Here is a 72,089-nt window from a genome sequence, read left to right as displayed (position 1 = left end):
TTCCCATGTGTTGAAAATATGTGGATATATATGATCTCATACATTGTAGAGGGACTATAAACTGACACAAGTAGTTTGTCAGTTTGGTATTATCTCCTAAACCTGAACATGAGTCAGTCATTTGCAGCCTAAGTATATGTCCAACAGATACACTTGCACATGCACAGATATGCACTTCTACGGACTGTTTATAGCAGTGCTGTTTACTATCAAACACCTCAGAAATACATAAATGACCACTAATGGGAGAGTAAACGAAACCTCAGCAATTTATTTCCCAATGCAGTTTATGTAGCAGTTAAAATAAACTACAGTGATATACAACGATGTGGATGAAATTTTTGAAGATAATATGAAATGAAAAAAGAGCAAGAGCACAAAAGTTCTTGTATATCATACTTTCTTACAAACTTAAATAGTTAAAAACAAATAAATAGTAATATTTCAGGAAATACATAAGGAGACAATAAAAGTATATGTAAAATTTATCAAGGGGTGATTGTAATGGGCTTTAGTAACACTGAGAGAGGTAGGAAGAGGGATGAAATAAAGTATAAAGGTAGGTAAATGTAATAGTTAAGGAGCTAGCTACAGTATTTGGTGGTTAACATATTGGCTAAATAAATAAGAAAAATAAAGGTTCTGAGAGCAAATTTGAGAGTGTTTCATGAATAAAGTATTATGAACAACCTTATGCAATCCCCAATCTAAGAGTTAAAAAAACAATTCTCTTACAAAAAATATGAAGAATAAAGGATGGGAAATTTTGTGGGAGAGGTGACTTGAGATGAGCATAATGCAAGAGAAGGGAACCATGAGAAGGAAAATGTTGAGGGTCCAAGAGAGAAATATAATAGTAGGAGATCACAATCACTAAAGATTCAATAGGGGATGAAATCAAGACCAGGGGTTGAAGTTTCAGACTTACTCAATGAAAAGCAATATTTTTTTCTGAGATAGAATGAGGGATACCTGTGTATTTATAGGAGGTGAGGCAGGATTTTGAGAGGAACGTACACTTGCTGGTGACTGTTTCCATGTGAAATAACACATGAGGCCATCTTCTGAGGGGGAGCATCAAGGAGGTGCACTAGATAACTTAGGAAAAGTATAAATACTTGAAATAGCTGTTGATGAGAAGAGTGTGAGTCAATAACTATACTGTGTAATGTTGAGGTGAAATATTGATGAGAAGCATAAGTGTTGGTCAGCATTAAACCGTATGGGTAGAGTTTTGTGATTTTTGGTCATCTGACTTTCAGAAGCCTTGTAGAGATGAGATGGTGAATGCCAAGAATATCCAAGGTTGGTTTATTTTGTATGTTTTTTATTTTATTTTTTATTTTTTAAGTAGCCTCACACCCAACATGGGGCTTTAACCTAAGACCCTGAGATAAAGAGTCACATGCTCTACCCACTGAGCCAGCCATGTATCCCAATGAATTTGGTTATTTTTAGATGTTCATAAAGACTATGTTGTAAGTTTCTTGGAGGTCCCGCCAAAATTAATTTTGTACCATGTGTCCTTGGATAGTCAGTAAGGAAAGGACAAGGGAATTAATTAGTCACAAGATCTTGTAGTATTTAGGTGTCAGAGGTCTTTTTTTTTTTAAGATTTTATTTATTTATTTGAGAGAGAGAAAGATAGAGATAGCAACAGAGCACAAATGGGGAGGTGAGGGAGAAGCAGGCTCCCCATTGAGCAGGGAGCCTGTCATGCCACTCCAACCCAGGACCCTGGGATCATGACCTGAACTGAAGGCAGATGCTTAACCGACTGAGCCACCCAGGCATCCTTAGGTATCAGAGGTCTTAACATGTCTTGTTTATTTTTAAATTTATTTACTTATTTTAGCGATTGAGAGATCTTGTGCAGGGGGAGGGACAGAAGGAGAACTAGCAAGCAGACTCCATGTTGTGCATGGTGCTGGTGGTGGGGCTCAAACCCAGGACCCTGAGATCATGATCTGAGTTGAAACCAAGAGTTGGAGGCTTAACTGACTGAGCCACTCAGGTGCTCCTTAATGTGTCTTTTTAATTCAAAACCAGTATATGAACATTGGAATGGATGGCTCAGTTAAAGCAATAGTTATATTTATTGCAACTGACTATATTAAGAGACTGTGCAATTTATGTTGTTGGATATTTACAAGTAGCCAAGAATTTGACTGAATGATGATGGGTCATAGCAGATTTGAAAATGAACGTTCTCAGTTATGTAACAAATCTTTAAAGGATTTTTCTTCTAATGTTCACACACTGAAAGAGCCATATACTTCATGTTTTTACATTTTTATTTGTGAGTTTTGGAAAATATTGCTATTTCTCTCAGAGGTTTTTAACTTTCCTTTTGCATATTAGAAGGAACCATCTGAGCCCATACTCCATGCACATTCAATGAATCAATTATAAGTTTATTCTAGAGAAGAGCCAAATCCCTGTATTTAGCTTTATATGCAAAAACTAAATACAAAATAATATACTGAATACTCAATTTCACCAACTTTGAAATCTTTATTTCAAGTGTAGATGACATAGAAACTAGTAATGTATTTGATTTCCTGTTTATATTTTCTGTTTTATAAAAGTTGATTACTATTTTACATACTTAACAAGTAATAGATAGCAAATAAAGTTGTATAATAAAAATCTGTTTTATGTTCTGACACTTCATAGTATTTTATCCTCACATTTCCTCTGATGGTACATTCATTTAGTCAACAGCATTCACCACATAATTTAAATGAGAGTAAGTGATTATAATAAAGTGACCTATTAAAGGCATTCATGACCTTAACTTTCTAATATGGGTTAAAGTTTTTCAGAGGTGTTCTGGAAACACAATGCAAGATATGAAAGACATAAAAGACAAAAATGCTTCCTTTGCAGAAGTTGAAGGTCACTTAATTCTACCATCTATTACAGGTATGTACTGAATACTTATGCTGTTAGTTACAGATTTTTTTAAATATATAATTTTAAATTTTTAAATATTTTTTTAAAAATATATAATTTTAAAACTTTACATTGTATTTTGTCAGGTCCTTTAATTTTGCTCACCTTTTATTTATTTATTTTTTATTTTTTTTTTAAAGATTTTATTTATTTATTTGAGAGAGAGAATGAGATAGAGAGAGCATGAGAGGGGGGAGGGTCCGAGGGAGAAGCAGACTCCCTGCTGAGCAGGGAGCCCGATGAGGGACTCGATCCCGGGACTCTAGGATCATGACCTGAGCCAAAGGCAGTCGCTCAACCAACTGAGCCACCCAGGCACCCCAATTTTGCTCACCTTTTAAAATCAAATCATTTTCTTTACTATAGGTAATTGAACTCAACTTTCACAAAGTCATGTTGATGTGATTATTTGAGTAATTTATCCTCATGAATGAATTTTCCCCAATATAGATCCTTTGGAATTAATACCATCCCTGTACATTCCACTGGTGGATTTCTCCCAGAAGGGAGAACTGCTCCATGTTGCTGCCATGCATTTGGCCTTTAGAAGTCAAGATTTCTCAGTGCAATCCTAACAATGGCCTGAAGTCTGTCAGAGACAGTCCCTGGCTCCACAATTTGGCCAAAGAGCTATTTCCAGCATTAGACTTCTGGGATTCAGAAATACCACCTATTTTTTTTTTTTTTTTTTTTTTTTTTGGTTATTCAGTCTGAACTAAGCAATGAGATATATAGAAGGTGCAGGTCTCTAAGTGTTCTTGTGGTTGAAGATCATGGTGGATTTTGTTTTTAAGATAAAGACTATATCAGTCTTGAAGAAAAAATGTCCTGCTGTGGAAGAAGCTGTTACTATTTTTCAAAGGAAGAGAAGACTTGGGAGAGGAGTAAGGAGTCATGCCAAAACATGCGTTCTAGTCTCTTTAGGATTGATAATAAAGAGGAGCAGGTATGTCTACTTTATAAAACTTGAGTAAATGCTTTATGAGAAGTTCCTGTATCTTGAGTTAGGATAATTGCTTAGACTTTCCTCCAGTACTATTTGGCCACTTTGTGTTGAAGCACTTGCTAACTGGTGGAGATTGCTTTGCAGAGGAGACACAGGTGCAACAGAGACCTAGAAGAACCATTGTTTTAAACCAAGAGAAATGGCTCTGCTGTGTGTGCCGTGGAATGATTTTCAGGTTTTTTTTTTTAGTTGTATTGTATTGTATTGTATTGTATTGTATTGTATTGTATTGTATTGTATTGTATTGTATTGTATTGCATATGTTGTTTCTTGTATATGTTGCATCTTCAAATTTAGTATACATCAGGGAGTTCAGTTTTTAGTTTCTCAGGGCTGATAGAGGGTAAAAGAAAAACTGCCTTCAATGTTCTGAGCATTCTGAAAGAGAGAGTTTCTCATTGAACTTAGTTCTGTTCCTTTGTCAGTATTTCTAAGGGACGTTGAGTTTCTCACTTCCATGGCTATGGGAAAAAGGATGAAAAGTAAAGAGATTGAATATAGCAGGAACAATTCTCTAAAAATGAATTTTTCTTTTACTTATCATCTAGAATGACAGAGGAAGCATCTCTTTTTTAGAAGAGAAAATTTAGATCACATTTGCCATTCCTTTTAGGATTTGGGGATATTAAGTCAACAGATTGGATTCTGTAGCTTTTCTTCTAATGATTCCATTTAGGCACTGAATTCCAAGTATATTGTTTAGTGCTTAGCAATGTTCTTTCTATTAGTGTCTTGTGAAGGAAGACTTAAAAACCTCAGGTTAAAACAAAAACAACATTCGGGGGTGTATGGCTTGCTCAGTTGGTCAATAGTGCATGTGATTCTTGATCTTGGAGTTGTGAGTTCAATCAAGCACCATGTTAGGTGTACAGCTTACTTTAAAAAAAAGGAAATCTATGTATTTTGTTTCTGAAATTCATATTAAAAATATGAATGAATCACTTTTAACTATAAGAAACAGATGAACTAAATAATAGCAATGGAATAAAATAAATTTTAAAAATCTAGGTACATGAGTATCCTGATTAATTAATTAATTAATTAATTTTTTATTATGTTATGTTAAATACCATACATTACATCATTAGTTTTGATGTAGTGTTCTATGATTGATTATTGGCGTATAACACCCCGTGCTCCATTCAGTACATGCCCTCTTTAGAACCCATCACCAGGCTAACCCAGCCCCCCCAAAATCCTCAGTTTGTTTCTCAGAGTCTCTCATGGTTCCTCTCCCCCTCCGATCCCCCCCTTCATTATTCCCCTCCTGCTATCTTCTTCTACTTTTTTTTTTTAACATATAATGTATTATTTGTTCCAGAGGTACAGGTCTGTGATTCAACAGTCTTACACAATTCACAGCGTTCACCATAGCATATACCCTCCCCAATGTCTATCACCCAGCCACCCCATCCCTCCCACTACCCACCACTCCAGCAACCGTCGGTTTGTTTCCTGGGATTAAGAATTCCTCAGATCAGAGAGGTCATATGATACATGTTTTTCTCTGATTGACATATTTCGCTCAGCATAATACCCTCCAGTTCCATCCACGTCGTTGCAAATGGCAAGATTTCATTCCTTTTGATGGCTGCATAATAGTCCATTGTATATATACCCCACATCTTCTTTATCCATTCATCTGTCGATGGACATCTTGGCTCTTTCCATAGTTTGGCTATTGTGGACATTGCTGCTATAAATGTTGGGGTGCACGTACCCCTTCGTATCTCTACATTTGTATCTTTGGGGTAAATACCCAGTAGTGCAATTGCTCGGTCGTGTGGTAGCTCTATTTTCAACTGTTTGAGGAACCTCCATACTGTTTTCCAGAGGGGTTGCCCCAGCTTGCATTCCCACCAACAGTGTAGGAGGGTTCCCCTTTCTCTGCATCCCCACCAACATCTGTCATTTCCTGACTTGTTAATTTTAGCCATTCTGACTGGTGTGAGGTGGTATCTCATTGAGGTTTTGATTTGGATTTCCCTGATGCCGAGCGATGTTGAGTGATGCTGAGCAATTTTTCAGTGTCTGTGGGGCATTTGGAAGTCTTCTTTGGAAAAATGTCTGTTCCTGTCTTCTGCCCATTTCTTGATTGGATCATTTGTTCTTTGGGTGTTGAGTTTGATAAGTTCTTTATAGATTTTGGATACTAGCCCTTTGTCTGATATGTCATTTGCAAATATTTTCTCCCATTCTGTCGGTTGTCTTTTGGTTTTGTGGACAGTTTCTTTTGCTGTGCAAAAGCTTTTTATCTTGATGAAGTCCCAAGAATTCATTTTTGCCCTTGCTTCCCTTGCCTTTGGCAATGTTTCTAAGAAGAAGTTGTTGTGGATGAGGTCGAAGAGGTTGCTGCCTGTGTTTTCCTTTAGGATTTTGATGGACTCCTGTCTCACACTGAGGGCTTTCAACCATTTCCAGTCTATTTTTGAGTGTGGTGTAAGGAAATGGTCCACTTTCATTCTTCTGCATGTGACTGTCTAATTTTCCCAACACCATTTATTGAAGAGATTGTCTTTTTTCCATAGGACATTCTTTCTGGCTTTGCCAAAGATGAGTTGACCATAGAGTTGAGGGTCCATTTCTGGGCGCTCTATTCTGTTCCATTGATCTATGTGTCTGTTTTTGTGCCAATAGTATATTGTCTTGATGATGACAGCTTTGTAATAGAGCTGGAAGTCCGGAATTGTGATGCCGCCAGCTTTGCTTTTTCTTTTTCAACATTCCCCTGGCTATTCAGGGTCTTTTCTGATTCCACACAAATTGTACGATTATTTGTTCTATTTCTTTGAAAAAAGTGGTTGGTATTTTGATAGGGATTGCATAGAATGTGTAGATTGCTCTAGGTAGCATCGACATCTTCACAATATTTGTTCTTCCAATCCCTGAGCATGGAATGTTTTTCCATTTCTTTGTGTCTTCCTCAATTTCTTTCATGAGTATTTTATAGTTTTCTGAGTACAGATTCTTTGCCCCTTTGGTTAGAGTTATTCCTAGGTATCTTATGGTTTTGGGTGCAATTGTAAATGGGATCGACTCTTTAATTTCTCTTTCCTCTGTCTTGTTGTTGGTGTATAGGAATGCCACTGATTTCTGTGCATTGATTTTATATCCTGCCACTTTACTTAATTCCTGTATGAGTTCTAGCAGTTTTGGGGTGGAGTCTTTTGGGTTTTCCACATAAAGTGTCATATCATCTGCAAAGAGTGAGAGTTTGATTTCTTCTTTGCTGATTAGGATGCCTTTTATTTCTTTTTGTTGTCTTATTGCCGTGGCTAGGACTTCTAATACTATGTTGAATAGCAGTGGTGATAGTGGACATTCCTGCCATTTTCCTGACCTTACGGGGAAAGCTCTCAGTTTTTTCCCATTGAGAATGATATTCGCTGTGTGTTTTTCATAGATGGCTTTTATGATACTGAGGTATGTACCCTCTATCCCTATACTCCGAAGAGTTTTGATCAAGAAAGGATGCTGTACTTTGTCAAATGCTTTTTCTGCATGTATTGAGAGGATCATATGGTTCTTGTCCTTTCTTTCATTAATGTATTTTATCACATTGATTGATTTGTGGATGTTGAACCAACCTTGCAGCCCAGGGATAAATCCCACTTGGTCGTGGTGAATAATCCTTTTAATGTACCGTTGGATCCTATTGGCTAGTATTTTGGTGAGAATTTTTGCATACATGTTCATCAGGGATATTGGTCTGTAATTCTCCTTTTTGATGGGGTCTTTGTCTGGTTTTGTGATCAAGGTAATGGTGGCCTCATAAAACGAGTTTGGAAGTTTTCCATCCATTTCTACTTTTTGGAAGAGTTTCAGAAGAATAGGTATTAATTCTTTTTTAAATGTTTGGTAGAATTTCCCTGGGAAGACATCTGGCCCTGGGCTCTTGGGAAATTTTTGATTACTGCTTCAATTTCCTTAGTGGTTATAGGTCTGTTCAGGTTTTCTATTTCTTCCTGGTTCAGTTTTTATAGTTGATACATCTCTACAAATGCATCCATTTCTCCCAGATTTTCTAATTTGCTGCATATAGTTGCTCATAATATGTTTTTATAATTGTTTGTGTTTTTTTGGTGTTGGTTGTGATCTCTCCTCTTTCATTCATGATTTTGTTGATTTGGGTCATTTCTCTTTTCTTTTTGATAACTCTGGCCAGGGGTTTATCAATCTGGTTAATTCTTTCAAAGAACCAGTTCCTAGTTTAGCTGATCTGTTTTACTGTTCTTTTCATCTCTCTTTCATTGATTTCTGCTCTGATCTTTATTATTTCTCTTCTTCTGCTGGGTTTAGGCTTTATTTGCTGTTTTTTCTCTAGCTCCTTTAGGTGTAGGGTTAGGTTGTGTATGTGAGACCTTTCTTGTTTCTTGAGAAAGGCTTGTATTGCTATATACTCTCCTCTTAGGACTGCCTTTGCTGCATCCCAAAGATTTTTGAACAGTTGTGTTTTCATTTTCATTGGTTTCCATGAATTTTTAAAATTCTTCTTTAATTTCCTGGTTGACCCATTCATTCTTTAGTAGGATGCTTTTTAGCCTCCATGTAGTTGAATTCTTTCCAACTTTCCTCTTGTGATTGAGTTCTCGTTTAAACGCACTGTGGTCTGAAAATATGCAGGGAATGATCCCAATCTTTTGGTACCGGTTGGGACCTGATTTGTGACCTAGGATGTGATCTATTCTGGAGAATGTTCCATGGGCACTAGAGAAGACTGTGTATTCTGTTGCTTTGGGGTGGAATGTTCTGAATATATCTGTGAAGTCCATTTGGTCCAGTGTATCATTTAAAGTCTTTATTTCCTTGTTGATCTTTTGCTTAGATGATCTGCCCATTTCAGTGAGGGGGGGTGTTAAAGTCCTCCGCTATTATTGTATTGTTGTCAATGTGTTTCTTTGCTTTTGTTATTAATTGGGTTATATAATTGGCTGCTCCCATGTTAGGGGCATAGATATTTACAATTGTTAGATCTTCTTGTTGGATAGACCCTTTAAGTAGGATATAGTGTCCTTCCTCATCTCTTATTACAGTCTTTGGTTTAAAATCTAATTTGTCTGATATAAGGATTGCCACCCCAGCTTTCTTTTGGTGTCCATTAGCATGGTCAATGGTTTTCCACCCCCTCACCTTCAATCTGGAGGTTTTTTTGGGTCTAAAATGAGTCTCTTGCAGACAGCATACTGATGGGTCTTGTTTTTTTTTAATCCAATCTGATAGCCTGTGTCTTTTGATTGGGGCATTTAGCCCATTATATTCGGGGTAACTATTGAAGATTGAATTTAGTGCCATTGTATTGCCTGTAAGGTGACTGTTACTGTATATTGTCTGTGTTTTTCTGGTCTATGTTGCCTTTAGGCTCTCTGTTTGCTTAGAGGACCCCTTTCAATATTTCTTGTAGGGCTGGTTTCGTGTTTTCAAGTTTCTTTAGTTTTTGTTTGTCCTGGAAGCTTTTTATCTCTCCTTCTATTTTCAATGACAGCCTAGATGGATATAGTGTTCTTGGATGCATATTTTTCTCATTTAGTGCTCTGAAGGTATCATGCCAGTTCTTTCTGGCCTGCCAGGTCTCTGTGGATAGGTTTGTTGTCAATCTAATGTTTCTACCATTGTAGTTTACAGATCTCTTGTCCCAAGCTGCTTTTCAGGATTTTCTCTTTGTCTCTGAGACTCATAAGTTTTACTATCATTTATGATAGCCTTGCTGTCAGGATCTAAACTGGAATACTGATGCATATACAAATCCTGCAACAGACTTTGCTGTACAACAGCATTACTCTTACCCTAATGGTTTAGAATTTTAGTCTTTTTCTGCTTTACCACACCCAAGATTGTGATGAAAGCAGTGCCTTAAATCCATTGGTACTGAAAACTGAGATTGGCTTTTATACATTTATGTATACCCCTAAATCTAACAAAAGTATGTGAGTGAAAGTATCAATGAACATTTAATTTTAGTGTTTCTTCAGTCACCTAGAAAGGATAATGCATAGTTTTGTGATGCTTATATAATACCCCCCATTTTACCTACTCTAAAAGATGCAGTCTTAAGATTTTTTTCTTATACAATTTAATTACAGTGAAAAAATTTTGGAGTGTGTGTGTGTGTGTATGTGTGTGTGTGTGTAGAGAAAGTGAGAGTATGAGAGAGGGGGATTAGATTACATTGCTTTTAGGAAAGAACATTAATTTGTTGCTTCACATTTGCATCCATAAGAGACCTTTGAAATGAATAAAATATATCAATTGGAATAATGATTACAAAGAATTTACAGGTTTTTATGTTAAAGATATTTTCGACACTGTATGCATTATTCAGTGCACAAAAATCTTCAAAGCAAACAGTATGGTTCCCTCTGTATAGCAACGAAAATGCTCAAAGTAGTTTTATTTTCTTCAGTGTACCTAGCAAATAAATGGCATAAGCTGTTTTAATGGCTGTAGGTATAGTTTCTTATATTCCACAGCTTGGGTATGCCTCATCCATTCTCTAGAGGATGGGAATTTGCATTGTTTCCAGCTTTTGCTGTTATGAATAGTCCTTTGTTAAACACTCTTAGACATGGCTCTGTGCAAAATTGTTCCACGTGTCCTCTCTTCTCCATCATAAATCTTCCTATGAATGGTTTATTGGGCAATAGGATTTGTACAAGTTAAATTTTATATGAGAATTCCAAATTATTTTTCAATATGATTTTAGGAACTATTTTAAAGATATTTTTGATCTCTACCATCCCACAAACTTGGTGGTGTTATTTTTACTTTCTGCTAATTGAACAGTTGTAAGATATATCCTTGTGACTTTGATTTGCATTTTCCTGCTCTCTAGTTAGCTTAGCTCTTTCCATATTTATTGGCTACATGCTTTACTTATTTGAAATATGTTCTTATGTTTTGTCCATTTTTTCTTATTGGATCACTTTGTTTTCTTATTGATTTATAGAAATATGTATTTGTTCTTTAAATTATTGCAGATGTCTCAGGATTTGAAGCTTGTCTTTCCACATTCTTTAAGATGTCTTATGATGAAGAGAAATTCTAGGTTTAGTGCAGTCATATTTACCCATCCACTTTATTATATGTGGAGATTTTTAAAAAATCCATCGTGTCCTTTGTTGATATCTTTCAACCAGTCACAAAGACTTGAGTGATTTGTTCATTGAAAACTTTTCATTTCAACTTCTTCTCCACACCGTGGAGAAATTAACTTGCTTCCTCCATTTATCAGAATGGTATTTGAAGATAAAAGTGCCCAGTATTTTTTAAGTCCTTTGTGGGTGAGTCGTTTACATTGATGTTATGAGTAATACGAATAATTCTACTTTTCCACAGAACTTCATTCAATCAAAAATAAAATACAATTATTGGATTGGATTATATAAAGTAGGAGCTAAGCATCCCTGGAAGTGGCTGGATGACACACTCTTATCTCAGATGGTGTAAGTTTTCATGTCACAGGAACGGACATGGTAGATTTCCTGCTCTGGAACTTTCCTGCTCAGGAACTGCCTGGTAGATTATAGGTCAAGAATAGGAAAGGATCCTTGGGGACCTAGGGAATATCTTGAATTCCATTTGATTGCACTTCTCAGATAGGCAACCAAATGCAAATCTCAGGCTTCAGATAGTCCCAAAGAGCATTATTTATTCCCATGTTCTTTATTGGATGATCTTTCCAAACACAGTAACGTGACATTTTGCTTTTATACCTTTCTCTTGTATGTTCTGTGATACTAGCATGTTCAAGTAATGGCTGCAGGAAATGGTAAAAATATAATGAGTGAATAAAACTTGCATCTAAACCAAGCACTCTCTGTGCAACTTGTACCTGTTTGCTCGGTATTATTCAAGAACTAAAAAGAAAAGAGCTTTTTCCAATAAATCATTTAGTAATCTTGTATCTCTAGTGTGATCACTTAGTGTCTTTCATGCTATTATTTTACACAAATCCACATAAATTCTGGTAGTCTTGTCTCATTGGTAAATCCCATAGATTTGCCGGTTTGTTGTCCAGGAAACTAGAAAATGAAGAAAAATGATTTGTCATAACTAATCTAAGTAACATAAGGGAGATTATGAGAGACATTGGGCTATTTAACATGCTGTTTCCTGATTGCCTGTAATATGCCAGGCACTATTTTAGACATTGAAGCTACAGTGATGAATAAAACAGGCAACAGTATCCTCCCCTTATGGATATTACATTCTAATGCAGGCCTGATAGTGCTGGTGGGGATGAGTGAAGACAAACCAAATATGCCAAGTAAAGAAGAAGATAAATGCTATGGATTGTTGTGACATTTCTTTTTTCTATATTATAATGTCTTTTGTGTATGAAGATAAGAGGAAGAGATTTTACTGTTTTAAATGGGGGTGCTCAGAGACAGTGTCCTTGAGAAATGATGTTTGTACAGTATCTTGAATGAGCAAGCCCTGTGGATTACCTAATGGGACAGCATCTTAGCAGTAGAAACAGCTAGTGTAAAGACTCTGAGGTAGGAGTGTGTTTAGCTTGCTTGAGGAAATAGGAAAAAGGCCTGCAATGCTAGAGCAAAGTGAAAAAGGGGGAGAGAAGTAGGTCAGAGAGGTAGTGAGGGTGAGAGCAGGAAGGACTTCAGAAGAGTGTAAGTAGTTGGATTTTTTCATGAGGGCAAAGAGTAGGTATTGGAGGGTTTTGAGCAGGGAAGTGACAAGGCAGGTTTCCTATTTCAGAGACTCCTTCTGGGCACTCTGTTCAGATTAGATGATGTGTGTTCCTTGGGGTGAGGAGTGGGAGTAAAAGCTGGGATGCAGGAGGCTAAGAATCTGTTGGATTCATCCAGGTGAGATGTAGTGCCTTGATGAAGATGGTAGGGTTTGTGCTGCTGTAAAGTGGCCAGATTCCACACTTCTTTCAAAGATGTGTGAGAAGAAAAAAATATGTGTGAGAGAGGTTGACAATTCAGGGATGTTTCCAAGGTTTTTGGCCCAGTAATTGTAAGAATGATGTAGCCATTAATGTTAATAAGGCATATTTGGAATTCAGTTGTAGATACAAGTTTAATAAATCTATTAACCAGTTAGCTATGTACAAGGGTGGCACTTGGGAATTGTGATACATGATTAAGAAGTTCAAGTGAGAGGTCTGTGCTAGGGATGCAGATGTTGCATGTCCATTGAAAGAACTGCACATATGTTTTAAATTCATCATGAATATTACCTAAGAAATGACTTTCTAAAATAAATATATTCTCTGCTGCAGGCATCTCCAACAGACTTTACCAGATATAAAATGTGGATTCCTCAACTCATCAAATATTTTTAGTGCTGATTGTAGTAAACGCTTTCGTTACATTTGTGAAAAGGAGTTCACTGGCCATGATAATTAAAAGAATTATTGTCAAAAAAAATAAAAGAATTATTGTCATCAAAGTTTTAATATTTTCATTCTTTAATAGGTATTAGGAAAAAGCTCAGGGTATTGAGTCAAATTAGTCAACTATGCTTGATTTACAAAGGATTATGATCTTTCAAACATCCTTCAGCAAGCATAAAAAATAAATTTTATAAATAGTAAATTATACATCCAAAAAATGAACATATTGTTTTGGAAGTTCAAGAACCAATCCATCAAAGAATGTGAAAACAAATTCGTTTTTATTGAGTATAAAATTTTATATTTTAAAATATAATTAATGACCTTGATATATTAGGTAATTAATACATTCACATTGTTCAAAATATGAGATATGAAATAATGAACAATTTCTCTTTACCTATCTTATCCCCTATTCACCTAGTTCTCTTTTCATGGGCAAACATGTAATAGTTTAGATACTATTCAGACATATTCTAGGAAAGTGCACCAATGTACTGTACATGCTATCTTCTAAACAAAATACTACATAACTACAAATAATAGTATTGCTTCTTTAGGTTTTTGTTTAAAAATAAATCATGCAGTTTGTTCCATAGCAGTATCTAAGGAGCTGCATCATCAGTGTTTGTAAGCAGCTGCAAATACTACATTAAATGGATGTACCAAAAAGTTATTTACCAGTTTTATCTCCAATGAATATTTAGGTTTGCCCAGAATTTTATAATTGTTGAAAAATGCTGGAATGATTAACACTCAATACAGTATAATTGGCCATAGAGCATATATCTATATATATCTATATATAGATATATATATAGTAAATCTCTAGCAGTGAAATTTCTGTGTCAAAGGTGTATATATTAAATTTTAATAGACATGTATATATTTCAGTAGAGGTTGTACACCTATCATCTCCACACAGCAACATTCAAGAATTCTGGTTCCTCACTTCTTTACCATCACAGTGTGTTATTGATCTGTTTGATTTTGCCAATAAAACCTTCACCAATAAAAGGGTTTTCTTGTGTTATTTAAATGTACATTTGTCTATTACTTGTGTGAAGGAACATCCCTTTATGGTATTTCTTTTTATTGAAACTATTTGTCCAGGGTCGCCTGGATGGCTCAGGTGGTTAAGCCTCTGACTTTTTATTTCAGCCCAGGTCATGATCTCAGGGTGGTGAGATTGAGCTCTGTGTTGGGCTCCACAATGAGCTTGGAGCTTGCTTGAGTTTTTTTCTTTCTTTCCCTCTGCCCTCCTCCCCTGCCCCCACCTCACTCACTGGAGCTCTCTCTCTCTCCAAACAACAGCAACAACAACAGAAAACTATCTCAGGGCACCTGGGTGGCTCAGTCGGTTAAGCATCTGCCTTTGACTGGGGTCATGATCCCTGGGTCCTGGAATCCAGCCCCATGCCCATCTCAGTGGGGAGCCTGCTTCTCCCTCTCCCTCTGCTGCTCTCTCTCTTTGTCAAATAAATACATAAAATCTTAAAACAAACAAAAAAACCAAAAAAATTATCTGTCCATGTCTTTGTGGATTAATATGACAAACCTAATTTTGAGCAAAAGAAACCAGACACAAAAGAGCTCATCCTATAAAATTCCATTTATTTCTAGGTTTCAACACCAGATAAATCTAAATTTGGCTCTTAGAAACTAGGACAAATGTTCCTACCATGTGGATTTATTCCTAAAAGGAACAATATGGGTTATGAATAGTATTTACCATGGTGCAGAGTTAGTCTTAGAAAATAGCAATGTCCAAGGGGCATTTTTCAGGGGCTGATAAAATTCGGTGTAGTAATCTGGGTTCTGGTTACATGGGTGGTGTATTTTTTCCTTCAGCTGCCATAAGTACACAACTGGGGTGTCTTTCAACCACATCTATTTGTCTTTTCATAGTTCTGGTGGTTAGCAGTTTAAAATGAAGTTGGCAGGGCCAAGTTCTCTTTGAGACTCTTTACTCTGAGTAAATCCTTCCTTGCCTCTTCCCAGCTTCAGGTGGCTGTGGACAACCCTTGGTGTTTCTTGGCTTGTCTGTATCACTCTTATCTTTGCTTCTGTCATCACATGGCATTCTTTCTCCATGTCACTCTTCAAATATCCCTCTCTTTATAGGGAGACTCATTTGATTAAGCCCTTCCCAATTGACCTCATTTTAACTTAATTATATCTTTAAAGACCCTATTACAAAATAAAGTCATATTCACAGGTCATGGGAATTAGAATTTCAACATATTTATTTTTACCTTTGTTTCTTGTGATTTTGGTGTCATATCTAAAAAATATTGTTAGGGCGCCTGAGTGGCTCAGTCGTTAAGCATCTGCCTTTGGCTCAGGTCGTGATCCCAGGGTGCTGGGATCGAGCCCTGCACCGGGCTCCCTGCTCCACGGGAAGCCTGCTTCTCCCTCTCCCACTCCCCCTGCTTGTGTTCCCTCTCTCTCTGTGTCTCTCTCTGTCAAATAAATAAATAAAATCTTTAAAAAAATAAAAATAAAAAATATTGTTATCAAAACCAATGTCAGGAGGTTTTACTCTCTGGAATTTCATGGTTTCAAGTTGTATGTTTATGTCTTTAATTCATTTTGAGTTAATTTTTGTGAACAGTAGGATGAGGGTCCAATTTCACTATTGTGGACATGGTTATCTAGTTTTCTTAACACCTATAATTGAAGAGACCATCCTTTATCCATTGAATTTTCTTGGCTTACTTGTCAAATGTCAGTTGGCCATATATGCATGGGTTTATTTCTGGGATCTCGATTCTGTTCCATTAGTCTGTCTCTTTTTATGCCAGTACTATCCTGTTTTGATTATTATAGCCTTTAGTATAGTTTAAAATCAGGAATTGGGATGTCTCTAGTTTTGCTGTTCATTCTTGGGGTTGCTTTGGCTATTCAAGGTCTTTTGTGGTTTCACACAAGTTTTAGGATTATCTTCTCAGTGAAAAATGCCATAGGAATTTTGATAAAGATTGTATTGCATCTGTACATGGTTTCTTGCTATTGTTGTATGTTTTCATTGTAACCTGGGTGGTGCCTGTCTGGGTGGTGCAGTCTGTTAGGCATCTGACTCTTGATTTCAGCTTGGATCATGATCTTGGGGTCATGAGATCAAGCCCCAGGTCAGACTCTGTGCTCAGCAGGGAGTCTACTTTGGAGTCTCTCTTGCTTTCTCTCTGCCACTCCTCCCCGTGTCTCCCTCTCTCTCTCTGTCTAAAATCAATCAATCGATTAATCAATCTTAAAAACAAAACAAACAAACAAACAAGAAAACAAAGGATCTCCTATTTGCCTATTGGTGTATTTTTCAGCAAAAACTTTTCGGGCCAGAAAAGAAGGGGAGAATATTCAAATAGATAACAGAAAAAATTGTCAAAGAAGAGTAATCTATCTGACAAAGTTATCCTTTGGAAATGAGAGAGGGATAGACATTCCCCCATACAAACAATAGCTAAAGGAGTTCATCACCACAGACCTGACTTGCAGAGAAATCAGACAGAATCTCAGTAAAGAAAAAGACGTCTTGAACAATACTCTAGACCGATTACACATAACAGACATTTAGAGAATACTCTGGCCACAAAGAATACATATTTTTCTCAATTAGGAACATAGAATATTCTCCAAGATGACACATAGAATCTCAAAGCATGATTCGTAGTTGAAATAATCCTGAAAAAGAAGAACACGGTTGAAGACCTTACACTTCCGCATTTGAAAACTTCTTACAAAGTTACAGTTATCAAAATACAGACCTTCCTGAACTTATGATAAGTATGTCCCAATAAACTGATTATACGTTGAAAATATTGTAAGTTATGTATTTAATACACCTAACCTACTGAAAACAAAGCTTAGACTAGCCCAACCTAAACATGCTTAGAACACTTATGTTAGCCTACAGTTAGGCAAAATCATCTAATACAAAGTCTCTATTATAATAAAGTATCGAATATCTCATGTAATTTATTAAATACTTTCTTGAAAGTGAAAAGTAAAAATAGAGTTGTTTTATGGCTACTGAATAGTTGTAAGTGCATGGGTTGTTAACCCTTGTGATCACATGGCTTTCTGGGAGGTGTGCCTCCCTGGCACTGTCCAGCATTATGTGAGTACAGTACCATATATTGCTAGCCTGGGAAAAGGTCAAAATTCAAATTCAAAGTGTGGTTTCTACTGAATGTGTATCACTTTTTCACCATCATAAATTCAAAAATCGTAAGTTGACCCATCACTGGTGGACCCATTGTAAGTTCAGTTCTGTCTATAGGATGGTACTGCTATAAAGACAGACATACATGTCAGTGTAATAGAATAGAAAGCCCAGTAATAAACCTTTGCATATATGGTCAAATGATTTTTTTGGGGGGGGAGGGAGAAAGGGAGAGAGAAAGCATACGCCCATGCGGGGGAGGGGCAATGAGAGAGTAAGAGAGTGAATCGAGAATCTGATGCCCAACCAACTGAGCTCCTCAGGTGCCCCTGGTCAAATGATTTTTAACAAGAGTGCCAAGACCATTTAATGGAGGAAAGAAAGTCTCTTCAACTGGTAGTGCTGGAAAAACTGGATATTCACAAGCAAAAAATGAAATTTGACTTTACCTTTTACCATATACAAAACAAACTCAAAATGGATCAGAGCACTAAAGGTAAGACATGCCATTATAAAAATCATAGGAGAAAATAGAGGAGAAAATCTCCATGGCATCGGATTTGGCAATGATTTCTTATATATGACACCAAAGCATAGAAAACAAGAATTAAAACAGATTAGTTGGACTACAACAAAACTGAAAAATTCTCTGCATCAAAAGATACCACCAACAGAATGGAAAGGCAACTTACAGAATGGAGAGAGTGGCAAGTTGTATATCTGATATATCCAGAATGTATGGAGCATTCCTACAACTTAACAAGAACAATGGAAATAAAGAATCTGAATAAAAAATGGGCAGAGAAATTGAATAGGGACTTCTTGAGGGAATATATACAAATGCCCAGAGGTGCCTGGGTTGTTCAGTGAGTTAAGTGTCTACCTATGCTCAGGTCATGATCTCTGGGTTCTGGAATTGAGCCCTGTGTTCTGCTCCCTGCTCATAGGGAGTGCGCCAATTCCTCTCCCTCTCCCTCTGCCCCTCTCCATCACTCCTGCTCTCTCTCTCTCTCAAATAAATGAAAAAAAAAAATCTTAAAAAAAAATAAACCAAGAAAACCCAAAAAACAAATGCCCAACAGGGATATGAAAATATGCTTAACATTACTAATCATTGAGAAAATGAAACTCAAAACTACAGTTAAGATATCACCTCCCACTCATTAGAATCATGTCAATGAAACAAAGAAAAACCAAAAAAACCGAAAATACCAGAGGATAAAGTGGAGGGAGGGGGAAATTGCAGGAAAGTGGTCAAAAGGTACAAACTTCCATTTATAAGGCAAATAAATATTAGGGATGTAATGTACAAGATAATGACTATAGTTAACACTACTGTATATTATAATTGAAAGTTGTTAAGACAGTAAGTCCAAATAATTCTCATCATATTAAAAAAAAACATAGGTTTAATTTTTCTTTTATTTTTTATTATCTGTATGAGATGATGGATGTTCGCTAAGCTTATTGGGGTAATCACTTCACAATATATGTAAATGAAATCATTATTCTCTATACCTTAATCTTATAAAATTAAACTCAATGATATCTCAATAAAACTGGAAAATCAGATAAACAAACAAAATGGTGAATCTGAATAAGTTCTGTTGCTAGTATCAATGTCATTTTCCAGATTTTATATTGTATATATTTTTATGTAAGCTGTTACGCAAATATGCAAAATGTTACATAAGATGCTACATTTGTTTAAAGGTGGTATAGGATACCTGAGATCTCTGTAGTATTGTTTCAAATTCCTGTGTGTCTATAATTATTTCAAAAAAGGGAAAAAATAATTGAAAAATACATTTGTAGTGTATATAACAAAAAGGCAATAAAAAGATGGCATTAAGATTTTATAAAACTTGTTTGAAAAAGAAACTTTTTTTTAAACATTTATTTATTTATTTATTTTGTCCGAGAGAGAGAGAGAGAGAGAGAGAGAGAGAACACAAGCAAGGGGAGTGGCAGGCAGAGGGAAAAGCAGGCTCCCCACTAAGCAGGGAGCTCGATGTAGGACTCAGTCCCAGGACCCTGGGATCATGACCTGAGCCAAAGGCAGACGCTTAACCAACTGAGCCACCCAGGAGTCCCAAAAGGAAACTTGTTTGATAAGAAATGTAACCTAATGTCCAGAAAGGCTGATTGTATGAATAGGCCGTTTCACTTACTGACATGGTGATGCTCACTGCAGCATTATTGAGAGAAAAATGAGAACTACATGAGATGTCTGAGAATAAAGAAACAGATGAATGAGGTGTAATATATTTCATACAGTGCAATTCTGGACTGCATTTAGAGTGAAGTTCCAGATCCAATTGTATCGATATTAGGAAAAGGTGGAAGATATAGTGCCGAATAAAATCGCATTGTAGATCATGCACTGCAATAGCTCCATTTAGGTATATTTCCATTCTGTATATTGCTCATTCATGATTATGTCATATATATAAATCAATATATAGTAGCATATATGTAGTCATATAAAAGTTGTCAATATATAGTCAAATACAAAATCATGGACAAAAATACACATAAACTTCCAAGATAGGGTTGTCCCTATAGAAGGAGTGGAATGGGCTTGGGAAGGAGTACAAAGTCTTTCCGTTAGATCTGGATCTAAAGCACATAGAAAAATACCAGTATTTATCACAACTTTAAAGTTGGTACTCATGTTTTTCATATTGCTCTTTATGCATTCTTTGTGTTAGAAATATTTCTAAGAAACAAAATATAACTGTGATAGAACTAAAAGGAAAAATAGAGAAATCCACAATTATACCTGGGAACTTAAACACTCCTTTCTTAATAACCAATAGATACAGTCATACAACCAGTAAGGATATTGATGACCTGGATAATACTTTCTACCAAACTCATCTACATGATATTTATGGAATTCCCCAGTCAACTGTAGCAGAGTGCATATTCTGTCAAAAGCATATGGAACATTAAAATATTTTAACCATATTTAGTCCATAAAGTTAATCTCAACAAAGTTTAAAAAATTGAAATCACACAGATTTGGCCTTAGTGGATTTAATCTACAAACCAGTAACAGAAAAAATATTTTTTAAATCTCCAAATATTTGAGAACTAAATAATATCCTTTGAAATAATAAACAGATCTGATAAAACCATGAACACAATTTAAAAATACCTTTGCTGTTGTTTGTTTTAAAAGAAAAAAATTGAATATTTTGAATTCAATGAGAGCAAATCAATAAGATCAAAATGTGTGGAATGCAGTTAAATCAGTATTTATAGGGAAATGTATAACATTTGAAGAAATTTTCTCATCAATCATCTCAATTTCCCTTGAAAAAGTAGAATAAGAAAAGGAAATAAAACCCAAATCAAGTAAAAGAAGACAATCATAAAATGAAGAGCAGAAATCAGTGAAATTGTAAATAAACGAAATAATAAAACAAATGTAACAGGAAGTTTTGAAGAGATCAAAACATTGGTAAACCTCTAGCCAGACTGATCAAGAAAAATAAGTCATAAATTACCAATATGAGTGAAAGAACATTATTACAGACATGAAAGGATTTACTGACAATTATAAGGGAATATTATGAAGAATTGTTTGCCAATAAATTCTAAGATGTAGAAGACATTATTCAAAAAAAGTGATCTTTCAAACACACCCAAGAAGAATTTGATAACATGAACAGTGATTTATCTAAAATAAGATATTCAATTTGTAGGTAAACAATTCCGGAGGCAACCCCAGATGGCTTCACTGCTGAAGTCAACTAACTACTTAGGGAATAAAGAATATATATGGGTGACAAAAAAAAACACATGAAAATATGGTTTGAATTATTTATTCATTAGGCTAATACTAATTAAAACCACATTTAATTACACAACACCCTAATGAAAATGACAGTATTATATATGGTAAGGATGCAAACAATTGGAACTTTCCTGCTGATGGGAATGCAAAATGATACAACCACCTTGCAAAAGCAGCTGGTAGTTCACCCACCGATAAGGAAATTAAGATCCAGGAGTTTGACCTTGCCAGAGAGCACATAGCTAACTCAAACTCAGATCTGATTCAAGATACTAATTGCTTTCCAGTATACCACACTGTAAAAAGTAAGGTATCAAGAAGAAATGCATACACAATTCAGAGAGAAGAGTAATTTTACTTACTGGTGACATTAGTTTCCAGACAAAATGTGCAAGTGAGTGATTGAAGTTTGCAGGGTTACTTCCTTATGCTGTGTGAGTTGCAGAAACAGAATATAGAGAGGTTTGCTTCTTAATCTTCATTAGAAGAACTGATATTCTATTACTCCACCAAACTGTGCTTATAACGTGGCTGACTCCATGTGAAAGTCAGTGTTGGAGGGTCCAATGTACCTCATTCTGGTACACCCAATATTTCAGCCTTATTGCAGTCAGAAGCTGGAATAGAGGGATGGCCCATAAATGGGCAAAAGTATTCTGAAATGAGAGAGGAATACTCTAGGTCTTTCAGGGGCCTGGGTCTTTATAAGAAAAAAATATTGTCTTTGTCATCTGTTGTTGTTCCTATTATGCGGTGGTCACCGAAGCAATTTTCTTCTCACAAAATGAGTGCATGGATTTGGAACAGTCAGAAGCAGCCATCTACCTTCTGTTATGCTTGCACAGTATCTATATTTTCCATTTTCCAACATTTGACATGAAATAGGAGCATATAAATGATGTAAAGTATACATTTACGAATGCAGATATAGTAGAAAACTTTGGTCCACAGTTAGAATGGTATGTCTTTTCTTTCCTTCTAGAAACTATCCCTTTGTGCCCTAGGCTAACCCAGAGAGTAACTTATAAAGAAGACAGCCATGACCTTGGAAAGTCTCTCTCTCTTCACAGACTCATTTTCTGAGTTTATGTCCTTTGGAGGTATGTGTGTTGTCTATATGTGTGTGGACACATACATGTATATATGTACGTGGGCATGTTTTTCCTCTATACTTTCAGGAGTACAAATCCCTATCTGTGATTATATAACTTACTAGTATCTATTCTAGAGTCTTACACTTTGAGGAAGGGTGGTGTGTTATTTTCCCATGTCCAGGAATTCCTGGTTCCTTTATGGGACAGTCCAATCGAAGTGTAATAGAATTCCTGACTTTGAATGAAGTTCTGTATAAAAGGAACATACTCTATGAGTAAAAATCTTTTTATGTTTCTGAATTAAATAACAATCTTGTTAATATTATTTTATTTTGTGAATAACAAAAAGTATAAATTTAACTTCATCTAACTGATCCTAGTTAACTGAACATAATAATTAAAAAATTGTAAAATAATGGAATCTCAGTTACCGATATTTTATTAAACACAGATGCATGAATGAAACATAAACTAAGAGTCTCCTAGGTTAACTATGTTTATTTCTTAATTTCTTTGAGGATTATTCCTGTAGCTCAAAGATAAGTTCTGAGCAAAGTCTGATTTGTACCTTGGGTGCAGGTGTGATATCTATGATATTATTACCAATGTTGTTTTATATGTTTGTTCCACAAGCACTGTGTTTATTTCTTGCAAAATGGGCATCTTGAGGAAGGAGTCCTCCCCCCATCAACTGAGGTGTTTATGCAGTGGCTGAACTTAGTCAGTATAAAATGTTTGATATTCATCTTGGACTTTAGTTTCTACCAAACGTCTGCACATCTATTATCTTTCTTTATCTTTCTAAATATGTTGGAAAGAAAACACAGTCAGTTTTTTTGGGAGGGGAATTTATGAGAGTCCATTTATTTGTTTATTTGAATATAGGTGACACACAATTATTAATTTCAGGTGTATGGTAAGTATAGTGGTTCAACCCTTCTATACTTTGTGTTCTGCTCAGCTCAAGTGTAGCTACCATGGCAGCCAGTTTTATTACCTACTCTCTGCCTTTTCCAAGTGGGGAGACTGATGCTGTCGTTGATTTAGTCACATGAAATAACATGTGAAAGGGAGTTAAATTCATGGTTTCTGACTGTACTTTCTGTTTTTCTCCATTCTGATTTAAATTTCACCCTTAGTTTTTATTTCCTTAGTTTCCTACCCTTCTGAGAATGTGAGGAAAGCTTAATCACCTTACCCAGAGATGTGAGCACCTAAACATAAGCTGTGGCACTCACTTCAGGGTTTCCCCAAATGGCCTTATTTGTCAGAAGATAACCTGAAGGAAGGACTAGGACCTCTAGACCCTGAAACAGAAGTTGGACCTTCTGTATATCCGTGGAACCCAAATTAAGATTTCTTACGTCAGAAGATGCATCACCTGTGAGTAAACCAATAGAGGATAACTGAATACACCTTTTACAATGTTCTGAAATTTTTGTAAGTCTATAGAAAGGCTGAGAGTGAACAAACACAGTTAAGGTAGAGACACTCAGAGGAAGCTTTGCCCAGTGGCAGTATCGTAGCCAATGTGGTTTATCCAAGGCGCGATTACTGCTATTGAGACACTAACAGGGAGCGCCAAAGTTCCACAGGCTAAGCCTTCTCAGCTCTTTTCCTGTGCTTCTATAATAGCTCTGGGCGGTATTTCTGAAAATGTGGTCACTAGCTATGTATATTCTACAGTTCTCTTCTAAGAAGATTGTAAGGTATTTTCTCCCCTAAATGTGATTGTTAATTTGTGCTGAACAGACATTTCACGTTCACTCCATCACCTGGCTACTTTTTAATATATATATGTATATATATATATACATAATATATATAATATATATATGTATATATATGTATGTGTGTGTGTGTATAGATATCTATATCTATATATATGCATATATATATCTATATATACATGCATATATTATATATATGTATATATATATATTTTATGTATATGTATATATATATATGTATATATATATATTTTTTTTAAGAGAGAGAGAGCATGTGGATGAGTGGGCACGGGGGAAAGAGCAGAGGGGGCGAGAGAGAGAGGATCTTAAGCAGCCTCAATGCCCAGTGTGGATCCCTAGATGAGGATTGATCTCAGGACCCTGATCACGACCTGAGACAAAATCAAGAGTCCAGCGCTTATCAGGCTGAGCAACCCCGGAACCCCAATATATTAATTTTTATATAAATCCTTTACTTTGTGTGTAAACAAATTAGGATTTAGAAATTAATCCTATAAACAAAAAATTCAATTTTCTTTTTTTAAATCTAAAATATAAAGGAAACATAAGATTATATTAGTTTCACATGTACCACATAAGGATTCACTCTGTATGTATTGAGAAATGATCACAATTAGTCTGGTTAACATCCTTACCATACATGCAATTTTTTATTGGAGTGAAACGGAGGTTAATTCAGATTGTACAGATTTCTTCTTTCCGGATTCGAGGTTTGCTTTGTCTCATTGATGATTTTCAAGTTCATATTTTTATAGCTATTTCAGAGCTGTTGAAAGCCAATATATGGATAATGCACTCGTACAGAAAACTGAGTTATTCTTAATGTTTATCAATCAGTCTTTGAGAGGATATTAAAAGATTACCCTTAAAGTAGAATGTTAACATATGTAAACTTTTTGTAGAAATAATGGTATATATTCCTATATTCATTACAAGACATAATGATAAGGATTATGAAACATTTCATTCAGTTCTTTGTTTACTTTTTTAAAGATTTTATTTATTTATTTTGACCGAGAAAGAGAGAGACAGAAAGAGAGGGAACACAAGCAGGGAGAGTGGGAGAGGGAGAAGCAGGCCTCCCGCTGAGTAGGGAGCCAGACGTAGTGCTCAATCCCAGGACCCTGGGATCATGACCCGAGCTGAAGGCAGACGCTTAACGACTGAACCACCCAGGCGCCCCTCATTCAGTTCTGTGGAAGCTAGTATGAGTTAAAATGTAATATAAGTTGGAATTAACTGAGCTTCGATTTAGTTCATATAGAGTTTTTCTTTTACCTCAACCTCAGGGATGATGCTGTATTTTGATTTTGTTAGCGGTATAATGATTTTTCTCAAAGAGACTGAAACTAAATTTCTATGAAATCATCTATATGAGACATATACTTATCTGTGATAAAGTTATATATTTTAAAGATAAGTATTTTCTAATTGCTTCATATTTGACTTTATATTGGCTGAACTGTGGAAATTCTAATTGTGGATGAATAACATGAGTTAAATGAAATTCTAACCTCATTTGAATTGGTGTGTCTAACTTTAACATGACGACCACTACAGGGATCTGACTCAGCTTACAATGTATACTATCCAAAGCACTCAAATATTCTTGAGCATTAAGATTTGGCCAACAACTACTGGCTAGACAAATACTGTGTGAGGTAGAACACAGAAAATATACATCACTAGTTCTTTTTCGTCTTCCATCTTAACAAGCTTGGAGCCCCTTGTCCTGCACAATTTCCTACTGTCTTCAAAGTTCTTCAGTTCACTTGAAAAATGATAGCATTTATCTTTACAACATGACTCTTGAGTTTTATATATTTTGTTATTGTTTTCTTGAAAACAAAAGATATGCCCCAGAGACCACTCAGTGTTGTCCCTGAGAGGCGCCTCAGGGCTGAGAGATTGAGTTCTAGTCATTCTAAGAACTTTTATTTTATGAGACAGTTGGGCTTCATATCTGCTCTCTGAAAAGAGCCATGGCCTGGGAAGAGGGTCACATTACTTATATACATCCAAAAATCTCTAGGAAAAACTTCTAACAAGATTGGTATTTTCTCTCACCACCCCTACTGAGAAGGACTTACAGTGAAAAGTGACTTCTCTGTTTTCTCCAGATGAGAAAAATATGTAGGTTCAGAGCTCTCTTAAGGTAGTACTTGACTATGTTCCAATATTAAAGGGCATAATAATGATTAGAGAATATGATAAAGGCCATCTCTGGTGTTTTTTGTAGAAAAATATTATTTTGAGAGATAGTGTTGTAAATTAATACCATTCTTCCAGAGCAATCTAAGCTGTGGGTAAGTTGATTTTTTTTTGATTAAATAAGAATAAAAATGGGACTCTCCTGTTAGATTAGTCTATAAGAAAATTTAAATTAGGCAGGATAGCAGGAGATTGAAGGAAACGGAAGAAACCTGTTGGTCTCAGTCTTCAATTCATAGCTGCATACTTGTGTTAGGTGGAAGCTCTTTGAAAGTCATGTTTTTCAATGTGGACTTGTCTCTTTGTGTTATGTTGTCTAGGAAAGATTCTGTGCTTGGATTGTTTTATGCTCCTGGAAAACTTTGCTCTGCATCATTAGCTTGGGGGAAACAACATGGGACAGAAAAAAGGCACAATTTTAATTTTAATATGTTAGTTAATGTTCAGGAGTAAGGACTGTTTTCATTCCTGTGCTTTTTAGGGAACTCTTCTCTGCATATGGTTTACACACTTACACCTCATTTGTGGAAATACATTAATTTATGACAAGACATCTTACTAGTCTTTGATAACACAACAGCAAGGAATGCAAAGCTTTGTCTTCAAAGAACTCAGTGTAATGGGGAGAACATGAAATTAGAGGCTATATTGTGGGTGATAAGGCCAAGATAATGGAGAGCTTTTCTAAGGACTGAGAAGAGGGTTGACTAAATGCAGGTTCTAGAATAGTGTGACAGGTCAGGAAGACTTCATTTATTAGTGTTGATCTTAAAATTGCTTTTTGCCTATCGGAGGAAAGTGAAGAGAATATGTAATAAAATTCTAGTTTGCTCCCATTAGTTTTCCAAAGTATTCCTTTGTTTTTTATTTGGATTCAGTTAACCAACATATAATACATGATTGGTTTTTCATGTAGTGTTCATTGATTCATTAGTTGCATATAACACCTGCTGCTCATCACATCACGTTCCCTCCTTAAAGACCATCACCCAGTTACCCCATCCCCAGTCCCATCTCCCTTTCCACAGCCCTCAGTTTGTTTCCTAGAGTCAAGAGTCTCATGGTTTTCTAATGGCCCTAATTATCATAAAGACTGCTTCACTATCCCATTCATTGAGACTCATTAATATGGAATTTGTTTCGCTTTTGAAAGCTACTTAACTGTAAAGCCAAATGATCAGATTTTAAAACATCACTGGATTGCTAAGCAAAGGATGAATACAAGTGCAGAGATTCAGGGATCATGAAGAGTAATTCAGGGGCACAGTTTCTTTTCTGAATCTTTTCTATGTTGCAGTCCTAAATTTTAACATTAACAGCTCTATAGCTGGCTGTTAGCAGTCACTTCAAACTCCAAAGGTCTTATAGGGTTCAATATCTTTTGCAAAACAGTATAATTACCCACTGAACTTTTCTATTGCTTTTCATGGAAGTCCACATAATAGGACCGCAGAAATTGGATTTAAAATGTCATTTATTTTTCTCCTTTATATCCCATAACTAATCAGACATAAAATGTAGTCTGAATAGTTATTCCTCCATAAATATCTGTGTTTCTTCCCATTTATTCATTTATAATTCTTTCTTAGGTAAATCAGAGTCTTACTCTTTGCATGAGAAGCATTTTTGAACAGTTTATTTTTTAATCTAACTGAAGAATATCCTTACTATCCTTCTGTGGAAAGTCTGTGATGAAACTTCCCTAAATAGATGGTTTAATTCTTATTGGTATTGTGTTTTGACTATGAAGTGATAAAATGATAAAAGCAGTATTTCAGTTTTTACTATGTGATACAAATCCTTTTTCATACTTTAATGTATGAATTCTTTAATATTTGTGACAACATAGAATGCTGCTCATGGATACACGATAAAGTCTCAATTAATTAATTTTGTTCTAGAATAGTTTTTCTTGTGTTTAGTACTACATCTCCTTCTTTCTGCTGTATAAAAAGGTAAGTACCTTTTGCCTTCTACTGGAAGCTTTCAAATTATTGATGATGAATGCTTATGTCTTTATTTTTTTAACTTTTAATTTTTTTACTGAAATACAGCCGACACACTATTTCCCATTACTCTCAGGTGAACAACGTAGTGATTTGACAACTCTATGATCATGCTACGCTCGCCACAAGTATAGCCGCCATCTGTGGCCATATAAGGCTATTAATATACCACTGACCCTAATTCCTGTCCTGTGTCTTTCATCCCTTATTCTTTCCATAACTGGAAGCCAGTTCTTCCCACTCCCCTTCACCCATTTCGCCCCTCCCCTTCACTCCTTCCCCTCTGGCAGATATCTGTGTGTTCCCTGAATTTATGGGTGTGTTCAGTTTTTGTTTATTTGTAGTTTTTAAAAATAATTCTCATACAAGGAATTCATTTCATATTTGTCTTTCTCTGTCTGACTTATTCTACTTAGCATAACATCCTCTATGTATATTGTCACAAAAGGCAAGATCTCATTCTTTTTTTATGGATGAACAATATTCAAGGGAATACTTGTGCACTGTTGGTAGGAATGTGAATTGGTGCAACCAGTGTGAAAACAGTTCCAAGATTTCTTGTAAAATTAAAAAAATATATATATATCAAATAATCCAGTATCCAATACTGGATATTTACCGAAGGAAAATGAAACGGTAATTCAAAAAAGACACATGGACTCCTATGATTTCTGCAGCATTATTTACAATAGCTAAGAAGTAGAAGCAACCTAAGTGCCCATTAATAAATGAATGGTATAATGCAATCCTTATCAGATACCAACAGCATTTTTTAGAGCTAGAAAAAACAATCCTAAAATTTGTATGGGACCACAGAAGACCCCAAATAGCTGAAGGATCCCTGAAAAAGAAAAGAAAAAGCTGGAGGCATCACAAGTCTGGACTTCAACTTATATGACAAAGCTGTAGTCATCAAAACAGTATGGTACTGGCACCAAACTAGACACGGAGATCAATGGAAAAGAATAGAAAACTCAGAAATTAACTGACAACTAAATGGTCAATTAATCCTTGACAAATAGACAGAATATCCATTGGTAAAAAGAACGTGTCTTCAACAAATGTGTTGGGAAAACTGGACAGCAACATGTAAAAGAATGAGAGTGAATCACTTTCTTACATGATACACAAAAATAAATTTAAAATGGATTAAAGATCTAAATGTGAGACAGGAAATCATCAAAATCCTAGAAGAGAACACAGTAATTTCTTTCACATTGGCTGCAGAAACTTTTTTCTAGATATGTCTCTCAATGTCAGGGAAACAAAAGCAAAAATAAACTATTGGGACTTCAAGATCCAAAGCTTTTGCACAGTGAAGGAAATAATCATCAAAACTAAAAGCAACCTTTTGAACAGGAGCAGATATTTGCAAGTAACATATTGGATAAGGGTTAGTATCAAAAATATTTAAAGAACTTATAAAACTGAATACCCAAAAAATGAATAACCAATTAAAAAGTGGGCAGAAGCCATGAATAGACATATTCCCAAAGAAGACATATAGATGGCCAACAGACACATGAAAAGATGCTCAACATTCCCGTCATCAGAGAAGTACAAATCAAAACTACAGTGAAATATCATCTCAAGCTTGTCAGAATAGCTAAAATCAACACAAGAAACAAGAAGTGTTGGAGAGAGGGTAGGGACAAAGGGGAACACTCTTGCACTCTTGATGGAAATGCAAACTGTTTCAGCCACTGTGAAAAACAGTATGGAGGTTCCTAAAAACAGTTGAAAATAGAACTACCTGTGATCCAAATTTGCACTGCTAGGTATTTACCCAAAGAATATAAAAATACTGATTCAAGGGATACATACACCTCGATGTTTATGGCTGTGTTATCATCAACAATAGCCCAGTTATAGAGTCCATATGTCCAACAACTGATGAATGGATAAGTGGTATACTTATCCAACTGAATTAGTGGTATACATATCAATGAAATATTACACAACCATAAAAAGGAATGAACCTTGACATTTGCAATGATGTGAATGGAGCTAGAGTATTATGCTAAGTGAAATAGAGAAAGAAAAGTACCACATGATTGCCCTCGTATGTGGAATTTAAGATACAAAACACATGAACATAGAGCAAAAAAAAAAAAAAAGCAAATCAGGAAACAGACTCTTAACGATAGAGAACAAACTGAGGGTTACCAGAGGGGAGGTGGGCATGGGGATGGGTTAAATAGGTGATGGGGATTATGGAGGGCACTTGTGATGAGTTCTAAGTGCTGTATGTAAGTGATAAATCACTAAATGCTACACCTGAAACTAATATTACATTGTATATTAACAAACTGGAATTTAAATAAAAATCTGAAAGGAAAAACAATAACCACAAAATAAATAAATAAATTGCTTTGGTAAATAAGCATTAAATAAAACAAATCTTGACATGAAACTCATCTCTCAGGGTCTGATGAGAGTAAAATGATAGAATAATATCACCTGGAAATTATCCTAGGTGTTCATTAATTAATAGGGAATAAAAAACTGAATTATGGATTTGTGAGGTACTCTGATTATATAACTTGAATCATCCTAAGGTTGTTCCTCACCTTCCTCTCTGTGAGTTAAGATCAAAATGGACATCACATAAATACAGCAGAATCGTTTGTCTGATGTTGCTATAATTTGTTAGATGCAAGATTGAGATGTAAACTATATTTCCACCCATAAGGTACTACATAAGCATCCATTATATGTTAAGATGTCAGGAAAATTGTGGCTATGGAATATAAATGTTTTCACTTCTCCTTTTTTTAAAGATTTTATTTATTTATCTGAGAGATAGAGAATGAGAGAGAGAGCGCACATGAGAGGGGAGAGGGTCAGAGGGAGAAGCAGACTCCCTGCTCAGCAGGGAGCCCGATGAGGGACTCGATCCCGGGACTCCAGGATCATGACCTGAGCCGAAGGCAGTCGCTTAACCAACTGAGCCACCCAGGTGCCCTAAATGTTTTCACTTCTAAAGAGGACATTAAAATACACATAGAGGACTCTTCCTCCCAGAAGAGTAGCATGATAATCTCTGTAGAATTGCTCCTCAGTCAAACAAACATAACTAATGAAAACAACCATTAGAAAAATATCAACCATTTAAATCTTTGGAACTTGTCTAGGGTGTATATTAAATTAATAAACATTTATTTAAGAAAATGTACTAAATCTTAATAAGAACAGTGAGAGTCTGTAGCCCTTGAGCCATGACTTGTGAGCTTAAAATTATCTGGATGAAATAAGATTATGATTCATGAAAAGAAATATAGGAAGGGGAACTTCAACATAATGCAGGAAAGAATGGAAACCATTAATGTTTTCTTGGCATTTGGTGACATGATCAGAGATATATTTGTAGAAGTTTATTTGGGAATTTCAATAGGAGTTTCAAAGTCTGTTGACCCCAGGGTTAATTCGGAGTGATTGGAATAGTACGGCAGAAAAGTATTGATGATTGCATTATATGTTTATGAGAATAAATAGTTTAAAAAGTAAATTCAAGCTGCAGAATGGAGACATGGAACCAAGAGGACCAGACAATTTATTAAAAGGTGTCAGGGAGGAGAGAGAAATTTACTCTGCACCCAGTCTGACTGACCATCAACAATACCTTAAATGCAAGCTTTTCTGAAAATATCCTGAATATGATCCAGGCATCAGAGGCTTCTGAGCAATGTTGTAAGTGGCCAAGTAATGACATTAGTGGTGAAGGTGGAAGGGCTTCCTGGGTAGAACTAGGGATCGTAGCTATGGAACTAGCCGGAGAGGAAGACCACTAAAAATAGTCATTCCTGAAGCAGGAGATATTTGGTACTAGGCACAGATTCTTGAATTCCAAGGCTTCAGCTGCTAAAAGGAGAAAGAAACAGCAGATTCCAAGGATCACTACAGTGAGACACCAGGCAAATGGCACTGAAGACCCTGCCCAGGGAAAAGATGAGACACGGGGGAGGTCAGAAAAGAAAAGACTGAATTAAAGAGCAGGGATTTGAGGGAGACTTTTCCATGGCTTCAAGACCTTAACTTTCAAATGTCATCAAACCGGGAATGATAAATTGAAAAGGACATTGATCAGTTGGAAACAGTGGTGAACTGAGAGTTACATGCCTACTCTGGTACCATGTATCTCTTAGGGAACTCACTGATTCTAACTTTACAAAAAAATGTCCCATGAGCAGGCACCTGGGTGGCTCAGTCATTTAGCATCTGCCTTCGGCTCAGGTCATGATCCCAGTGTCCTGGAATCGAGCCCTGCATGGGGCTCCCTGCTCAGCAGGGAGGCCTGCTTCTTCCTCTCTCACTCCCCCTGCTTGTGTTCCCTCTCTCACTGTCTCTCTGTCAAAAAATAAATAAAAATCTTAAAAAAAAATCCCATGATTCATTTCAATAATTTAGGAATTCAAAGAGGAATATTAGTTATATGGACTGGGTTTTAAAAATGTAAACACACTTCTAAAGTGTATGTATCCAAATGATTTTTATTGATTCACAATCAGATGATATTTATTAGTTTGTAACATCATATGTGTGCACATCCACAATTTCCTCCCTAGAGCTTCACTGAAGTTCTCAACATTAGGAATAAGCACAGATATTGCACAAAAGGAAATATAATCACAAACATGTATTAAAGAATGTTAATCAAGGTTTATTTCTTAAAAGATCCTAGAATGAGTCAGTAATGATATTAGGAGATTCATAATTGTTTCCAAACAAGTAGAAAAGAAATAAATTCCATACTTGACCCAGTTATGAATGTATGACTACAGCACTCAAACTACTTTAATTTTCTGGAATATGTAACCAAGGATATTTGCTTTTCATAACTGCTTTATTGTTTAGATGATAAGATATAGAATAAGCAGTGTGCCTGGGTGGCTCAGTCAGTTAAGTGTCTGCCTTAGGCTCAGGTCATGGTCCCAAGGTCCTGGGATGGGCTCCCTCCTAGGGAGAGAGTCTACTTCTCCATGTGCCTCTCCTCCTGCTCCTACTCGCTGGATATCTCTCTGTCAAATAAATAAATAATAAATAAATAAATAAATAAATAAATAAAATCTTAAAACAAAAAAGATACAGAATAAGCAACCTCATGAAACTGGGCAAACTGACTCTTATTTGGAACAGTGGCTTCTGTTTTAAGTTACTTGAATCACTGAATACACTCAGGTTAATCAATTTGAGGACAGGTAAGCTAGGTCCTGTACATGAACTTTATCTTTTTCTTTGGATGATTCAGTTTTTGTTATCTTTGTCTGATTGAAGTTTGAAGTATGTGTTTTCACTTCTGAGTAATATGGCTGCTCTTTTATCTCTAAAGATTAAAACAGAGATGTGCTTACTCCTTCATTTCATATTCTTTCTGAGAAAGCATGTAAATTATTCATATGGGTAAAGTCCATCAGGTAAATCTTTTAAATGACAGAATCCTGAAAATAATTAGACGTAATGTGTCTTATGCTAAACTATAATGAAATTCTTTAGAAAAATTATTTAACTGGGCGCCTGGGTGGCTCAGTTGTTGGGCGTCTGCCTTCGGCTCGGGTCATGATCCCAGGGTCCTGGGATCGAGCCCCCGCGTCGGGCTCCCTGCTCCGCGGGAGGTCTGCTTCTCCCTCTCCCACTCCCTCTGCTTGTGTTCCCTCTTTCACTGTTTCTCTCTGTCAAATAAATAAATAAAATCTTTAAAAAAAAAGAAAAATTATTTAACAAGGAACAGAAAATAACATAAGGACTCAGTGAAGATTGGGGAAAAGTACTCACTTTCCTTTTGCCTATCCTTGGAGGGAGGATGTTTGATCTCTGTATGTGTTCTATGTTTACATTCATCCTGGAGAAATTTTGAGATAGGATTCTAAAAGTCAGAGAAATTGACAGTTTTTATTTTTAAAACTACATTTTGAGGTTCTACGCTTTCTGGGTTTTCTGTATACCACCGAAATTAGTATTTCATGCCATTTAACTACCAATGTATGATTTTACCTTTGCAATTTACTTCCAAGAAAGATTTTTTCCTCAGATTATTTTCTTTTATCAGTGATCTGCATGTCTCTTTACATGCTTAGGTACTGTCATTCACTTACCACCTGGAGTTTTCCAGATGTGGTCTTAAATTAATTTTAGAAGAGCAGCAATCTTATGATCTGTGAAATATTTAGACTACACTTAAAAATTGTCCCTACACTTAAAAATTATCCCTATCCAAAACATTTGTATGAGTCATTTGTATTATAAAGATAAGTATGTTACCTAACAGCTTATTCTAAAATTTTCCTCTCATATCCTGTCCTGATTGGTTGTTTTCCATTTATCTTCACTGTTTCTTTTTCATGACTCAATGACAATTTGCTTCCCATAATCTCCTAAAGGATCATCGTCACCTCTTCCAACATGATGTTAAAAATGAATGCCCTACAATTAGGACCAATTTGGTTTAGCTGTGCTTCTGTCGGGTGTGTGTGGTATTTCCATAATATTTGAAGGTGTAGGGTAAAAGTAAGCAATTCTCCTTGCAAATTGTTGATTGTTGAGGAGTTAATTTCTTTCAAGTATTTTAAATATTATTTTAAAATCAAATAAAGGAATTTATATGAAATAGAATTCTGATTCCACAAAAAATTTGAAAATTCTTAGGTTCACTTTTTTATGAGTACCATTAAATTTTATTGAATGTTAAATATTTTATTAATTATTAAATATCAATATTTAATATTTTCAGATAATATTTTATTAAATATTAAATATTAAATATTTTAATATTTCCAGAGAATTACACTGGTTTGTTGCCTTTTATAAAATTATTAGAAATATATAAACCTCTTTGTTCATTATATTTACCTATGATATTTAGTAATTTCCCACAAAATAGTTTCTCCTAAGAAAACATGATTGTACAGAAAAATATTTATAATGCCTTTAAAAGTTGTTTGCCGGGTCTGCAACATATCACAATGTGGAAGCTATATCACATAAATAAGCAAAGTCTCGATGTGGATGTGAAATAGAGAAACACATTATTATATAGACAAGAAAAATTCATCATTGATTAAATAATTAATTACTCATATCCTACTGTCATTGATGTGACTATTTGCTCTCCTAACTCACGTAGTTAATCCAAGTGATCTAAGAAATATTTGCTAACAAAACTCTCAGCTATATTCAATGGTAAACCATGAAAAATTACAGGAAGGAATTCACCTTGAAAAGTAATTTTTAAATCAGAATTGATTAGCTTGTCTGCCTGCAAGGCAAAATTGACCGGACTGCATTTTAAAATCTCTATTCATTGTATTCTGTATGCACAGTCAAGGGGCACCAGTACCAGTGAGATGCGCCGAGAGCAAGAGATGCAGATAGAGTTGCTGATACCTGTGTCCGTGAGGCGCAGCTTCCGCTGGCACTGGAGTCTGGTCCAAACAGAAGAGGGGAGCCCCAGTAGGCGGATGGAAGAGAAGTGGGAGCCGGGACGCAAGGAGATTCTTCTGGGCTCCAGATGCCCTCTGCTCTTATTCCCAAGGGGTCAGTATTTATCAGTTACATGTGAAAGTGTGAGAAAGCAGTTCATATTTGAACTTCTGGCTTCTCATCTGTATCTTTTATCAGAAATAGGCAAGTTTGTTTTTTCTTTTCTTTTCTTTTTTTAACAGAGAAGATGAAAGGGCAAAATAATTTAAAGGGCATGTCTATTTTTCACAGAATCCAAACATATAACAGTAAAAAAAAGAAAAGAAAAGAACTAAAAAACTCTCAAGGCCACTAGGACTGTCCCCATCAAATACTAAGATTCTAAATATGGACACTAAGCTTCGGGGTTCTTTTTTTTTTTTTTTAAAGATTTATTTATTTATTTATTTGAGAGAGAGAGAACGAGAGATAGCATGAGAGGGAAGAAGGTCAGAGGGAGAAGCAGACTCCCCGCTGAGCAGGGAGCCCGATGTGGGACTCGATCCCGGGACTCCAGGATCATGACCTGAGCCGAAGGCAGTCGCTTAACCAACTGAGCCACCCAGGCGCCCCAAGCTTCGGGGTTCTTAATAGAAACTGTTCTTAATGAGATATTTAAATCCATTCTCTAGGGCACCTGGGTGGCTCAGATGGTTAAGCGTCTGCCTTCGGCTCAGGTCAGGATCCCAGGGTCCTGGGATTGAGCCCCACATTGGGCTCCTGGCTCAGCGGGAGCCTGCTTCTCCCTCTCCCTCTGTCTCGCTCCCTGCTCATGCTCTCTCTCTCTCTCTCTCTCTCTCTCTGTAGCTCTGTGTCTCAAATTAATAAATAAAGTCTTTAAAAAAAAATCCATCCTCTAAACTACTACAGTATCAGTTAAGTGAAAATCCATGAATACTAATAATCTATCATTCCCTACATATATCTGAAAGAGATGTTGGATAATAAATTCTCAAATCTTACAGTTTATTAGACTGAGAGCCATTCAATCCCTGGTTTCTTTAAAATACATCTAAATTCAATTACTTTTTCTTTTGTAACAGTTTTCACCATAACATGATCTCTTTCCAGTTTGCTTTTCAGTTCACTCTAGCATAAACATAGAGTATACTGAAACTACATTTCAAGTCTTGATGATTTTTGGTGCCCTTCCCCTGCAGTCTGTAATTATTAAGAACAGAAACATGTTGGCTTCCTCCCTTGTAGTCTGAGGAAGCTTTGCCTATGGTATTATAAGTAAACGGTGACAAATCAGGTGAAAAATAGGGATTCCAGCCTACTAGAAGAAGATTGAAATAGGTTTATCTGTTTTCACATTCATTTATCATAGAATAACACAGTAAAGGGATACATTTCAAATGGTAAATGGGAAATCTGTTTTGATATTAAAAACAAGGGTTTACAGAAATGTTCAAACAGAATGAGTACAATCGAAGGATAACCATAGGCAGCCTTTGAAACAGTAATCCTCTTTCTGCTCTGGCTGTATGTTCCTTTGGGTTTTCTAAAGCCAGTTCTCATTTGTGTCCTGCTCTCTCCAACTGCTAAAGACTTCACCACAACAGCCCTCTGGCAAGCTCAGCACTCAACACCATCGTGATGGGAATATCATACCCTGAATTTATTTGCTTAGGCCTTAGCTTCCCACATTTGCAAGTCCATCAAATGTTCCCATTCTTCTTAGTTACACTTTCGTACACTTAATCAAAAAGTCAATTCTCTGTCCCACCTCTTCATCATTTCCTTTTCATTCTTACACCTTTTTACAGCACTTTATCTTTTTTAAGGAATGATAGACTGTAATAGTTATTTTCACCATACAACACATGTGCCCATTATTTCCAAAAATTTCACGAATTCTTTCTTTCTTTCTTTTTAAAGATTTTATTTATTTATTTGGCAGAGAGAGAGACAGGAGAGAGGGAACACAAGTAGGGGAGAGGGAGAAGCAGGCTTCCCGCTGAGCATGGAGCCCGATGGGCTCGATGTGGGGCTCGATCCCAGGACCATGGGATCATGACCTGAGCTGAAGGCAGCCACTTAACTGACTGAGCCACCCAGGCACCCCTTCATGAATTTTTTAATCTTTCCTATTCCACTTGGTTCTCTCAGTCTTCATTCTGATTATGTTTCATCTTACAATGTCCTTTGCAAATTTTTAGATATTAATTCCTCCAGATTACTGAACACTTTACAACAAGTCAGCACTCTGTTAAGCATTTTGCAGGTGTTATTTTCTTAAACATGTAATAATTTCAAACTCTATGGTCAACTTATCTTCGACAAAGCAGGAAAGAATGTCCAATGGCAAAAAGACAGTCTCTTCAACAAATGGTGTTGGGAAAATTGGACAGCCACATGCAGAAGAATGAAACTGGACCATTTCCTTACACCACACACAAAAATAGACTCCAAATGGTTGAAAGACCTAAACGTGAGACAGGAGTCCATCAAAATCCTACAGGAGAACACAGGTATCAACCTCTTCGACCTCAGCCGCAGCAATTTCTTCCTAGAAACATCGCCAAAGGCAAGGGAAGCCAGGGCAAAAATGAACTATTGGGATTTCATAAAAATAAAAAGCTTTTGCACAGCAAAAGAAACAGTCCACAAAACCAAAAGACAACCGACAGAATGGGAGAAAATATTTGCAAATGACATATCAGATAAAGGGCTAGTATGCAAAATCTATAAAGAACTTATCAAACTCAACACCCAAAGAACAAATAATCCAATCAAGAAATGGGCAGAAGACGTGAACAGACATTTTTCCAAAGAAGACATCCAAATGGCCAACAGACACATGAAAAAGTGCTCAACATCGCTCGGCATCAGGGAAATCCAAATCAAAACCTCAATGAGATACCACCTCACACCAGTCAGAATGGCTAAAATTAACAAGTCAGGAAATGACAGACGTTGGTGGGGATGCGGAGAAAGGGAACCCTCCTACACTCTTTGTGGGAATGCAAGCTGGTGCGACCCCTCTGGAAAACAGTATGGAGGTTCCTCAAACAGTTGAAAATAGAGCTACCATACGATCCAGCAATTGCACTCCTGGGTATTTACCCCAAAGATACAAATGTAGGGATCCGAAGGGGTACGTGCACCCCAACATCTATAGCAGCAATGTCCACAATAGCCAAACTATGGAAAGAGCCAAGATGTCCATCGACAGATGAATGGATAAAGAAGATGTGGGATATATACACAATGGAATATTATGCAGCCATCAAAAGGAATGAGATCTTGCCATTTGCAACGACATGGCTGGAACTGGAGGGTGTTATGCTGAGTGAAATACGTCGATCAGAGAAAGATGTGTATCATATGACCTCACTGATATGAGGAATTCTTAATCTCAGGAAACAAACTGAGTGTTGCTGGAGTGGTGGGGGGTGGGAGGGATGGGGTGGCTTAGTGATAGACATTGGGGAGGGTATGTGCTATGGTGAGCGCTGTGAATTGTGCAAGACTGTTGAATCACAGATCTGTACTTCTGAAACAAATAATGCAACATATGTTAAGAAAAAAGAAAAAGAAGAAGATAGCAGGAGCGGAAGAATGAAGGGGAGTTAGTTGGAGGGGGAGATGAACCATGAGAGACGATGGACTCTGAAAAACAAACTGAGGGTTCTAGAGGGGAGGAGGGTGGGGGGATGGGTTAGCCTGGTGATGGGTATTAAAGAGGGCACATTCTGCGTGGAGCACTGGGTGTTATGCACAAACAATGAATCATGGAACACTACATCCAAAACTAATGATGTAATATATAGTGATTAACATAACAATAAAAATTAATAAATAAATAAAAAATAAATATCACCTTTTTTATTAGTAGGTCATAATACAACCTATTAGGCATTGTTAATGTTTTGTGGGTTCCTTTCTGTCTTCATTTCAAGAGTAAGCACATGTAGATAAATACAAACCCATCCCAAACTCAGTCCACTCAAGAAGTTGTTATGTCATGTAAGCCTCAGGTAGCCATTGATTAGCATCAAGATCCCAAATAACAGGTTTAAAAAACTCAACTTTTGAAACGTGGTGAACAGGAGAATGTAAGAAAATGTTAGCTTGGGAACACAGTATTTGTCATCTATGAAGTATATTTACTCAGTTGGTGGTATTACATTTTACAAACTGTTCTTTGTGATTTATTTCTCTGATTATAAAAATTAAGAATCAGTTTTGTGTTACTGACTTCCTTTATATACTAAATACAGTGCAAGTTTACTTTACTTTCTCTCCCATGTAGCATTTGAATAATGTCAGCTAATTGGTAGCCATTAACAGTAATTATTTTGCTTTTTGGGAGAAAGAAATATTTTTAGTATGTAAATAGACTTAAAAAATTTTAATAAACAATAGGCACTCAGTAAAACATTTAAATATTGGCAACAGAGAGATCTTTGCTATGATTTTTTGCAAAATTATTGACATATTTTATATCTTCTATTTTCTTCCAGTCACTAATATGGCTGAATGTTACACGTTGTACGGGAGAATTTTTTTTTTAAATGTAATCTTAAACAATTAATTAAGTTATTTATTTTGGAATAAGTTTAAATTTATAGAAAAGTGGCAGATGTAGTACAGAGTGCACTTATAGTGCTTACCTCATTTCCTTTAATGTAATCCTTTTTTAATTTAGTGTTTACCAGGTGTGCCCATGTAAAGTTACCATTTTCTGTCTTCAATTCTTTTTTTAAAATTTTTTATTGTTGTGTTAATCACCATACATTACATCATTAGTTTTTGATGTAGTGTTCCATGATTCATTGTTTGTGCATAACACCCAGTGCTCCATGCAGAACGTGCCCTCTTTAATACTCTGCCTTCCATTCTGTGTTCTTTGCAAAATGTCACCCGATCCGGCCCACTCTAGGTGGCATCTAACCTCCTGGAAAGGGAGTAGTTGAAATTTTTCGGTAAAGATTTGTCTTTCCCTTTCCCATTTATTTCCTTCTAATTATTAAATCATTTATAATAACATGGGCTTCATGGATATTAATTTTATACTTTAGTTATGATCAAATGCTACTTTACTTATTTTGCTGTAAATTGTTCCGGTTTTGGTCATTGGGAGGTTTTTCAGGTTAGCTTCTGGGTGACTTTGACATGCCCCAATCTTTATATTTTTTGAGCACTTTCTTCCTTTCTGGCCTTATAAGATGGTCTGAGCTTACTCTGGATTTTCTTTGCCCCGTTCTTAGAATCAGTCATTTCTCCAAGAAGCTCTAGTTCCTTTTACTGTTGAATAGTATTTAGGAACCAGTATCTGGTGCTGGTTCTGCACCTTGCTTTTGGGTTTCATTGCTTCTAGGCTCTTTAAGAAGACAGAGCTCCATATATACTAACTCATGTATACACACATACATATATTTGTTTATGTATCAGGTTGTTTGTATATATACTAACCGAACCATGAGTACATACTGATGTCTCTGATTCTGACCTAGTGGCAGGATTCACTTTCACCTTCCTTTGTTGCTTATCTGTAACTTGCCTCTGAAAATGTGGAACTTGTCTTCTAACAGCTAGCATTTATGTGTTTGTGGTTTTTCTCATACTTGTGTGGGTCAACATTTTGTTTGTATGTTTATTTATTTATTATTCCAACTTTTAATCTAAATTCCAGTTAGTCAACATATAGTGTAATATTAGTTTCAGGAGTACAATTTAGTGTTTCATGACTTACATATAACAACCAGTGCTCAATACAAATGCCCTCCTTAATCCCCATCACCTATCTAACCCATCCCCCGACAACCTCCCCCTTGGTAACCATCAATTTTTTCTCTATCATTAAGAGTCTGTTTCTTGGTTTGCCTCTCTCTTTTTTTCCCCCTATGTTCATTTGTTTTGTTTCATAAATTCCATTCTGAGTGAAGACATATGGTATTTGACTATCTCTGACTGACTTAATAATCTCTAGCTCCAACCATGTCACTGCAAATGGCAAAATTTCATTTTTTCTTATGGCTGAGTGATATTCCATTGTGTGTGTGTGTGTCTATATTACATCTTTTTTATCCCTTCATCAGTCAATGAGGTGGACATCTGGTTTCTTTCCATAATTCGATATTGTTGATACTGCTGCTATAAACATTGAGGTGCATGTATCCCTTCAAATTAATATTTTTATATCATTTGAGTAAATACTTAGTAGTGCAATTGCTGGATCATAAGGTAGTTCTATTTTTACCTTTTTGAGGATCCTCCATAATGTTTTCCACAGTGGCTGTACCAGTTTGCATTCCCACCAACACAGCAAGTGGGTTCCCATTTCTCTGCATTCTCCCCAACACCTGTTTCTTGTGTTGATGACTTTAGACATTCTGACTGGTAGGAGGTGATATCTAACTGTAGTTTTGGATTTGTGTTTTCCTGATGATTTTCATGTATGTTGGCCATCTTTATGTCTTCTGTGGAATAATGTCTTTTCATGTTTTCTTCTATTTTTTAACTGGATTACTTGTTTTTTGGGCGTTGAGTTTTAGAAGCTGTTTATATATTTTGGATACTAATCCTTTATCGAATATGCCATTTGCGAATATCTTCTCTCATGCTGTTGCCTTTTAGTTTTCTTGATTGTTTTCTATGCTGTGCAGAAGCTTTTTATTTTTGATAAAATCCCAATAGTTTATTTTTGCTTTGGTTTCCATTGCCTCAGGAGACATACTTAATAAATATTTGCTATGGCTGATGTCAAGGAGGTTACTGCCTGTGTTCTCCTCTAGGATTTTTGTCACATTTAGATTTTCATCCATTTTGGATATATTTTTGTGTATGGTGTAAGAAAGTGATCCAGTTTCATTTCTTTGCATGTTGCTGTTCAGTTTTCCCAACACCATTTGTTGAAGAGACTGTCTTTTTCCATTGGATATTCTTTCCTGCTTTGTTGGACATTAATTGACCATATGGTTGTGGGTTCATTTCCTGGCTTTCTATTTTGTCCATTGATCTATTTTTTAAAATTTTTTAAAAATTTTATTTTATTGTGTTGTGTTAGTCACCATACAATACATCATTAGTTTTTGATGTAGTGATCCATGATTCATTGTTTTTGTATAACTCCCAGTGATCTATTAGTCTATTTTTTTGTGCCAGTACCATACTGTCTTAATCACTACAGCTTTGTAATATAACTTGAAGTACAGAATTGTGATTCCTCCAGCTACTAATTTTTTTCCCCAGGTTGCTTTGGCTATTTGAGATTTTTGTGGTTCCAAACAAATTTTAGGATTCTTTGTTCTAGCTCTGTGAAAAATGTTGTTGGCATTTTATAGGGATTGCATTAAATCTGTAGATTGCTTTGGGTAATGTAGATGTCTTAACAATATTTTTCTTCCAATCCATGGACATGAAATGTCTGTTCATTTCTTTGGGTTGTCTTGAATTTCTCTTTTTTAAAGATTTTATTTATTTATTTACTTATTTATATTTTTATTTTTAGAGAGAGAGAGAGCTAGTGGGTGGAGGGACAAAGGGAGAGGGAGAGAGAATCTCAAATAGACTCTGTGCTGAGTGCAGAGTCTAACGCCCGGCTCAATCTCAAACACCCTAAGATCATGACCTAAGCTGAAACCAAGAGTCAGACCCTAAACTTACTGAACCCCCCAGGTTCCCCTGTCTTGAATTTCTTTAATCAGTGTTTTATAGTTTTCAGGTTATAGATCTTCTACCTCTTTGGTTAGGTTTATTCCTAGGTATCTTATGGTCTTTGGTGCAATTGTAAATAGGATTGATTCTGTGATTGCTATTTCTGCCACTTCATTATTTTTGTACAGAAATGCAACCTATTTCTGTACAGTGGTTTTGTATCCTGTGACTTTACTAAATTCTTATATAAATTCTAACAATTTTTTGGTGGAGTCTTTCAGGTTTTCTATATATGGAGTATCATGTCATCTGTAAATAGTGACTTCTTCCTTGCTGATTTGAAGAGTTTTACTTCTTTTTGTTGTGGCTAGGACTTCCAGTACTATGTTAAATAACAGTTGTGAGAATGGACATTCCTGTCTTCTTCCTGACCATAGAAGAAAACCTTAACGTTTTTCCCCATTGAGGATGGTGTTTGTTGTGGGTTTTCATATATGGCCTTTATTATGTTGACGTATGTTCCCTCTTACCCTACTTTGTTCAGAGTTTTTTTTTTTTTTGTGTGTGTGTGTGTGTGTGTATAAGTGTTGTACTTTGTCAAATGAATTTTATGCATATACTGAAAGGATGGTAATGTTCTTATCCTTTCTTTGATTAATGTGGTGTATCACATTGATTGATTTGCAAATATTGAACCACGCTTATAGCCCAGGAATAAATCCCACTTAATCTTGGTGAATGATTCCTTTAATGTACTGTTGGATTCAATTCACCCTGTATTTTATTGAGAATTTTGCATCCATGTTCATCAGGGATATGGACCTGTAGATCTCTTTTTTAGCCAAATCTTTGTCTGTTTTAGAATCAGGGTAATGCTGGCCTCATAGAATGGGTTTGGATGTTTTCCTTCCATTTATTTTATTTTATTTTATTTTATTTTATTTTTTTGGAATAGTTTGAGAAGACTAAGTATCAACTCTTTTTTAAATGTTTGATAGAATTTCCATGTGAGGCCATCTGCCCCTGAACTTTTGTTTGTTGGGAGATTTTAGATTACTGATGCAATTTCCTTGCTGGTTATCTGTCTGTTTAAGTCTTCTATTTCTTCCTGTTTCAGTTTTGGTAGTTTACATGTTGCTAGGAATTTATCCCTCTCTTCCAGGTTGTCCAGTTTGTTGGCATATAGTTTTTAATAATATTCTAGTTGTTTGTATTTCTGTGGTGTTGGTGTCAGTTCTCCTTTCTCATTTGCTGATTTTATTTTTCGGGCCTTTCTTTTTTGTTTTTGGTAAGTCTGGCTAGGAGTTTATCAATTGTATTAATTTTTTCAAAGAACCAGCTCCTGGTTTCATTGATCTCTTCTACATTTTCTTCCTCCTATGTCATTTATTTCTGCTCTAATCTTTATTATTTCCTTCCTTTTGCTTTGTTTTAGGCTTTGTTTGTTTTTTTTACTAGCTTCTTTAGGTATAAGATTAGGGTTTTTTTATTTGAGTTTTTTTTTTCTTCTTCTTGAGGAAGGCCTATATTACTATATACTTTCCTCTTAGGACTTCTTTTGTTGTAGGCCAAAGGTTTTGGACAGTTGTATTTTCATTTTCTTTTGTTTCCATGTGTTTTTTAAATTTCCTCTTTGATTTCCTGGTTGACCCATTTATTCTTCAGTAACATGCTGTTTAACCTTCATGTATTTGTGCTCTTTCCAAATTTTTCTTATGGTTGACTTCAAGTTTCATAGCATTATGGTCAGGAAATATGCATGTCATTTTCTCAATCTTTCTATGCTTGTTGAGACCTGATTGTGACTTAGTGTGTGATCTATTCTGAAAAATGTCCTATGTGCACTTGAAAAGAATGTGCATTCTGCTGTTTTAGGACAGAAAATTCTGCATATGTTTGTTAAGTCTGTCTGGTCCCATGTGTCATTCAAAGCCATTATTTCCTTGTTCATTTTCTTCTGAGATGATCTTACCAATGATGTAAGTGGGGTGTTAAAGTCCCTTACTATTATCGTATTATTTTTAGTAAGTTCCTTTATGTTTATTATTATTTATTTTATATATTTGAGTGCTCCCTTATTGGGGGCATAAATATTTACAATTGTTAGATTTTTTAGATAATATTTTATTTATTTATTTGAGAGAGAGAGAGCACAAGCAGAAGGAGGGGCAGAGGGAGAGGGACTAGCAGACTCCCCACTGAGTGGGAAGCCCATCGCAGGGCTCAATCCCAGGACCCCAAGATTATGAACTGAGCTGAAGTCAGTTGGTTAACTGACTGAGCCACCCATGCGACCCTAGATCTTTTTGATGGATAATCCATTTTAGTATGATATAATGCCTTTCTTCATCTCTTGTTATAGTCTTTAGATTAAAATCTAGTTTGTCTGATGTAAGTATTGCTACCCTGACTTTATCTGGCCATCTATTTGCATGATAGATGTTTCTCCATTCCCTCACTTTCAATAGGCAGGTGTCCTTATATCTAAAATGAGTCTCTTGTATTTTGTCTTCTATACCACTTATTTATTCCTTGGCTTCTTCCATCCTTGTGTTCATTGGATCATATAAGTTTCAAATCTCAGTAATTGCATTTTTCATTTCTGACTGATCATTTTTTAACTGTTTTATCTCTTCAATAAGGATCTCCTTGAGGTCTTCCATTCTTTTTTCAAGTCCAGTGAGTATCTTTACGATTGTGGCTTTAAATTCTCTATCAGGCATATTACTTATATGTGTTGTGGTTACATCTCTGGCCATGACCCTTCCTTGTTTCCTTTGGAATGAATTCTTCCATCTTGGCATTTTCTCTAAGTCTCTGTTTTCTTCTTTGTGTTAGAAAAGCCTGTTATGATTTCTGCTCTTAAGAGTAACAGCTTTATGCAGAAGAGGCCATATAATGTCCAGGGTCTGGTGCTTCAGGAATTGTCTTTGACATGTGCTGATGCACTTTCCTAGTGTGTTCTGGCTGCTCTATCCTTCAGGCCTGGCATCTACAGAGGCTCATCTTGCTGGCTCTGGGCAGTGTTTGGTCCTTGGACAGAGTAAGGTGAGTTTTAACTAGTCTGCTTGTTAAATGAGACCTGATGCTACTTTCACTAGAATTGAAGCTGTGCAGAATTCTTGTTGGGAGACATGGTGTGGGCAGGGGTTTCTGCTGGTCTTCTAGGGAAGAGGTCCACTGCACTGGGACTGAGGCAAACATGGCTGAGAAGGCCAGTACTGCCAGAGTTCAGGGGTGTGTGACTTGGTGTAAGGATTGGGCAGACAGTGCCAGTGCTCTGTTATTTATTGCAGGTGGTTCTGTGACTATGCTGAGGAGGGGTAGGAAATGGCCACCAGCTCCTTTGTCCCCAGAGAAGGGTCTCCATGCTTGCTGCTCTCAGGGAGGTACTCTAAGCAAAAAAATAATCTCCCCCTGTGCATCCCAGGCATTTTTCAGATTGAAGTTTTAATGTTGTCTACCTCCAGATTGTTTTCCTGTCCTCTCTGCAGGAGCAGTGAAGTGCCCTCTAGGCATTTTACCAGCTAAGACTGCTGACTTTTAAAACTTTAGGTTTTAGGTACCCAATGTGGGTAGGGGCTTATGCTGGTCTTCTTGGGGAAAGTTTGAAAGTGCTGGGACTGAGGGAGATTTGACTGAGATGGGCAGTTGCACCAGAGTGCAGCACAGTGGGACTTGGAGCAAGCTGGCTATGCAGACAGTGTTTGGGTTTGCTGTCCTCCGTAAATGACCATGTGGCTATGATGAGGGACAAGATAGGAAAATGGCGCCCTCAGCTCTTTTGTCCCAGGAGAGGTGACTCCTCTCAGATGTGCTCCAAGAAGAGTGAATAGTCTCTTCCTGTGCACCTTAGGAGACCCACAGATCAAGCCATCAGCCCCAGGGTTGCTTTCCTGCCTTCTTTCCAGGAATAGGGCCGTGCCCTCAGTGCCTTATCCCAGATAAGCCACTGTCTGCTAAAACTCCAGTTTTCAGGTCCTGCTTTTTGCAAAAACTCATGAAAATCAGCCCCTCCCATTTTCCCTGTCAGTGGCATTGGGGAAGTATTCTCATGCTTTGGGTAAGTGAACTTTCCCTTCTGAGCCTCTTCCTCTCACATTTCTCCATGACCGGGACTCTCCCCTCCATCGCTCCCATGATCCATTTCTTCCCCAAACCATGCTTCTGCTGTTCTTACCTTCCTCATTGTGGATTCTTCTCTTCCTCTAGTTGTAGAGTTTGTTTCATCAGTCAGGTCAATTTCTTGGGCATTCAGAATGATTTGATAATTATTTAGTTGTTTTTGAGGGATGAAATGAGCATAGGGTCTTCCTATTATGCCACCATCTTAACACCCCCCCCAGCCATCTTACTTCTAATTAAAATCTCAAGTGATAATCAACTCAGCACTATTCACATTTTTAGATAACTCAAATTTTTAGAAAGGTGTGTTTCGGATTGCTGCCTCTTCCAAAATGACATTAAAGATAAGTGACTAGAAAACAGGAGGGTCTACTTTGACATTTTATGTAAAAACATAACTGAGTATTATTCATAATTGTTCAAGATAGGATATATGATGGAGAAACACAAAAATCGAAAGTATGAGAGGAAACAAGCTTTTTATTTTATGATACTTCTGTTTCTGCTGACAGCTTTGCTGAACTAAAGATTCTTCTTGAAACTAAGGTAAAATGTCAATAGATACGGTGATTGGAGAAGGCAAATAAAGGCCTCAATCTCTAGCTACTAAAGGCAAAAGTGTAACAGAAATGGTCCCAAATAATTTGAGATTTAATGTACCAATGTATGTTATTGATCAAAAATTACACATGGATATATTCTAAGGATCGAAAATAAAGCAAACTGTCTCCCTTCATTGTTTTCATCCCTGTTCATACAAGCTCTTATTTGTTTTCAAAGTAAATCACTTGTCCCTATTCCTTGCCTTAATGTAACCAAGAATTTTGGACTTATGATTTCTTCACACTCACTTAACTTTTATCAATTTTATTATAAAAACAAATAAGTGAAAATAATATATAAGAAAAACATAATATAAAAAAATTAAACCTTTGTTTTTGGAATATTCTTTCAATATTTTATGCACTCTAGCTGCTTTATTATAAATTTCACACTAATTAATTAGGTCCTGCTGTCATTCTGCTCTATTTACCTATGTTATCATGAACACCTCTGTCTCTCTCTCTCTCTCTCAGTTTATTTACTTATTATTTCATCTTCAGGTTAAATTGCAGTTTCTACTACCTTAATTCTTTTCACTTAATGCCATTATAGTTTTTACTTTTCTTTGACACAGGCTAGACTCGGTGAATGTCAAAATAGTGAATACGAGTGATATTTTAGTGAAATCTTACATGATAAATAAAAGTTGTAGTAGAAAAGAGGTATAAGAAACATTTTAAGAAGCACTAAAAATACATTGACATTGGTTGCAAAAGTGTGTGGGTGTTTTAAAGACAGAAAGATCTTTGTGTATGTCTTTATAATTAACTAATAGTGATAGCCTAATTTCTCAAAATAGTTAGAAAATTAAAAGTCAACCCTAAAAAAAGTCATATGCCCATAGTCTGACAATAATACTTTATATTTTTATTTGCTATCAATACTGTTGATAAAATATTTAAAGACATATAGTTTGATAGGTTTTCTAGAACCTATTATATCTATTTTCATTATGATAAACCTGGCATCTTATTTAAAGGCCTAACAACTAAAATTGCTCATAAGTGCTTTTCATTGGTGGTTTGCCCCAAGATTTTAGGGGTTGACCTGTTAATATTAAACAATGATAAGCAAAATCTATACAACTCTTAAAAAGATCAGAGGCAATACATTCCTGTAAATGTATGCTAACTTTTAGAGTCAATTTTCCACTTGGCTCCTAACATATACAAATGTTATTCAATACCACCTAATAGTTTCTGATCCTAAGGCTCAATCTCCCAGCAGACTCATTTGCATGGAAGGTATTCTGGATATTGCTGAAGAAGATAAGATGGGACTTCCAAAGTCAGTCATTTCACTCAGCGGCTGCTTCAGAAGCAGACAAGTATTAACCACAGTCAGGTCTTAATGCCCCACACCCCAGAAGACAGCACTGCACTGAGAGTTTAGAAGTCATACTATTCACCCTCTAAAACACACATTCACAGTCAGTTTGCTGGCTTACATCTTTTACCAGTAAGGTATATAGCATTTAGTAGCAAAAAAAGAGTTATCAAATATATTTCTGTTAAGTGATGTATTTTGGTATTGGGGAATTTGACATAAGGCTTAGATAGAAATGTGCAACTGCTATACAGAGTAATTACACCCAGCACCTGGAAGATCTTAGTTCATAGGCATGCCTGAAGACCATGTTTGCCTTTAAGAGAAAACCCTGTTGCATGGAGAATTTGCAGAATGCTTTCTCTCTTTATGTCAGAAACATACTTCCTGAAAAAATCTGATTAGATCTTAGCAAAGAAACAGAGTGATCCAAAGGAAACTTACAAGAAAGAAAGCTAGATATTTTCACAGGTGCTACTACCATTATTTAGAAGAGGATAAGACATTTGTGTTTTGGGGGTGATGGAAAAGGAAGCCCAAACCACAGGAGAGTGTTTTGAAAAGACTTCACTTGGTGTAGCTGGCATAGAGGTGGATTTCAGTTGTTATTACTACATATTTCTAAGAAGAATTTTAAAGCAGAAGAGCAATGGGGTCCTTGAAGGGCAGAGATTAATGTGATTGATATGAAAAAAACAAAACAAAACTGCTTTTGTTTGTGCCTAACACTGACTTCTAGGGTTACGTAGCGCTTAGAGCTGCTCACTGAATTAAACTCATAATATATTTTTAAACATGCTCTGATAGAACTAATAGAACAAATGAATTTGATGTTGATGCTTTAAAAGGGCTACTGTGAAACGTATTCAAAATTTTGTGTCTCTATGTTTCTGTCTTAATTTTTCAGGCAGTTTGAAGAGAACACCAGAGAGAATTAGAAATGTGATGTTCTTCAAATTGTTTATATCTCAATTTTTAGGTATTTAGATTTACTGTAATATATTAAGCAATCTGGCTATCCTTAGGATGTTTGTTAAAAATAAGGGCTAAAATGTGTGTACCTTTTGACATTCTTTAGTTTTACTATATGTATGTAACAATTGAGAACTTATTTTCACTCCATAAAAAGAAAACATATGAATCATGTCAGGTCGAATATAGATATTCCCTTTTTATTTTTATAATTTTTCAATTTTATTGTTAAGCCTTTCCTAATCTCATGAGATTTTGAGAAGGCTTTTTTTTTTCCCCAAGATTCAAGGTAATTGCTAAATCCCAGGTTTAAACTGATCCAGAAAATGTGTCCAAGATTTCGCATTTGAGTTTTCTATGTCTCCTGTTGGACACAGAGTAGAGGGCAGGAGTTAATGAGATATTGACACCAGTGGTTACTGTGTGGGGGATATCTAATGTCACATGATCATTGGCATTCTTTCTTCCGACAGGGTCTCTCTGAGAGTCAGTGAAGCATATCAGCAAGTACCTCCTGGAGTCAAAGCAGAGGTGAAAGACCCGCAGAGCCAGGACATCATAGCTGTGTTTCTGACCACGCTATTTCTCCAGCTGGTGAGATCCCAAGGCACAGATGTAGGTACTGCAGCCTGCGAGCTTGTGTGACCCATGTTTGTGCTGTCCCATTGTGGAGCAAAGAGGGATAAAGTAGAATTTGCTACAGGAAAGCTATGTAGGAAGTTGGGGGGGGTTGGAATGTTGCAGAAAATAATTGACTTTGGGATCCATGTTAACTTATATCTAATGTTAACTTTAGTCTACAAGTGAAGACAGGAATGGATTAGAGAGTGGGTCAAAATATTTCTTATGTAGAATATGATTTTTTTAATCCTTAGATATTTTAATGGATATTTAATTCTTTTTTAGACAATATAAACCTGTGTTTTTTTCCCTTTTATCTCTATGGATGTTACCTAACCAGTTAGCAATGCATTATACAAAGCTTACATTCTCTCACCTTTCAGTTAAGTATAATAAAAAAAAAAGTTTTCGTTTTGAAAATATGGTTTTCTATCAAAACAGACCCAGTTTTATATTTGCAAATTTATTTTTTTCATTATTTTGTTGTACAGATATTCAATTAAAATACCATTAAAGAGAAACCAGTTAGCTAGGAAAACATGACATTGAGACAAGATTTACTTTATGATTTGGCACTTGGGTAGAGAGAATATTTATTGAAAAACAAATGGCAATGTGTTTATACATTATATCATCATAGACGATTGTTCAAATAAGTTTCCCAATATTATAAAGTAATGAAATGGTAAAATATTAAGATATTTTGAAAACCCAAGAATCAAATCTATTTAGGAAGAACAGTTAACTGGTTCTTTCTACATTTACCAAAAATATTCTTTTGGGAAAATGTTTTCTCCTCTTTAATCACTATGTATTTACTTATATTTTAGGGGAGAGAGTTCATTAAGTATTTTTTGAAAGGTATTGTTTATACAAGTTAAGTGTAGGTGCAAGATCATTTATTTGGATAAATATACATAAGCTATATATATGATATACATACTTGAATTAAATAAATATTTATATATATATTACATGTCTTGGAGCCTCAGTGTTCTTCATTTACAAACAGAAATGAAATCGCCACTGTGCAGCATAGTTGTTCGAATGACAAGTTATTCCTCCCTCATTTAATATTACTTCCTAAACTCCCTTTCCTTGAATCCCATGATTTCCACATTTTCCTCATTCTCTGAATGTGTGTGTCCTTACTAAAGAGGGAGTTACTCTTTTTGGTGTTAAGATAGTGCCCATTGGGGCATAAAACAGGCACTAAGAGATCAAACATAATTTTTCAAAAGATGATATAAATCTAGATTTTTAGGGGAGTATGGAATATAATGTACATTTTTAAATTTTGGCAATGAATTAAGTTATTTTAAAAGCAGTGAAAGCTTAACATCACATGTCCGTAAACACTAATGGACCTTTATTTAATTGCGTAGGATTGCTGTTATAAGGCATTACAAAAAGAAATTAAAAACAATTTTCTTTCTAATATTCCCAGATAAATATTTCCTTTACCTTGCTTATTTCAGATGATCATGCTTCTCATTCATTTAGTTGTCCCTGTTACTTCATGATAAATAATGTTATTTTCATGCCTCGTGAAACATGGCATAGGATTTGAGCTGTGTTCTTTGACAGCAGTCCTCAAAAATGAGCGAGGAGAGAGTGACGTATGTGGAGCTAAAATTACCCCATTCAAGGGAACAGAAGGACAAAAGACGTCCAATGGATAAAAGGAGAGGTAAAGGTTTTTCGGTTTGTTTTCTTGTTTTCTGAAAACGTTATGATGTAAAATAAGAAAAAGTGAAATCATAATACTCATGCCTATACTTATTTGATATTTTATGTCTGGCTCTTTATATATCAATGGGTATATTTAAATGTAATATTCAGTGAGTTTTATTATCACAGTGAATACTGACATTCATTTTAATTCCAGAAGGAATTTCCATTTCGTTCTAATTCTGGGAGCTTTGCTATGCTCGGTGTTTACTATATATTTTGCTTTCTGATTTTGTACAGAATTTCCATGGTATACGGTTGCATTAACCCTAGGAGTTATATGTTTTCTCCTCCTGCTGACAATCACAGGCTTAGGATTTATGTGTGAGTATTGGACATACACAGTTCTTATGAGAGCAGTGAGCCAGAGTGATAAATGAAATGTTATAACTACTGAATTTCTGTGGAACCCTCGTAAATCATAAAGTCCTATAGAAATGTTAATAATCATGATGGCATTGATGATAATATTGATGATGATGATTTTATTATTTTGTTATCACTTAGTTTTTATGCTACACAAAATAGGGTACATAATAGTTGTAATAGCACAAAATTTGGCTGAAATGTACAGTGAGGCTTACACATTTATTCATCCTTATATTTTGTGTAAAAGGAGGTTTTCTGTATAATCAGAGAATTGGAAAAATCTTTACTTGAATATTACATTCCTTTTCATACTGCAAAACTGCTTAAATCACAGAGGAATATAAGGTTGATCTATTTTCTATATCACTTTATATTTAATATCAATTTCCTATTTTTTAAAGATTTTATATTTTTATTTGACAGAGAGAGAGTGCACAAGCAGGGGGGAGCAGCAGAGGGAGAGGGAGAAACAGGCTCCGCGCTGAGCAGGGAGCCCCGACATGGGGCTTGATCCCAGGACGCAGGGATCATGACCTGAGCTGAAAGCGGACACTTAACCAACTGAGCCACCCAGGTGCCCCTTAATATGTCTTTTTAATTCAGATCCAGTATATGAACATTGGAATGGATGGCTGAATTGAAGCAGTAGTTATATTTATTGCAATTGACTACATTAAGAGACTGTGCAATTAATATTGTTGGAGTTTTACAAGTAGACATTGAATTTGGCTGAATGATGGTGGGTGGTAGCAGAATTGGAAATTAAGATTCTCAGTTGTGTAACAAAACCTTAAAGGATTTTTCTTTTAATATTCACACACTTACAGAGCAATATACTTTATGCTTTTACGTTTTTTATTTGTGAGTTTTGGGAAGATATTGCTATATTTCATATTAGAAGTAGCTATCTGAGCTATCTTGGTCCATGTAAATTCAATGAATCAACTATAAGTTTATCCTAGAAGAGAGTCAAATCACTGTATTTGGCTTTACATGCAAATACTCATTGCTAAATAAATACTAAATACAAAATCTCACCAACTTTGAAAACTTTATTTGAAAATTAGATGACATAGAAACTAGTTAATGTTTTATTTCAAGTTTATATTTTCTGATTTATATGTTTATATGTTTTGTGTTAAGTTTATATACTTAAAAATAATGGATAGTAAGTTATATTTTCATTTAAAAATCTGTTTTATTTTCTGATACTTCAAACTATTTTAAACTACCATTTTTTCTGATCGTACTTTCATTTAGTCAACAACATTCATTATGCCATTTAGAATTAGAGTAAGCAAGTGTAATAATGTGATCTATGAAAGGCATTCATGATCTTATTTTTATAATATGGATTGAAGTTTTTCAGAAGTGTTTTGCACACACTATGCAAGATATGAACAATACAAAAGAAAAAAGTGCTTCCTTAGGAGAGGCTGAAGATCACTCTATTTTATTGCCTATTACAGGTATGCGCTTGAATACTTACAGTGATAGTTTACAAGTGTTTTTTTTTTTTCATGGAATTATCCCCTCTGTCCCGTTTCAATATATAATTAAAAATTCTATGTTGTGCTTTGTCAGGTCCTTTAATTTTGCTCACCTTTTTAATTTTTTTAAATCAAATCAATTTTCTTCATAATAGCTAATCTAAATCTTGACTTTCACAAAGTCATGTTGATTTGATTATTTGAGTAATTGATGATCATGGATGAATTTTTCCCAATATAGATCCCTTGGAATTAACACCATCTCTGTATATTCACTTTGTGGATTTCTTCCTGCAAAGATAGCTGCTCCACATGGCTGCAGTTTATTTGTCCTTGAGAAGTCAAAATTTCTTAGTGCAATCCTAACAATGGTCTGAGGTCTGTCAGAGACAGTCCCTGGCTCCACAATTTGGCCAAAGAGCTATTCCCAACATTAGACTTTTGGGAAATGGGAAAACCATCTATTTTTGGTCATTCAGTCTGAAGTAAGCAAGAAATATGTGGGAAGTGCAGGTCTCTAAGTGGTCTTGTGGTTGAGAATCATGGTGGCTTTTCTTTTCAAGATAAAGACTATGACTCATTTCAAGGAAGTTGGTACTGCTGTGGAAAAAGCTGTTACTATTTTTCAAAAGAAGAGGAAACTTGGGAGAGGAGTAAGAAGTCATGCGAAGACCTGCGTTCTAGTCTCATTAAGATTGATAATAAAGAGGAGCAGGTATGTCTAGTTTATTGAACCTGATTAAATGCTTTATGAGAAGTCCTATGTCTTGAATTAGGATAGTTATTTCAACTTTCCTCCAATATTATTTGGCCACTTTGTTTTGAAGCACTTGTTAATCAGTGTTGATTTCTCTGGAGAAGAGACAAAGGTGTAACAGAGACCCAGAAGAACCATTGTTTTTATTTATTTATTTTTTAAGTAGGCTTCAGTCCAACCTGGTGCCCATATGGGGCTTGAAATCATGACCCTGAGATCAAGACCTGAGCTGAGCTTGAGTCAGGTGCTTAACCAACCAAGCCACGTAAGCACCCCAAGATCCATTGTTTTAAACAATGAACAAGAGAAATGGCTCTGCTGTCCCATTTCATTTTCAGTCTTTTTATTGCATGTGTTGCATCTTCACATTTTAATGTTTATCACATGGTTCAGTATTTAGCTTCTCAGGGCTAATACAGGGCAAAAGAAAAACTGCCTTCAATGGTGTGAGCAACCTAAAGAGATAATTCTTGTTGTACTGAGTTCTGTTGTTCCTTCTCTCAATATTTGGAAGGAATCACACTTGTAAGAGAAGATGAGTCTCTCACTTTCATGCATGGCCATGGGAAAAATGATAAAAAATAAAGATTGAATTTACTGGAGTGATTCTTTAAAGATGAACTTTTATTTTACATATAATCCAGAATGGCAGAGGAAGCATCTCTTTTCTAGAAGAGATAATCTAGATCAAATTTGCCATCCCTTATAAAGTTTAGGACTATAAAGTCAATTGAATGGACTCTGTAGATTTCCTTCTAATGATTCCATTTAGGCACCAAATTCCAGTTACACTGTTTAGTCCTAGCAATGTTACTCCTAGTAGTATCTTGTGAAGGTTAAGTTAAAGGCCCTATATTCAAAAAACAACAAGAACACCACCACTCAGGGGTGCCTGGTTGGCTCAGTCAGTGGAGCATGTGACTCTTGATCTCAAAAGTTGTGAGTTCAAGCCACATGTTGGGTGTAGAGTTTACTTAAAAAAGTAAATAATAAGTAAATAAAACAAACAAAAAATGCTTCTGTTTTCTTGTGTATAAAATTCTTATTAAAATAACAATATGAATGAATCACTTTTACCTATATGAAACAGATGAACTAAGTAATTGCATAAGGAGTCAAATTTTAAAAATCCAGGTACATCTTATTAATACCTTGATTAATTTAAACCTTAATTGTTATCAGTCAGTTCCTAAAAGATTTGAGTTTTCTTCTCTCAGAAATTAACTTTATTTTTAATCTGTACTTTCCCTGTAATTTCCAATTCAGGGTTCTTCAGTTTTAGTCCTGCCATTGAAGTTTCTATGCTTCAGAGTTTGAATGAAACTTCTTATGCTTGTTATGTCTGTATTTCCATGAACTAATCTAGAGCCTTTGAAATTCCTTGAGACTTTTGCCACTAGTTAGAACAAAAGCTGAGTTTCATGATCTATTTAATCTGATAGCCTTGCTTTCAGGATCTAAACTGGAATACTGATGCACTATACAAGCCCTGTAACAGACTTTGCTGTAGAACAGCATTACTCTTACACTAATGGTTTAGGATTTTCAGTCTTTTGCTGTTTTACAAAGCCTAGAACTGTAATGAAATCAGTGTCTTAAATCCACTGATACAGAAAGCTGAGATTGGCTTTTATGCATTTATGTATACCCCTAAATCTAACAAAAATATGTGAGTGAAAGAATCAATGAACATTTAACTTTAGTATTTCTTCAGAGACCTAGAAATGATAAAGTATATTTTTGTGACACTTATATAATACCCATCCATTTTCCCTACTCTAAAAGATACACTATTGAGTTTTTTTCTTATACAATTTAATTATAGTGAAAAAAATATTGGCGTGTGTATGTATGTGTGTCTGTTTGAGAGGAGAGAGAAAGAGTGGGAGAGAGACAGAAAGGGAGAGGATTTGAGAGAGAGGGAGAGAAAGAGAGACAGAAAGAGATAATAAATACATTGCTTTTAGGAAAGAACATTAGCTTGTTGCTTCACATTTGCATCCATAAGGGAACGTTTAAGTGAATAAAATATGCCAGTTGGAATAATGATTACAAATAATTTACAGTTTTTTTATGTTAAAGATATTTCTTACCCTGAATTCATTATTCAGTGCACAAAATTTTCAAAACTGAGAGTATGATTCCCACTTTATAGTTATATATAGTTACAGAATATACTCCATATAGTTATGGAAAATACTCAAGAAAGTTTTTTTTTGTTTTTTTTGCTTTACTGTACATAGCAAATAAACGACATAAGCTCTTTTAACACTTCTAGGTATAGTTTCTTCATTTTCACTGCTGTGTAAGATTCCACAGTGTGATATGCTTCATCCATTTTCTAGATGATGGGAATTTCAGTTGTTTCCAGCTCTTGTTGCAATGAATAGTCCTTCATTAAGCATTCTTAGACATATCTCTGTGCAACATTGTTCCATGTGTCTTCTCTTCTTTTTATGACAAATCATCCGAGGAGTGGAATCAGTGGTCAATAGTGTTTGTACAAGTTCAATTTTATATGAGAATTCCACATTATTTTCCAATATGATTTTAGCAATAGTTTTAAAGATATCTTTGATCTCTACTATCCCACAAAGTTGGTGTTGTTATTTTTATTCTGCAAATTGAATAGTTGTAAAATATATCCTTGTGACTTTGATTTGCATTTTCCCGATCTCTAGTGAGCTTGGCTCTTTCTATAGTTATTGGCTATATGCTTTATTTATTTGAAATGTGTTCTTATGTTTTGTCCATTTTTTTCTTATTGGATAATTTTATTTTGATATTGTTTTATAGCAATATCTATTTGTTCTTTAAATTATTGCAGATGTCTCCAGATTTGAAGCTTGTCTTTTCACATTCTTTAAGGTAAAGAAAAGTTCTAGGTTTAGTGCAATCCTATTTACTTTTCTACTTTATTATATGTGAAGTTTTTAAGTCCATCGTGTCCCTTTCTGGATAGCTTTCATTCAATCACTAAGAATTGAGTGATTCGTTCATTGAATTCTTTCCATATCCATTTTTTCTCTGCACCATGGTCATTCGTTGAATCCTTTCCATATCCAATTCTTCTCTGCACCATGGAGAAAGTAGCTTGCCTCCTCCATTTAGCATAGTGGCATTTGAAGATAAAGGTGCCCAGTATTTTGTGAGTCCTCTGTGGGTGAAGTGTTTTCATTGATGTTATGAATAATACCAATAATTCTAATTTTCCCGCAGAACATCATTCAATCAAAAATAAAATACAACTATTGGATTGGATTACATAAAACAGGAGCTAAGACTTCCTGGAAGTGGCTGGATGGCACTCTCTTATCTCAGATGGTGTAAGTTTTCATGTCACAGTTTTCCCATTCCCTTTCCTGCTCAGGAACTGCCTGGTAGATTATAGGTCAAGAAGAGGGAAGGTTCCTTGGGGACTTCAGGAATATCTTGAATCCCATTTGATCTTGCTTCTCAGATAGGCAACCAAATGCAATATCAGGCTTCAAATAGACCAAAGAGCATTATTTATTCCCATGTTCTTTAATGGAGGGTCCTTCTAAACACAGTAACGTGACATTTTGCTTTTGTGTCTTTCTCTTGTATGTTCTGTGATACTGGCATGTTCACTGCTATGGTTGCAGGAAATGGTAAAAATATAATGAGGAAAGAAAAGTTGCATCTAAACCCAGTTCTCTCTGTCATTGCAACTTGTACCTGTTTACTTTGTATCATTCAAGAACTAATAAGAAAAGAGCTTTTTCCAAATAAATCCTTTAGTAATCTTGTATCTCTAATGTGGTCACTTACTGTCTTTCATGCTATTATTTCACACAAGTCCACATAATTTCTGGTAGTCATGTCTCATTAGTAAATCCCATACATTTGTTGGTTGATGTCCAGGAAACTAGTTTAGAAAATGAAGCAAACAATCTAACTAAATCTAAGTAACATGGGGGACAGTATGAGAGACATAGGATATTTAACATGCTGTTTATTGATGGCCTATAACACATCAGGCACTATTGTAGTCATTGAAGTTACAGTGATGAATAAAATATGCAACAGTATCCTCCTTTAATGGATAATACATTCTAATGCAGGCCTGATAGTGCTGGTAGGATGAGTGAGGACAAACCAAATATGCCAAGTAAATTATATGGTACATTAGAAGAAGATAAATGCTATGGAGTATTGTGAAGTCTCTTATTTTTTTTTCTATATCATAGTGTCTTTTGTGTATGAAGGTAAGAGAAAGAGATTTCACTGTTTTAAATGAGATGGTCAGAGACAGCCTCCTTGAGAAATGATATTTGTACAGTATCTTGAATGAGCCAGGTCTGTGGATTACCTGATGGGACAGCATCTTAGCAGTAGAAACAACTGGTGCAAAGACTCTGAAGTAGGAGTGTATTTGGCATGCTTGAGGAAATAGCAAGAGGGCCTGTGATGCTGGAGTAAAGTGAACAAGGGGAAGAGATGTAGGTCAGAGAGTTAATGATGGTGAGAGTGTGTAGGACATCAGAAAAGAGTAAAAACTTGGATTTTTTTCAAGAGGGCAATGAGAAGCTATTAGAGCATTTTGAGCAGAAGAGTGACAAAAGCAGGCTTCCTGTTTTAGAGACTCCCTCTGGACACTCTGTTGAGATTACTTGATGTGTGTTCTTTTGGGGAGGGTGCAGGGATTATAAATTAGGAGGCAGGAATCTACTTAACAGTCTGTTGGAGTCATCCAGATGAAAACTGGTGACTTGATGATGAATGGTAGGGTTGGTGCTGGTGTAAAGTGGCCAGATTTCACATTTCTTTCAAAGATGTGTGAGAGACAGACAAATCAGGGATGCCTCTAAGGGTTTTGGTCCAGAAGTTGTAAGATTGATGTTGCCATTAATGTTAATATGGCATAATTGGAATTCAGTTTTAGATACAATTTTAAATAATCTATTAAACATTTAGCTATGTATGGGGGTATCACATGGGGCATTGTGATACATGATCATGAGGTTCATGTGAGAGGTCTGTGCTGGGGATGCAGATGTACACAGCTGTGCGCAGACAATGTGATAAATAAGAGGGTGGAAGTTATTCTCAGGAAATCTAAAGCCTGAGCCCTTGGACACCCAAATGTTTAAGACAATGATAAGATAGCCGGGAGATGAAGATAGCCAGAAAATATCATTGAGAAAAGTGCTTCAGAGACAGGAGTAAAACCAAGAAGGAGCAGGTAGGGTAATGGAATCCCTATAAAATAAGTACAACTGAAACAACAGCAGAATTTAAAAGGTTGGTGAGTTCTCACTGACAATTTTACTACTTGAAATTGTTACTTCCTATCAGATATATTCATGAACATTTGGAGGAAAATTAAAACTAAGTAAATTTTTTTTCTGTATACTGTAGCCTAGGCCCCCCCCCAGATACCTGATTCTCATTGCCCAAATTTGCAAATTTTAATGCTTTGTTTGGTGTGGAAAACATTAGGCTGAGTGGGGAAAAGTGCACTCTGTCTTAAACGCATATGAGCACCTTCTGTGATTAAAACGAGGTTAGCACTGGAAATGCATACTCTGTGCATACTAATCTGAATCATAGGAAACTGGAAATATTTTATATGTAGTTACAGTATGTCACATAATGAATTTATTATATTTGGTCCCTTCCTAGAAGTTTCAGGAGTCTTAGAATTTTTCAAGTGTACATGTCTAACCCATGTATACATCCCAGTCTATACTAGTCTTTCTACTTCTTCCCTATCTCCAAATGTCCACTGGCAACATTTCCATTAATTTTAGATACAACTACACTTTATAATCTTACAGCTGTATGTTTGTCACATGATTTATATGTCCATTGAAATAATTGCACATATGTTTTAAATTCGTGGTAAATTTTGCCCGAGAAATAACTTTCTAAAATAAATATATTCTCTGATGCAGGAATTTCCAGCAAAGTTTAATGGATGTAAAATGTGGACACCTCAAGTCATCGAAAATTTTTACTGCTGATTGTAGTAAACCCTTTCGTTACATTTGTGAAAAAGAGTTCACTGGCCCTGATTATTAAAAGAATTACTGTCATCAAAGTTTTAATGTTTTCTTTCTTTAACAGCTATTAGGGAAACAATTTAGGATATTAACTCAAATTAGCCCAATATGCATGATTTATTAAGGGTTATGATCATTCAAATATTCCTCAACAAGGTTAAAACTCTAAGGTTTATAAATAGGAATATTATATATTCAAAAAATAAGTTTATTGTTTAGAAATTTCAAGAACCAATCCACCAAAGAATGTGAAACAAATTCATTTTCACTGAGTATAAGATTTTACATTTACAAACAATTAAATGATTCTGATATAAATAGGTTATTAATACATTCATGATGAACAAGTTCTCTTTATCCATCTTGTTCCCAAGTCACCTAGTTCCCTTCTCATAGGCAAACTTGTAATAGTTAGATAGTATTCCAAAGATATTCTAGGAAAGTACAGCCATATGCATGCTATCTGCTAAACAAAATGTTACATAACTACAAACAATAGTATTGCTTCTTTACATTTTTGTTTAAAAATATATCATGCAGTTTGTTCCATATCAGTACATAGGAGCTGCATCACTGTAAGCAGTTGCAAATGTTACACTAAATGGATGTACCAAAAATTTATCTAACAGTTTTATTTCCAATCGGTATTTCAGTTTGTCCCAGAATTTTACAACTGTAGAAAAATGCTGGAATGAATAGCACTTAATACAGTATTTTTTGCCTATGTATGTGTATATATATATATATTTATATATATGATAAATCTCTAGCAGTGAAATCTCTGTAGCAAAAGATGTGTACATTAAATTTTAATAGACCTGTAATATTTCAGTAGAGGTTGTCCACCTATCATCTCCACACAGCAACATTCAAGAATTCCTGCTTCCTCATTTCTTTACCACCACGTGTTATCGATCTGTTTGATTTTTGTCAATAAAATTTTCACCAATATAAAAGGGGTTATATTGTGTTGTTTAAATGTATAATTTCCTATTATTTGTGAAACCAGCGTCTCTTTCTGGTATTTCTTTTATTTAAACTATCTGGCCATGTCTTTGTGGATTGATATCCCAAACCTAATTTTGAGCAAAGAAACCAGACACAAAATAATCCATCCTTAAAATTCCCCTATTTATAAGGTTCAACACCAGGTAAATCTAATCTCTGCTATTAGAAATTAGGACAAAAGTTCCTGCTATGTGGATTTATTCCTAAAAGGAACAATAATGGAGAATGAATACCATTTACATTGGTGCAGAGTTATTCTTGGAAAGAAACTATGTCCAAGGGGCATTTCTCAGGTGCTGATAATAATCGGTGTAATAATCTGGGGTGCTGGTTACATGGGTGGTATATTTATTCCTTCTGCTGCCATGACAAGTACCATAACCTGGGCGTCTTTGAACAATATACATATATTTTCTTCATAGTTGTGGAGGCTAGAAGTTTGAAATGAAGGTGTCAGGACCAAGTTCCATTTGAAACTCTTTACTTTACTTGTTTGAGCAAATCCTTCCTTGCTTCTTCCCAGTTTCTGTCGGTTGTGAGCAATCCTTTTGTTTCTTGGTTTGTCACTGTATCACTCCGATCTTTGTTTCTGTCATCACATGGCATTCTTCCTTTGCATCACTGTTAAAATATCCATCTCTCATAAAGAGACTCTTAGGCCCCTTCCTGTAAAAAATAGAAGTCTTAAACAACACTTTAGACCAATTATACCTGACAGTTATATAGAGAACACTCTAGCCACTAGAGAATACACATTTTTCTCATTTACACATAGAAACTTCTCCAAGATAACAAATAGAATCTCAAAGGACTATCTGTAGTCAAAACTATCTTGAAAAAGAAGAACACAGTTGAAGGCCTTACACTTCCTCATTTGAAAACCTCTAACAAGGGTGACTGGGTGGCTCAGTCGTTAAGCATCTGCCTTCAGCTCAGGTCATGATCCCAGGGTTCTGGGATCGGGTCCCACATCGGGCTCCCTTCTTGGTGGGAAGCCTGCTTCTCCCTCTCCCACTCCCGCTGCTTGTGTTCCTGCTGTCTCTGTCAAATAAATAAATAAAATCTTAAAAAAAAAAAGAAAAAAAGAAAACCTCTAACAAAATTACAATTATCAAAATACAGTCCTTCCTGAACTTAATGATGGTTATGTCCCAATAAACTCATTGTAAGTTGAAAATATTCTAAGTTGAAAATGTATTTAGTACACCTAAACTACTGAAATCAAAGCTTAGACTAGCCTACCTTAAACATACTTAGAACACTTATATCAGCCTACAGTTAGGCAAAATCATCTACACAAAGCCTTTATTATAATAAAGTATTGACTATCTCAAGTAATTTATTAAATACTCTTGAAAGGGAAAAGTAAAAATAGAATGGTTGTATGGGTACTGAATAGTTGTAAGTGCATCAGTTGTTTACTTTTGTGATCACATGGCTTTCTGGGAGGTGTGCTCACTGCCACTGTCCAGCATTATGAGACTATGGTACCACATATTGTTAGCCAGAGAAAAGATCAAAATTCAAAACTCAGAGTATGGTTTCTACTGAATGCATATCACTTTTTCACCACCATAAAGTCAAAAATCATAAGTTGACCCATCATAGATCCATCTATTTTAAGTTTGGTTCTGTCTGTAAGATGGTACTGACATAAAGACAGACATATAGGCCAATGGAATAGAATAGAGCACCCAGAAATAAATCTTTGCATATATGATCAAGTGATTTTTAACAAGAGTGCCAAGACCATTTGATGGAGGAAAGGACAGTTTCTTCACCAAGTAGTGCTATAAAGACTGGCTATTCACATGCAAATAAAAAAAGAAAGAAAGAAAAAAGAAATTTGACCCTTACCTTTGACCATATACAAAATGAACTTAAAATGGATCAGAGCACGAAATGTAAGACACGTCATTATAAAAATCTCAGGAAAAAACATAGGAGAAAACCTCCATGACATTAGATTTGGCAATGATTTCTTTTTTTAAATTTTATTATGTTATGTTAATCACCATACATTACATCATTAGTTTTTGATGTAGTGTTCCATGATTCATTGTTTGCATATAACACCCAGTGCTCCATTCAGTACGTGCCCTCTTTAATACCCATTACCAGGCTAATCCATCCCCCAACCCCCTCCCCTCTAGAACCCTCAGTTTGTTTTTCAGAGTCCATCGTCTCTCATGGTTCATCTGCCCCTCCGATTCCCCCCCTTCATTTTTCCCTTCCTACTTTCTTCTCTTTTTTTTCAACATATAATGTATTATTTGTTTCAGAAGTACAGATCTGTGATTCAACAGTCTTACACAATTCACAGCGCTCACCATAGCACATAACCTTCCCAATGTCTATCACCCAGCCACCCCATCCCTCCCACCCCCCACCACTCCAGGAACCCTGTTTGTTTCCTGAGATTAAGAATTCCTCGTATCAGTGAGATCATTAGTTTTTGATGTAGTGTTCCATGATTCATTGTTTGCATATAACACCCAGTGCCCCATTCAATATGTGCCCCCTTTAATACCCATGACCAGGCTAACCCAACCCCCCACTCCTTTCCCCTCTAAAACCCTCAGTTTGTTTCTCAGAGTCCATAGTCTCTCATGGTTCGTCTCCCCCTCCAATTTCCCCCCCTTCATTTATCCCTTCCTACTATATTCTTTTTTTTTTTTTAACATATAATGTATTATTTGTTTCAGAGGTACAGGTCTGTGATTCAACAGTCTTACACAATTCACAGCGCTCACCATAGCACATACCCTCCTCAACGTCCATCACCCAGCCACCCCATCCCTTCCAACCCCCACCACTCTAGCAAACCGCAGTTTGTTTCCTGAGATTAAGAATTCCTCATACCAGTGAGATCATATGATACATGTCTTCCTCTGATTGACTTATTTCCCTTAGCATAATACCCTCTAGTTCCATCCACGTCATTGCAAATGGCAAGATTTCAGTTTTGTAGATGGCTGCATGATATTCCATTGTATATATATGCCACATCTTCTTTATCCATTCATCTGTCGATGGACATCTTGGCTCTTTCCATAGTTTGGCTATTGTGGATATTGCTGCTATAAATATTGGGGTGCACGTACCCCTTCAGATTACTGCATTTGTATCTTTGAGGTAAATACTCAGTAGTGCAATTGCTGGGTGTAGGGCAGCTCTATTTTCAACTTTTTGAGGATCCTCCATACTGTTTCCCAGAGTGACTGAACCAGCTTGCATTCCCACCAACAGTGTAGGAGAGTTCCCCTTTCTCCACATCGTGCCAACATCTGTCATTTCCTGACTTGTTAATTTTAGCCATTCTGACTAGTGTGAGATCGTATCTCATCGAGGTTTTTTATTTATTTATTTATTTATTTATTTATTTATTTATTTATTTATTATTATTATGTTATGTTAATCATCATACATTACATCATTAGTTTTTTAAAATTTTTTATTGTTATGTTAATCACCATATATTACATCATTAGTTTTTGATGTAGTGTTCCATGATTCATTGTTTGCATATAACATCCAGTGCTCCATGCAGTACGTGCCCTCTTTAATACCCATCACCAGGCTAACCCATCCTCCCACTCCCCCCTCTAAACCCTCAGTTTGTTTTTCAGAGTCCATAGTCTCTCATGGTTCGTCTCCCCCTCTGATTTCCGCCCCCCTTCATTCTTCCCCTCCTGCTATCTTCTTATTCTTTTTTTTAACATATAATCTATTTTTTGTTTCTTAGGTACAGATCTGTGATTCAACAGTCTTACACAATTCACAACACTCACCATAGCACATATGCTCCCCAATGTCTATCACCCAGCCACCCCATCCCTCCCACCCCCCACCACTCCAGCAGCCCTCAGTTTGTTTCCTGAGATTAAGAATTTCTGCTCTCATCTTTATTATTGGTCAATTGATTTTTGACAAAAGTACCCTATATTTCAATAGAAGAAATGTGCTTTCAAAGAGTGATGGTGGAATAATTAGACATTTATATGCAAAACTTAAAAAAAAGGAACTCAACCCAGACTTTGTAGCACATACAAAAATTGACTTGAAATGGAATCTAGGGCGAGGGTTAAGATGGCAGAGAAATAAGGCAACCTCAAGTTTGCTTCCTCTGGTCATTCTGAACACCTCTCAAAATTGATCAGTGGTCTTAGAGAACAAAGCTGCATGTCTACAAGTGAAAACAATGATCATTGGAGGTAGGAGCTGAGAAGAATTGATTTGGTGGGGGAAAGAGTCATGGGTGCTGCAGAGTGGAGGGAGCCCTGATCACAGAGAGGATTGAGAATGAATTGGGGGAGGGGCGAATGAAAAAAAAAGAGTGAAAAAATGTGCAGGAGACTGCATAAGGAAACTGTTCCCCAAAATCATTGATTGGAAAAACAAAGGGTTTCCATACTGCCAGTTTTTTTTTTTTATAAACAGTAGAGTGCAGAGTCTGAAGATTCAGAGGTCAGCACCATTGTCAGGGTTCTGCCTGGTGGAGCTCTTGTGGGGAAGGAGGGCGACCTCTGGGAGCAGGCAGCACAGTCTGAGGATCCCCCGGGTGGCATGGGGTGAAACAGTTCTCCTGCTTGAATCGCATTTGGTAGAGGTGATATGGCTTCTCTGCAGGCAAAATACCCTGTGGGTGCCATTGGGTTGCCCCATTCACCAGCATAGGAACGAAGACACCAAATGAGGGCAGGCAACTCTGGTGCCTGTTGCAGGTTGCATTTTACCATAAACTCTGAACCACTACACCATCATGTGACTGTTTTCCGGGACAAGCCAACACTAAATACAGTGCAACGAGACCCTCCCCCAGAGGATCAGAGAGGTCTGGTTTTGCCGGGGGAGGGGGGGGTGCTCTGAAGTGTTGGGCTTTGAAACCCAGCCATACCTGAGATAAAATACAGAAGTACCATGTGGCCTGGCAGGTAGATAGCTTGGGCAAAGACAGGGTGAATGTTGGTGTTCTGATGGAAGCTGAGGACAGAGGAGGAGCTATTGTTTTCTCCTCTGTGAGAGCTTTCTGAAGAGTGGTGGACATGAGCTCCCTGTTCCAGAAAGGAGAGCAGGGAAAGCTATTTTCACCCCTAGCCCACCAGCAGCAACTAGCCTCAGTAAGAGAAAAACAGCACCGCCAAGTGTGGACTGGAGGTGCTTACATGAAGCCCTGTCTCCACTAGGGCAAGTCCACCCGAAAATCAGAGCAGCAGGCCCCTCCTGCAGAAGAACAGCACAAACCCCTCACAAGCACCAAGTCAGTCATAGGGTGCTGCAAAGATTCAGCTCTGGGGTAAAGAGGATCTAGCTTTCTGTTTTTTTTTTTAATTTGTTTGTTTTATTTTGTTTTTTAATATAGAAAGGGCAATTTTTAAATTTTGTTTGTTCTATTTTTTTAAGTACATTTATTTATTTTTTAATCTTTTTTTCTATCAAGCTTCTCTTAAAGCAGACCAAAACGCGCCTAGGATCTAGCTTCCTTTATTTTTAATTTTTTAAATTTTAATTTAATTTAATTTTACTTTCATTTTTACTTCCAAAATGACAAGACAGAAGAATTCACTCCAAAAGAAATAACAGGAAGAAATGACAGCCAAGGATCTAATCAGTACAGATATAACTTGAATTTAAAACAACTATTATAAGGATAATAGCTGGGCTTGAGGAAAAATATTGAAGACACTAGAGAATCCCTTACTGCAGAGAAAAAAAAAGAAAGAGCTAAAATCTAGTTAAGCCGAAATTAAAAATGCTATAGCCAAGATGCAAACCTAAATGGATGCCATAACAAAGATGAATGAAATAGAGGAAAAATCAGCGATATAGAAGACAAAATTATGGAAAATAATGAAGCTGAAAAGAAGAGGGGAAAAAGGTAATGGATCATGAAAGTAGACTTAGCAAACTCAGTGACTTATTAAAATGTAATAACACTCAATTGTAGGAGTCCCAGAAAATGAAGAGAGAGAAAATGAGCAGAAGGTTAACTTGAGTGAACTATAGCTGAAGGCTTCTCTAATCTGGAGAAGGACATGGACATCAAAATCCAAGCACAGAGTACTCCCATTAAATTCAACAAAATCCAGCCATCGCCAAGGTATATCAGTCAAATTCACAAGACACAAAGACAAGGAAAGAATCCTAGCAGCAAGGGGGAAAAAAAGAAGTCCTTAAACTACAAGGGAAGACAGATCAGGTTTGCAGCACATCTGCCCTCAGAATGGATGAAAAAACCAAGATCAAGCTATATGCTCCCTACAAGAGACTCATTTTATTTAATTTTTATTTTTTTAAATTTTGTAAAAGATTTATTTATTTCAGAGAGAGAATGCACAAGAGTTGGGGGAAGGGCAGAAAGAGAGGAAGACAAGCAACCTTCCTGCTGAGTGGGGAGCCCCACACAAGGCTTGATCCCAGGACCCTGAAATCATGACTTGAGCCAAAACCAAGAGTTGGACGCTTAACTGACTGAGCCACCTAGGTGCCCCACAAAAGACTCATTTTAGAGCTAAACACACCTGCAGATTGAAAATGAGGGGGTGGAGAACCATCTATCATGCTAATGGATGTCAAAAGAAAACCAGAGTAGCCATACTAGATTTTAAAACAAAGACTGTAACAAGAGATGAAGAAGGACATCCTATCATAATTAAAGGGTCTATCCATTAAGAAGATCCAACAATTGTGAATATTTATACCCCCAACTTGGGAGCACAAAAATATATAAATCAATTAATAACAAAATTAAAGAAACTCATTGGTAATAATACAATAATAGTAGGGGACTTTAACACCCCACTTACATCAATAGGCAGATTATCTAAGCAGAAAATCAACAAGGAAATAATGGCTTTGAATGACACATTGGACCAGATGGACTTAACAGATATATTGAGAATATTTTATCCTAAAGTAGCAGAATACCCATTCTTTTTTAGTGCACCTGGAACATTCTCCAGAGTAGATCATATACTGTGTCATAAATTAGTCCTCAACAGGTACAAAATGATTGAGATCATCCCATGCATATTTTCAGACCACACGCTATGAAATTTGAAGTCAATCACAAGAAAAAAAATTTAGACTGTGGATCACCACATCAAAAACTAATGATGTATTGTATGGTGACTAACATAACATAATAAAATTTAAAAAAATTAGAAAAACCACAAAAACATGGAGATTAAAGAACATCCTATTAAAGAATGAATGGGTCAAACAGAAAATTAGAGATGAAATAAAAAATATATGGGAGCAAATGAAAATGAAAACATGACAGCCCCAAACCTTTGGGATGCAGCAAAGGCAGTCCTAAGAGGGAAGTATATTGCAATACAGAGGTCTACCTCAAGAAGCAAGAAAAGTCTCAAATGCCACCTAATCTTACACCTAAAGGAGCTAGAGAAAGAATAGCAAATAAAACCTAAAGCCTGTAGAAGGGAAAGAATAAAAAGAGCAGAAAAAAATGATATAGAAACATAAAAATCAGTAGGACAGATGAACAAAATAACAGCTGGTTCTTTGAAAGAATTAATAAAATTGATAACCCCCTAGCCAGAATTATCAAAAAGAAAAAAGAAAGTACCCAAATAAATAAAATCATGAATGAAAGAGGAAAGATCTCAACCAATAATACAGAAATACAAACAATTATGAGAGAATATTTTGAGCAATTTTATGCCAACAAATTAGGCCATCTGGAAGAAATAGATAAAATCCTACAAACATACAAACTACCAAAACTGAAACAGGAAGATATACAAAATTAGAACAAACCCATAACTAGTGAAGAAATTGAATCAGTAATCAAAATCTCCCAACAAACAATAGTTCAGGGCCAAATAAATGTCTTTCCAGGGAAATTCTACTGGACATTTAAAGAAGAATTAATACCCTTTCTTCTGAAATGGAAGAAAAAAATGGAAGGAAATGGAAGTGGAAGGAAATGGAAGGAAAACTTCCAAACTCATTCTATGAGGTCAGCATTACCTTGATCCCCAAACCAGACAAAGACTCCACTAAAAAGTATAATTAGAGACCAATATCCCTGATGAACATGGATGCAAAAATTCTCAACAAGATACTAGCTAATTGAATTCAATACTACATTAAAAGAATTATTCACCACAATCAAGGAGGATTTATTTCTGGGCTGCAGGGCAGGTTCAATTTTCACAAAGCAATCAACATGATACACCATATTAATAAAAGAAAGGATAAGAACCATATAATCCTCACAATAGATGCATAAAAAGCATTTGACAAAATACAGCATCCATTCTTGACAAAAACCCTCAACAAACTGGGATAGATGGAACATACCTACCTCAGTATCATAAAGGCCATATATGAGAGACCCACAGTTATTATCAACCTCCATGGGGAAAAACTGAGAGCCCTTTCCCTATGGTCAGGAACAAGACAGAATGTCCACTCTCACCATTACTGTTTAACATAGTACTGGAAGTCCTAGCTTCAAAAATCAGACAGCAGAAAGAAATAAAAGGCATCCAAATCAGCAAAGAAGAAGTCAAACATTCAGTCTTTGCAGACAACATGATACTCTATATAGAAAACCCAAAAGACTGCACCAAAAAGTTGCCAGAACTGATACATGAATTCAATAAAGTTGCCGGATATAAAATCAACATACAGAAATCTAGTGCATTTCTATACACTGATAACAAAGCAGCAGGAAAAAAAAAAATGATGAATTGATCCCATTTGCAAATGCACCAAAAAACAAAAGATACCTAGGAATAAATCTAACCAAAGGTGCAAAAGATTTGTACTCTGAAAACTATAGAACACTTATGAAAGAAACTGAAGAGGACACAAGGAAAAAGAAAAGCATTCCATGCTCATGGATTATAAGAACAAACATTGTTAAAATGTCTATACTACCCAAAGCAAACTACACATTCAATGCAATCCCTATCAAAACACCATCAGCATTTTTCACAGAGCTAGAACAAACAATCCTAAATTTGTATGGAACCAGAAAAGACCCTTAATAGTCAAATCAATCCTGAAAAATAAAAACAAAACTGGAGGCATCATAAGTCTGGACTTCAAGCTGTATTACAAAGCTGTAGTCATCAAGACAGTATGATGCTGGCACAAAAACAGATACAGAGGTCAATAGAACAGAATACAAAACCAAGAAATGAACCCACAGCTATATGGTCAATTAATCTTTGACAAAGCAGGGAAGAGTAGCCAATGGAAAAAAGTCTCTTCAACAAATGGTGTTGGGAAAACTGGACAGCAACATGCAGAAGAATGAAACTTGACTACTTTCTTATACCATACACCAAAATAAATTCGAAATGTATAAAAGACCTCAATGTGAGACAGGAAACCATCAAAACATTAGAGGTGAACACAGGCAGCAACCTCTTTGACCTCAGCCACAGCAACTTCTTACTGGACATGTCACCAGAGGCGAGGGAAACAAAAGCAAAAACAAACTATTGGGACTTCATTAAGAGAAAAAGCTTCTGCACAGCAAAGGAAACAATCAACAAAACTAAAAGGCAGCCTATGGAATAGGAGAAGATATTTGTAAATGCCATAGCTGACAAAGGGTTAGTATCCAAAATCTATAAAGAAGTTATCAAACTCAACACCCCCAAAAATAAATAATCCAGGTAAAA

The 72,089-nt window shown here is 35.9% G+C and overlaps 3 protein-coding genes across 3 annotated transcripts in view; 2 read left to right on the top strand and 1 right to left on the bottom strand.

Moving 5' to 3' along the window:
- The window catches only part of LOC114221658 (natural killer cells antigen CD94-like), an 18,106-nt gene extending 4,777 nt beyond the window's left edge, over nt 1-13,329 (top strand). Inside the window, exons 4-7 of the mRNA XM_028119742.1 lie at nt 2,818-2,925; nt 3,750-3,901; nt 11,294-11,400; nt 13,203-13,329. Coding sequence (XP_027975543.1) covers nt 2,818-2,925; nt 3,750-3,901; nt 11,294-11,400; nt 13,203-13,329 — 494 coding nt within the window. The remainder of the gene's footprint in view (nt 1-2,817; nt 2,926-3,749; nt 3,902-11,293; nt 11,401-13,202) is intronic.
- A 9,183-nt stretch (nt 13,330-22,512) lies between these two features.
- Nucleotides 22,513-47,591, bottom strand: LOC148163704 (natural killer cells antigen CD94-like). The gene is made up of 7 exons (XM_088025704.1): nt 47,583-47,591; nt 34,115-34,205; nt 33,572-33,665; nt 32,176-32,277; nt 26,582-26,669; nt 25,812-25,952; nt 22,513-22,623 (listed from the first exon to the last, which is right to left on the bottom strand). Exons 1-7 carry the CDS (start codon nt 47,589-47,591, stop codon nt 22,513-22,515), a joined length of 636 nt encoding a protein of 211 aa, XP_087881830.1.
- A 3,317-nt stretch (nt 47,592-50,908) lies between these two features.
- Nucleotides 50,909-61,500, top strand: LOC114221613 (killer cell lectin-like receptor 2). Its single transcript, XM_088025555.1, has 7 exons — nt 50,909-51,043; nt 52,640-52,739; nt 53,021-53,104; nt 54,511-54,618; nt 55,203-55,354; nt 58,616-58,722; nt 61,315-61,500. The coding sequence occupies exons 2-7, from the start codon at nt 52,649-52,651 to the stop codon at nt 61,439-61,441; spliced, it is 669 nt and encodes a 222-aa protein (XP_087881681.1). The 5' UTR covers nt 50,909-51,043; nt 52,640-52,648; the 3' UTR covers nt 61,442-61,500.
- Nucleotides 61,501-72,089: the final 10,589 nt, after the last annotated feature.

This window comes from Eumetopias jubatus, unplaced genomic scaffold (genome assembly GCF_037043125.1).
Source record: "Eumetopias jubatus isolate StellerSeaLion01/CBP00866 unplaced genomic scaffold, mEumJub1_p1.0 scaffold_8, whole genome shotgun sequence".
Taxonomy (NCBI): domain Eukaryota; kingdom Metazoa; phylum Chordata; class Mammalia; order Carnivora; family Otariidae; genus Eumetopias; species Eumetopias jubatus.
Note: the sequence above shows the minus strand (reverse complement) of the source record. Positions and strands in the feature narration are given on the sequence as shown.

What these genes read in the sequence shown, in the direction of transcription:
- LOC148163704 (XM_088025704.1), bottom strand. An exon ending in GCCTTGGAATTCAAGAATCT is followed by an intron (nt 26,670 to 32,175) that starts GTGCCTAGTACC and finishes AAACAATCCAAG; the next exon opens with CACAGAATCTTTCCTAGACA. An exon ending in TGGAAGACGAAAAAGAACTA is followed by an intron (nt 22,624 to 25,811) that starts GTGATGTATATT and finishes CCTTTTATACAG; the next exon opens with AACTTCATTCAAAGTCAGGA.
- LOC114221613 (XM_088025555.1), top strand. Translation starts at nt 52,649, where the DNA reads ATGAGCGAGGAGAGAGTGACGTATGTGGAGCTAAAATTACCCCATTCA. An exon ending in TATTTTATTGCCTATTACAG is followed by an intron (nt 54,619 to 55,202) that starts GTATGCGCTTGA and finishes TTTCTTTTCAAG; the next exon opens with ATAAAGACTATGACTCATTT. An exon ending in TTGATAATAAAGAGGAGCAG is followed by an intron (nt 55,355 to 58,615) that starts GTATGTCTAGTT and finishes ATTTTCCCGCAG; the next exon opens with AACATCATTCAATCAAAAAT.